A 72089-nucleotide genomic window follows, 5' to 3' on the forward strand; every position below is an offset into this window, starting at 1 on the left:
AGACAGATGAGGAGCCCAGTAAAAACTCGAGAAGGAAAACAGCATCAATTACCACAGCTAGTCCAAGAGCAGGGAGCACCTCTGCCTCATGGCCAGGTGTATTTTGGTCAGAGGATGTAGGAGTGGGGTGCAGTCCAGCAGCTGGGCTCTGCAGCTGCTGAGGTTGCCTCTCATGCACACAGATGTCATCTGCTCTTCTGGACCAGGCACAAAAATAGACAAACAGCAGGTCCTGCCCTGAACAGGTATTGCAATCCCATGTGTTGGCCCACGTGTCATGTGTCAATGCATTTCCACATTGTTTGCCCAGTTCCCACCAACAGTAGACAATTTCAAAGACTCCTTTTATGTCAGGATGTCAAACTGATGAACCAAAATTAGGTGTCCTTTAACTTAATTTCTCTTCTCCTACCCCTAAATAATTCTTTCAGAATGGAACTGTTTATGATAACCTGGCTCACATTAACCCTTCACCCCTCCAGAATCCACACCATTAATTCTCATAATAAAGCCTATTTTAAATATATCTTTAATCCTCTGAGAAAACCAATTTCATCCTTGAATGTTCCATTGATCTACAGTAAATAAATAGGCATTAGGGAGAAACATTGTTTATTTATTTGCTTGCCACTTAGAATTTAATCCTGGGATTCTAAAGGGACGATTATAAATTTCTCTAACAGTCCCTAGGGTATGTTTTGAATGTAGTCATCTAAGATAGGACTCTTGCACTCCAGGATGCCAGTGCATTACAGCTTAGAAAGATTATAGCCAAACAGCACTCATTTATTATAAAGAGGGATGAGTAGTAATTCCAGGACACACACTAGATGAGATTTCAGCCCGGTCTAGCTTGTGTACAGTGTGGAATGTATCTGGAAGCTTTCCAAAGCCTGCTTGCATACAGCACAGTCTCACCAAGAGACTTCCTGGCAAAATCTTATTGGTAAAGAGAGGGGTTTGGAGCTTCTTCAGTGGAAGAGGACTTCTACCACTTATCAAGCCGAGTTTGTACAGCTGAAGATTTATAGCCACGTGGAAGGACTGTGGACACCTGAGCTCTTACACAGGAAAATCTAAGGTCAGTGGTTGCTTCACTGAAACTTTCAACCTTCTTGAAAATCAAAGGATGGGGCTTTTTTGGAAGACACAGGCCTAGGAATACTGTTCTGGAAAGGACCAGAAAAGTCACTGCAGCCAGTCACATACAATTGGAAGAATCAAGTCTGCTTGACCATGAGCTCCTACAACCACGGGCCATAAAACCCTCTCCTGACTCCAGAAATGAAAAGCTTAAGTGTAAAAGACTGAAGGTGATGAAGACCTCACCACACACCCAGGAAAACAGGGGTTAATCACTCTTACAACTGAAGGGGGGAAAAAAGCAAACAAAACAAAATAGAAACAAAATAAAAATACCCAAACAAAATCCTCATTTCCTATTTTGTCCAGCCTTTTCCTGGGACAGGAAAAATCTATCCACTAATCAAAAAGCTCTTCATTCAAAGTACATCTAGGAATCATTAGGTCATGGTGCTAGATAAACTAACTAGACTGAGCTTATGTGTGTAGGGTTTCCAGGTCTCTGATCATTCTCCTAATGTCCTTTTCTAAGCCCTTCCCGGTCTGTCAGCACAACTTCTGCAAAACTAGACAGCAAGGAATGGTAACAAAATGAGTAAACTCTTCAAGCAATTTCTACCATATTTTCAAGGAGTAGGAGGACGTAATTCAGTGGGGAGAAGTGAAAGAAATGGCTGCACCATGATACAATCTTGCTTAAACGCCTTGGAGACTCCAGATCCCCAGTGCATGTCAACACGCAGCCTGAAAGAGTAGCTGAGCCAGAGCCCTAGGTTGCATACAGCCAAACTAAATGCTCAACACAGCAAGGGTGAAGTCTGCTTTGTGTCACTGGAGAAAACTAGGCTGATATCTAACAGATGACATTTGCCAGTAAAAATGATTGTTCACATTGTGTTTGTCTTCTGGGAGAACATTCCACGTCTGACATGCATCCACAACCCATGCAGGTACTGAGTGTAACCTCGCTGTAGATGGCTTCCAACCTGCTACACAGGTCCTACCAGGATACAAATTCTCAAGGTAACAGTCTTTTCCATTTAATTTATGAATCTCCTTCATGCCCATGCATGCTTCATGCTTTAATTAATATTAATTAAAGACTAATCACATTCATTGCAGCCAGGTGCTGAACAAATTTGTCATTTGTCTTTGCAATGCAGAGCACCATGGGCCCTGGCCATGTGGAGAGAAAGGCAGCAATGGAGACCACCTCTGTTCCTGCCTTGTGTTGTCCCTGGGCTCCTATTGCTCACTTTGGTGCTCAGAGTTACAGACTGCAGCCTCATTGCATAAGGAATTCTGTGAACACAGGACACTAAGGTGGTCTCTGTGTCAGAAACATCCATTGTACCCTGGCTCGAAGGCAGAAATGCAGACAGCCTGTCTGCACCACCACTCTTATTTCCCTCCCTCCTTACAGAGACTCTGCACTGCAAATGCAGCTGCAGCACCATAATGCTTAACATGTAAACCAGTCAGTGTTACTTCTGGCTAGATTTGGGGGCAATGAAGAGCAGAAAGGCCAGTGACTTGCCCCAAATCGCGGTGAAAATTGGCAATGTAATTGGAAATAGAGTGCTCACCTGCAGAGATCTCCATGGTATCTTCAGTATATTGTCAAAATTCATCAAACTGAGGATTTTGCCACTGAAAACTGATTGCGCACAGGAACACAAGGGCTCAGGTTCCTTAAGTCGTTTGCAAACCAGAATTTGGAGAATAAATTCCTGTTTCTGTGTTAACAGAGACTTGGTTAACACTATGAGTCACATGGTATGGAGTGAGACATTCTTGTGTCTTCTAGATCTTATTTAAGTCAGACACAAAGAGTTTAGCCAGGCAGATCATGCACACAACAATTACTTGAAGCCTATGAGAAAACCCTCCAAGGGCTCATCTTGCTTCTTGAACAGCCAACATACAGAGGAGTTCCCTGCGATGCCTTTCATGATCTCTATTGTTCACAGGGTACTAAAGTAATGAATAGCCTTTATTTTTCCAAGTTTCAGTCACAGAATGCACATGCTACCATTAAAAGGAAAACAAAAGTGCAGAAATGCCAAGATACTATGTAACACACAGCCCTTCATCACTTGCATTGATGCACAGTGTTACAAATTTTATCTAATCAACTGACATTTTAAGTAGTGGAGAATTTAACAAGAATAACAATGTGGTGACAATTTAGTCTTTCTTACCCCTCCATAAAAACACTGTCTTCTGTTTGGTCTAGATTTAGGTCAAGACATTTCACTAATTTGCTAGTCATTAAAAAGATATTTTTATACCCAGCCTGTAATATTATACTCTTCAGTGATTATGATAGTTCCCAACAGAATTCCAGACTTGAAAATGAAGGCTGGGAAGCTGAGCTGCAATTATGATACTTTAAATAATTCCACAAAAGTAGAACCACTGTTAAATAATTTATAGTCTTTGATCTTGTCACAGATCTACTGAAATCTTCACATCACTCAAGCTAAATATTTTCAAACAGAAATGGGATAGGTTACTTCCCTCCACCCCCTTCTGTCACCATGGGAGCCGAGGAAAATAATGGTGCCAGGGGCCAAATTCTTCATTACTTTGGTGTAAGCTCTTTCTTGCATGAAAATTCTTCCTCTGGGGTTCAAACACATTCAGAGATATGTTTTTCATCGCAGCACCTTGAAAGGTTAAGAAGGTAGCAGTTATTTTTGAATCATAGAATCGTTAAGGTTGGAAAAGACCTTAAGATCCTCAAGTCCAACCATCAACCCAGCAACACCACCATTTTCACTCTTAAACCATGCCCTCAAAATAGATCTTCCTCCAAAGTGACATAATTCCCAATATTTTACAAAACAGAAAATGCAACCTTTCAACTCTGCACTTTGCACAGCTATAGAATCAGAATCATAGAACACCCCGAGCTGGAAGGAACCCATCAGGGATCCTCACAGTCCAACTCTTGGCCCTGCACAAGTCTCCCCAGGAATCACACCACCATGTGTACAAGAGCATTGTCCGAATGATTCTTCAACTCTGTCAGGCTTGGTGCTGCAATCACTTCTCTGGGGAGCCTGTTCCAGTGCCCAACCACCCTCTGGGTGAAGAATCTTTCCCTAATATTGTACCTGAACCTCCCCTGGCTCAGCTTCAGGCCATTCCCTCTGGGTCCTGTCACTGCCACCACAGAGAAGAGATCAGTGTCTGCCCCTCCTCTTGCCCTCACAAGGAAGTTGCAGACTGCTATGAGGTCTCCCCTCAGTCTCCTCTTCTTCAGGCTGAACAGAACAAGTGACCTCAGCCACTCCTCATGTGGCTTCCCCTCCAGACCCACCACCTTACAGGCAAGCAGAGACAAGAGAAGCTTCACACAGGACATCAGTCCTCACAAAGTTCTGTGGGTCTGTGCCAGGAAGGTTGAGGGAGCCTCGCACAAGCCACACTGCCAAACCTCAGCAGCTGCCCTCAGGCCTAGAGAGGCCTAGAGAGGCCACAGACACTTTATTCAAGTAAGTGCCAGCTCCTAAAGGCTGGTAAACAGGGTCGTAGATGAAAATGCAGACTGTGCTAAACTGTGTTATTAAAACAAAAAAAAACCCTCTGTAATTTGTGGTCTGTTCAGTTGCAATCCACCTCAATGTGGTCCTTAATGGGGTCCTCAGCACAAGATAGAGGTGGACCTGCTGGACTGAATTCAGAGGAGATCACTGAAGATGATCCGAGGGATAGAACACCTCTCTTATGGAGGCAGGTTGAGAGAGTTGGGGTTGTTCAGCCTGGAGAAAAGGAGGCTCCAAGGAGACTTGATTGCAGCCTTCCAGTACCTTAACGTGGGCTTATGAAAGGAAGGGAAAGGGACTTTTTATATGGGAAAATAGTGACAGGACAAGGGGCCGTGGTTTTAAACTGGAAGATAGCAGGTTTAAATTAGGAAGAAATCCATTACTCAGAGAGTGGTGAAGCAGTGGAACAGGTTGACCAGCGAGGTTTGTGGATGCCCCAACCCTGGAAGTGTTCAAGGCCAGGTTGAATGGAGCTTTGAACAATCCAATCTAGCAGGTGGCATCCCAGTCCATGGCAGGTGGATTAGAACTAGATAACCTTTAAGGTGCCTACCAATGATTCTCATGTCCTGCTACTCAGGGATACAGACTGTTCAGCCACTGTCAAGTGCAGTGGCCAAATAACCTACTCTCTAGTGAAAGAGAGGTTCTCCGTTAAAAACATGTTACAAAGTCAAATTCAGAAGCCCTGGTGTAAACTAAAGGCTCGCGTACAAGATCAAGCTATGCTGTTGGAAAAAATTTACCTCTAATTAGCTGAGCCCAATAGCTAAGACAAGGCAACATATCTTAAGTGCCTTTTGCTGGAGGCAAACTCAAGTCTGCATCCCGTTGCAGCCCACAAAGCCCACGCGCATGTGTACGTACCATTACAGCAGCTCTGCTGACTGATAACTTGTTAAATTGACATAACTTAACTGTCAGGGTCCTAAGACTAATGAAACATGTAAAGTATACCAGAAGTAAACAGCAGCTTTCCAGGAAACACTTAATTTGCATTCTAATTAATGCAACGTGGGGCAGAAGTCATAAATAAAGGATTCAGTCACAGCTCACTGTATAATAGGCAGACTAGTTTTACACACCTGATAAGACAGGCAAGTACTAATGTGGGGTTATGGAGGATGCCAGACCTAAACCAGCTCTTCACATCTGCAAGAGACAAAGGGGTGCAGCACCTAAAAAAAAAAAAAAGGTTTAATGCTGTAAATGTCTTTTGAAAGTTTCCCTCCCTAGGAACAAATCACTTTTTTTTTTCTTAGAAGATGACAAGTGTAAAGAAAATTTCATCTAGAGGAGTCCTTGAAGGTGTGACAAACAGTATTTGAACACCACACCTTCAGGCTTATTACCACTGGTGATGAGTAGTGTTCATACCCTGAATGCCCCGGTAAAGATTGGAGTCTCACTTTTCAAACAGCTTGCAGAAGTCTTCCCAAAATAACTGCCACCACCAAGGAACTCTGCAAATGCTCCTTGAAACGGATGGGCACCCGGTCTGAATCTTGCTATTACATTTTTCAGACCTGTCACACATAGCATATTGCCTGCAATAGGCATTTTCTGGATTGGGTAAAGTTTGAGGATGGATTCCTGCTTTGCTCTCACCTATAGCCTCACTCTATCACGATTATGGTGTTCCAGCCACTCCCTTCTAGGACCATATTATGCAGTGAGCTCTGAACACAATGGGGCAGCAGAAAAGGAGGCTGGTTGCATTTAGCCACAATAAATTAATCTACATAAAACCATTCAGAAATTCAATTTTGATGTCCTTTCTTTGTGGGATGGTACATGTGGTTTACGTTACTTTGAGAACATTTTGGTAAGCACTCTGTTGTATTTATTAAATGCAATCAATTCAATTCAAGAAAAAGAAATTAAGTTACTTGCTTTCTAATTACAAATAAACAAAATTATTTTAAATATCCCGCTTTTCTTCCCTGCTGAAACTAAAGTATAAAAACTAGCCTATGTAAGTGACAGAAGGTTATTGCAAACCAAGCCGATGAAATGAAAGAGAACAGTAAATATCAGCACCATAATAAAAGTAAAGTCCCTTTTTGCTTTTAACTACTTCTCACTTGCTTCGCATTTCCCCACTACTCCACCACAAGCAGCAACTCTTTCCATGGAACCCTCTGTGCTCATTCATTTTTATGAAAAATACTTCCTTAGTGGCTATTTGTGTTTTTGCAACCATAGCGATAAAATATATTACTGGCAGAACTCTCAGGATTATAAATAGGTATCATTCTTTGTTTAATTTCAGTGAGCCAGGACAAAATCACTGAGGTTTTTGCACACATGACTTTCATTAGGAGCAATGTACAACTGAAAACACATCAGGGTCTTGCCTTTTATTTGTTCTTATTTCTATTTGTTTATGCCTTCGTGTAATTAGAAGGCTGGAAATTTTGGGGGTGTAATAGCAAAGATCTCAGGGAAAAAACACTGACAATGGAGGAAGGAGCAAACTCACTCACACTAGGACAGTAACTACCAATCTGTCAGAAAAGTATTTTGTTTTGAGGCTTTTGCATGTTTCCATTTTTGTTAAATTGTGTAAGATGTGTTACTTTGGTAAATATCCATCTAACTCCAAGTGCTACGAGTTGAGCGTGCTGTCAACACTGTGCTCAAAGAAAGCCTACTCTGAAAATTTAATACATTATTCCAGCTGAAACCTAACTGACAGTAATTTGCTTCCCAAATGCTTGGGGTCCCTCACTGAAGCCATGAGACCAGACCTGACATTTCATGTATCTCAAAGTCAGACAAGCAGTGCCAAAAATAACCATAAAAATGAGTGCAAGCTTTTCTTTGGGTCAAATCTTTCAAGGATTTTCCTTAAAATTCATATAAATTATCTTCAGGTAGGACTTGGAGCTCTTTCTGGGCTTGCAACCACTCTGTATTATGAGCAAAGACTCAGTAAAACAACACAGAATTGATATGATAAATAAAGTCTGCAACACTTCACATTTGGTATTGAACCCTGCAGGAATCCCCATCTTCCCACCATGGCCACAGACAGAGGAGCCACCACAAAGACTAGCAGATTCCCAAGGGTTAACCAGCAATCGGTGAGGGTGGGGTCATATTCCAGACCAGGAGTGGAGCTAAGCCACAGTATTCACAAGAAGGGAGCTGAAAGGATTTGCCGTTTGGGAACCATTTCATGCCACCCTCAGACAAGTCTCCCGTAGAAGTCAGCAGGACGCTCCTCTGGTTATGGACTGCAGCAGGATTTGGCTTCAGCTCTGAAGAAAAGGGATTCATAGGGGGAGCTTCTGGTAGCAGCATGTACACAAGGGAAGTTGGGCACAGCAGCATCTTTCTTTCAAAATCTCCCTGCTCCTGAAAGGCCACCCATGGGACACAGCCATCTCTCATGCAGCTATTGTTTTCCGTGGACATGTGCCATGTATTAACAGCCTCTCAGGCCTTGTGCAGAGAAGACAAAGACTGCCCTCTGCCTTTCTGCCTTCAGAGGCCACTTGCAGCACAAACAAGGCAAGGCACCAGAATACAGCTACCCTCCCAAAATAGGCTCCAGCAGCACCCAAGGTAGTTCCTACAGCCAGCATGGAAGAAATGGAAGGAGCCTTCCTGGAAGAGTTGCAACAGATCACCCCAAATCCCTGATTTAGTAAGTACATACTCCAATTTAAGAGCCAGGGGCTGTATGGTAGTGAATCAGGAAAAAAAAAAGGAACAGTTTCACACCAACATTTTATTAATTTCACCACTGCCAGGTCGAGCTTCTCTAGTACAAAGAAAATGCAAAGAGTGGGGGCTGGAATGAGAAGGCTTGACTCCAGAGCCCTTTCTCAAAACAGTGTTTTAAGGAGTGCAATTAGATTTCCTTGCAACCTTCCCCTTCATTCCCTCCTTAGCTTTTTTTTTTTTGGGGGGGGGGGGGGGGCCAGGGTAAGCATTCCACGCAGAAGCAGGATGAAATTTAACAACCAGCAGAGTTATCAGAAGCCTCATGTGTCAAATAAACACTACATTTCTCACAAATAGAAAACATACAAGTCATAAATCAAGGGTCCAGCACCGAGAGGCTTGTCATTGGGAAGGTGTCAGTGCACATGGATTTGGATGGCTGCTGCCCTCAGGCTGCCTGAAGGAAGTTTTGACCCAGGATATTAATACAGCTTATTTGATACAGAGTGAACCAGGCTGGGGCTCCAAGGTCTGTTTACATTACAAGACTGTGGGCCTTTGGGAGATTAACACCTAGAGAAAACGCATCTGTGTTTGTTCTGGGTGAGGCTACAATTTAAATTCTTACGTTATCACACAAACTAGACATGATAGATAATCAATGCCCTGTGATAGTTAGTACTGAGGAACTGAGCTAGTTCTTTTTTTGCAGGGTCATTATTCAGCATATCATTCTTGCCATGTTCATTTATATTTAAAGTCAAATCAGGCATTTATTTTCCTGAGACTTTTATGAATGACTACGTACACTTTCATCTCTCAACATAAAGCAAAACTGCCTGGATTATGTCAGTTCTATGCTTTTTTTGCAGGGATATAAAATATATTATATTGTTGCAAAAAATCACGTCACAGAAATCATACAGACATCAGACTAAAAGGAATCTTAAGAGGGCATCCAGTCTATCTTGTTACCTAGAAGCAGTACCAGGTTTACTTGCAGCCATGACATATGTCCATCAAACTTCTCAAAACCTTTAGAAGAGAGTCTGCAGCATCCCTGGGTAACCTATTCCAGTGATTAACAAACCTATCCATACAGACAGTTTTTAAACAACCAAAAGCCTTGTTTTGCTACTGGTGAAGCCAGTCTCTGGATTTTTTTTCACATCTTTAATCTACACTTCAGGTTAATCTACACCTAAGGAACTCCACCCTCTTGAAAACACTGACAGGTGAATGCAAGGCTATAGACACACTGCACCTATAGATATCAAATTAAATACAGAGACATGATGGCAATCTGGGCAGAGAGAGCAACAGGCACAGATCAGGGTTTGTGGCAGTGCTGAGAGCTAAGTGTGTGATACACCTTTCACATGCCTGAGCAAGAAAAGCACTGATCTGCTAAATCTGAGTTCAGTTTCATTTCTACAGAGAGCCTTCTATTAAACACGTGTGAAAATACAGTGCTTGCGATCCTACGCTCCACAGCCACGGTGACTGATAGATCTGCATCCCCTTTCTAACAGCAGTTTCCTACAAGAATTATACCCTTCCTCAGACATACCTTTTCTAGACAAACACACACAAATCTTTCAATCTTTCAGCACAGACCATATTTTCTAAGTCTCAAATCATTTGGGTCATTCTTCTAGATTACATCCCACTTGTCTGCATCACTTTAAAAAGAATTGAAAAAACACAGGTCCAAAAATCCAGCTGCTGACTTCTTGCCACTGGACAGAGATGTCTTGCACACTAAGAGTTGCTCCCTTAATATCTCATCTTTTATTCCTGTTCCACTTTCCAGGCACTAAGGCTCCATCTTTTCTCCTGCTGCCAAGCCCCCTTGCAGCTACAGATTCTCTGACACATATTACTTTGCCGTTCTATAATCTGAGTGCCATCATACTGATGTATTTTTCTCAATGTATCATGTTCATTTGTTCTTCTAGTCCTGTGTTCTAAAGCACTTCTGTATACTCAGTCTAAATTTTACACTTTCTATCCCATCATACAAGCCACTAATGAAGATATTGATGGGAACAAGGCCCAAAATTAAGCCTCTTCAAGAGCAAAAGTGAATTCTTCTTTCAGCAGGTCATCACTGCTAACTGCGTTCTCAGAGTGGGGTTTTTAAAGAATCAGGCCCTCCCCTGTTATCCAGCCAAAATTTCTCCAGTTTACATGAGAGCATATAATCTCCCATACTGTCAAAAATCCCGGCTTGAATCAAGATGTATTACATTTACCACTTTCGCCTTATCCACTAAGCCAGGGAAAGAAGGAAATTAGATTGGTTTAACATGATTTGTTCTTGACAAATATGTGTTGACTCTCTTTTTGTCACCTTTTTATCTGGATGATGCTTACACATGGACTGCTTAACAATTTGTTCTAGTATCTAATACCTCTTAAGATATCAAGGTTACACTGATCAGTGCATAACTCCCAAGACCATCTCCCTTCTCCCTTTTTTATAGATAGATACTACAGTCTGTTAAGAATTCAGTGCAGAAAAACATGTATGTCTCCAGGAGAAGCAAGACTTTTTGTGCATGGTGATAGTGCCATGCACAAATTTAGACAAGAAACACTGAACTATTTTCTAGAATGCCTGGGCAAAAATGTAAGTTGAATTATCTTCTTATCATTTTGGGATGAGACAAAAATAAAGGAAGTCTAGGGTACATGATCAGCAATGAATATTGCATAAACAGAATCATTCATTGTCACAGAAATACGATCTCTATTATGTAACCTATTCCAGCCTCCTGCCAATGGATCATTATTTCCTACAAAATATTTTCCACTGCTTTGTTCAACAGAGATTTAAGCAAATCAGTAAATAGCTTCCCCGTACTTCCCTTGGGAAATTGTTGCACAGCTATATAATAGTCAGTTTGGTCTCACTGAAAACAGTAATACAATACTGAAACATATTTAATAGTAGTTAATTGTAACAATAAATATGTAGTAGCAATATTACCCCTCCTGGCCTTGTCCCAAAGAGACAACCGTTTCCATGCACAGATATTATACCTACTTACTCTTCTGTTCCCCCTCTGATTTCTGAATACTCACACTTTTTGTGTTTTCCACTGTACACAATGCACTTTAGCATCTGTAGAGATTCCTGGAGCATCCAGGAACGCCTGATCATCTATTTCTTGGGTGCAGTTATACCACATTCTCGTTGGTGTCTAGTATGGTTCTTGGTGCAGAGCCAAACTTTTGTCAAAGAGGTGATCTTGTAAACAGGAAGAACAAGAAAGAACACTATAATGCCATACATAATGCCTCATATACAATGCCTCATATATAATGCCTTATCACAATGACTGCTGAGACTTATTTCTTTATACCAACACTTGCATCTATTGAAATGAAGTGGGATTAGATTTGATGTTGATTTCGGATGCCCAGCATCCTGCTCTCCCTTTTGGGTAGCGGCTGGGAGTGAAGAATAGCTGCAGTACCACATGATAAACCCACTGCATGAATAAATGCTGTTTCCCATTCTCGATGCGTTTAAATCAGAGGCAGTTGACCTGTTTAGGATATGATCTATTCAGATAATAAAACCCACATGGCACATAGTAAAATGTTTTAATCCATGATCCATGCATATATGTCTCTAGAAACAAAGATGGTTACAGACTGTAGCATATAAAATTTGCCCTGAGCTAGGAAGCCAAAGCCCTTTAGCACAGAGACATTTTTGAATTGTGAACTTTATAAAACCCAACTCATAAGTTCTGCAGATGTAGCTTATTGCTGAGAAAAATCTAAGATGTTAACTGCCAGTGTTAGCTCATATAAGCTGGTATTTGTAAGTGTACTGTATAACTTGTATTGTTTTTCTCACCTTTCCTATACAGTAAAACCAAGATATTGTAAATTAAGGCTTTGGCATAGGGGGGAGGGTAGCAGGGGTGTTCGGGAGTTTAATGGGGGTAAGGATGTGGTTTTGTCCTTTGCCATTTCTAAAAATTGTACAAATCGAAGGATATTTTTAAAGGGGATTTTACAACCTGTTTAATAACTTTTTAAAAGGTTCTAGTATTGCATCATGGGGCTATGGATACAGTAGGTCTTTTCCCGCACAAATGAACAAAGAACACACCCGAGCAATGCTAAGTAACATTAATAGCAGTTGCCATCCAAAAATCCCTTCTGCATTTTAAGCAAAGGAATCCAGAAAAGCTAGTTGGCTTGAAATATTATTTAAAGAAATGGGGTTTGGACACAGACCCACACAAGCTGTTTAGCAGCAGATTATCCAGACTGTATCAGTTTTCCTCAACATTATGGCTGCTTACGACTATAATTTTAAGTTGCTTTTATCCAACAGCAAAAAGGCACAGAAAGTTAATCAAGGCCCTGCACAGAGGGATGCCTTAGACTGATGACCACTGGCTCTTTCCTTCATCTGGCTGCAGACAAACACCACTCAGTTCTGTGTATCCATGGTAGAACTTAGCCAGAGGCTTTTCCTTTTGGCATTTCATGCTTTGGAGAAGCTTCTTCGCGTGCTAATAAAAATGCCAGGAAGACCAGCTGCTCTTAAACAGTTTGCAGGAAGGCAGATATAATTAATTCACAAGTTGGAAGCACATTTGACAGAAAGAATTGTTTTTGTTACCCCCAAACAATCGAGAAGCTCCTATGTGAAATGTGCGTGCAAGTACATCTGCTGTCACTTAAATCCATACATTTACACCACCCTAACTGAAGACACTGTAGCCATCTCTCACACTTAGCCATGAAGATGATTTGCAGAATAATCTAAATACTGCTGTGCAAGGAAAAGCTTGATCAATAGGCCCCATAACTTAGAACGTATGAATTTATGTTACTTTAATGGTATGTCCAAGAACATTAAGACCAATCAAAGTCTATCCAGCTGGCCACATTTACCAGAGCTTTGGCTTTCTTTAGGCCATCACAATTCTGACTTCCACCAAACCCAATTTCCAAGACTTACCGCAACGAGAACAGGATTATTTAAGCATTTTTCCCTCACTTTTTCTTTTTTTCAACCATATTCACATAAACTTGTCGCCCATTTGCATACATTTGAGCAGTCTGCCTGACTATAAGGCATCTGCACTTTTATGTTCATTTCTCTGACATCTGGAGTGCTATAAATTCAATGTTTGTCTTCATTTTTTCCCTTTCTCTCTCCCCCTATCCCCTAAAGAAGTATTGGCGGTAGCACAGATTAATCCAGTCACATTCAGATCCAAACTCACTGGAGATTTCCAAGCTTGAATGACTCAACTGGACCAAGAAGTTAAGAGTGGTGGGAAAAAAAACATCACTGGTGCCTCTGTAAGGAAAAAGCAGCATTGCCATCCGCTGCAACAAGATTCAAAGGAAAATACTAACAATGAACAACTAAAATGGTTAACATTGCCTCAGGGCACTTTGGAAGAGAACACTGTGGCAGGTACGATGAGCTCTCACCCACTTCTGCTACGTTCCTGATGGGGAAGCAGGAGTTGATGCCAACACCCTGGGGAAAAACATGCCTCAGAACAGCTCCAGGCTGACCAACTGAGCAACTCAGCCTCTCTCTGTGTTTCCCTTGGGATGACTAGACAGGTAAGGGACCACCGTACCAGTGAGTGTGGGGACACTGGACATTGTACTGTAAGCATGGAAGCTGTGCACGTGTTTAGTGGGAATGTCTGGAGTAGCTGAGCACCTGAAAGGGATCCACGAGAACAACTTTGCAAATCTCCAAGATATTGCGACACACAATACAAATGTACAATTAAGTTTTGTAAATTTGGCCAGACACCAAAGGGTTTGGAATCTGGCTGAACACAAAGTTCCCTGATTCTTCCCCTGACTCTCAGCTTTCCCTGCAGACTGCATCAAAAAGTACAGATAATACCAGGCTGCTCATTCTCCTGCTGCCCATACAGTGATATATTTTTCTTGCTCCATTGGGACAAATGAAATAAGAGAAACGAAAGCAGGGTCAGCCTGGTGTCTGTTGAGGGATCATCTCTTACTAACCAAGAAATGGCAAAATCCTCCTAAAGGTTCTTTGGGGAATATTTATTTTGTCCCGCGCTTTTACTGTAATTGTGTTAATCCGATAGATTTGCTAAGCAGCAAAGCGTTAACTGGCATGTCTGAGGAATGCCTGTTGGGGAATGTGTCTGCATGGGAAGAGGACTGAAAACGCAGTTCACATAAGGGTACAGACTGTATCTGACAAAGAATACATTATAGTATATGTTTCTTTCATGGTAAAATATGATGAGGTAATGGGGAGCAGGGTTAAAAGCTGAAGTGACTATATTTATGTGTCAGGTTCAAGAGGTTGTTTCAATTTCTAGACCCAATCAATGACAAACTTCAGCTCTGCTTCTGTACATGCTTCAATAGGCTGTGAGGGGTGGCTACTGTGTGTACAGCTAGCAAACATTTCTGTGCTAGACTACTTTTATTCTCTTAAACTGGCATTTTGAGAGGTAGGTGTGGTGCCAAGCGTGACAGAAAAGGCACATAGAGCAGGGAAAGAGTGAAGTTAAATTATGTGGAATTGACCATAATGAAAAATCTGGGGACTAAATCAAACCTGCAGCTATTTTGTCTATCACTCATCTACACATCTTCCCTCCACCTAAGAAACCTCCACCTTTGAACAGGTGATTGTCTTTACAAACTGCAGGGCACATCAGGGGAATATTTTAACAGTTTCATTTTCTCTCCTACTGAGTTATGCTGCCCACAACCTCTGGGATCACACAGGATCCAAGAGCCCACAGGTTTTTTTTGCTGTTGTTGGCTGCTCTCGTTGCTAGAGCTCAAGTCCTGTCAGCAGAAGCTTCACAGCGGATGCACAGGGAACCTGCCTAACATGTTACAAACTGACACAATTCCAGCAGTAGCCAGTGGTCTCACATAATGCAGTTATTTTTTCCAGGCCTGTTTTCTTCTTCCAGCTGAGTTCCCAAAAGGCAGCAATGCTTTAATGGACCCACACAGTGAAAAAATGAACAACAGCAGCATCCAAAAGGCTTTTGTTTGTTATTGCATCCAGCCCTTCTGGAGTTCTCAGATGAACTGGAGGGCGAGCTTGGCTAACACTTCCTGACAGAAGTACTGAGAGGGACTGTCCCAAAAGTTTCACATGTCAGAGCCACCCCACTTTCCCCTACGCTACTTAACTAATGAGAAATGAGTGGATCAAAGTATGTGAGGTCTCTCAGATACCTGCCTGCTTCCTCCCCCTTCATTTGCCTGAGGACAGCTGGTCATCTCCAAAGATGAGAGGGCATGTCTCTAGACTGTCACACATGCAAGGGCTTTTGTAAAGCATGAGGAGCACTTGGGCCACTAATACAACACAATGCAGCTTTGCCACTCTGAACAGAGGAGATATTCCAGGGCTCAGGACTGACTGGTGGTTTGGGTTTTTGAAGCAACATCCAAGGATCTTCATTTTCAGTAAAATCTAAGCTGTTGAAATTCCCAGCTGACTCTGGAAATCTTTGCCACGAGGCTTTCAAATCTACATTGACCAATGTTACAATAAGCCATTTCTACCACCTATAGAGCTCTGGCTTACAGCAGAGCCAGCAGCTCAGGACAAAGGCTTGTTCATGATAGATGCAAGAGACAACCTGACACCAGCCCAGGTGAGAGCTTGCTTGATCCACGTGAAGCCTTGTCAAATGCAAAGCCAGTAATGGGAATTGCAAAAGTTCACACTGGCACAGATATGCTGAAAAGCTGCCTACTCCATGCCTCTTTCCTTCTTGCCACAAGAACAAAAATGAAAAATATCCCTTAATTCCTCTGAGGCTTCATCCATGCAGTTACCTACAGGCCATGCATGCAGTCGCTCTCCCACATCATCCCTTCTGCCTCCCCCCACTTTGGCACATAGCGCCTGATGAACAGTTTCAATTGCTTGAACAATGATCTTGGAAGTAAAGTATTTCCCTCCTTGCCACAAATCTTTATAAGTAGTGAAATAAACACCACAATGTGCCTTCTTCCAACAGCTGGAAAATTATGGTCTGACTGAAATGACATCATTGTGTTTTCCTATGGAATTTCTGTGCTGTGAGATTTCAGGGAGAAACTGTGTGGTGGCTTGAGGTGGGGTGAGAGAATGCTGTGTTGAAGTGGACGAGTAAAAAAGGTAAAACCGTCTTAAAGAGGCTCTACTGTGAAATAAATGTTTACACAAATACTGGAAAGGTTCCTTAAAAACAGATCAGACAGGCTGTTCCTTGGCTCACAGCCGTTCCTTGACTCCAGCCTTCAACAGCCGTAGCCACTCCAGCATACAATATGAAGTTTCTCAACAACTTATATGGTTCTTCTCCTTTGTCTCATTACATCACTGAAAAAAAAAAGATGTGGAAGATATACCCCAGTAAGGGAATATCTCTGTCAAAGCGACATTGCAATTCTAGCAGCTTTTCGAATGAGACAGCACTAAATCTACACACTTAATTACATGCTCAGTTGTGGATGTCAATAGAAAGTGTGTAACCACACCAGGGGTACTACAATTCCCTTTATTGCACAGAGGTCATGTGGAAAAGGAAGATTACTTCCTAGCAAGTTAGAATCAGGTCCCAAAATGTGCCCCTGGACTAGCACGGACAGAGTGCAAAACATTTGGTGGTAACAAAGTTTAAAACTGAATTTGACCAGTTGGTGAGAGTAGAAACAATTCCCCACTCCTGTCAAGAAATGGCAAGTTCCATTTTTCATTGTCATTGCGTTTTTTTTCCAAATTTCTTTTAATTCCTTACCATGCCAGGGCCACCCGATTTGCACTCCCTGGTCCAGCAAGCCCCAGTATCATTAAAAGGTTTGGTCACCTTCACTGAAACTCCTTTGGGCACAAGTCTCAGTAGCACTCAGTGCAACTAAGTAGTGCAGTTTGACACACTCGATAGAGGGATTAAAAAAAAAAAAGTCACTGAAACCTAAGAGAAATTTTGAATTGTCTTTTGTAATCAGTGTTTCACTATAAACTACCCACTTGCACCAAATCACAGCTGTGGGAAACCATCAGCAGCACTGGAGCTGACTACAGGCAGTAATCACGCTGAACATGAAAATCAGATATGAAACAGAGCATGCAAATAAGAGAAAGACAAAAGACATCTTTGTTGAAATTCCCTTTCCATTTTAACTCATATAGAAGGCCTCAAAACACCTTCTCAGTGCTTTGGAAAAACCGCAAACATTTTCAATAGCTCTGATTTCTATACACTTTTTCTTACTTTTTCACCCTGCCCCTCCCAAATAACTATATAAACAATCAGGGTGGCATTGCTAAAAAGTCAATGTGTATGTTAAAACTTTCCCCAAAACAGGGATAAACTCAATCACCTTGTGAAGTTTTTCTACATTCTTTTTTGTTATGCAAATGACCGAACATCATATATTCACACCTGGAATTCCATGCTTCATTTGTTAACTTTTCTTACCATTGCTACTGTGATAAGCAATTCCATCAAATTATTAACTTTCAATTGCTCTATTTAGTGGGGTCAAGAATGAAGAGCAATGAGGGTCTATCTTCAATACTTTGACAAAGAATGAAATTGATGTATAACTGTGCATATGATTTTAATGTATCCAGCCCTATATATAAACACAATTTTGTGTGATTTATATCCCTAATTAGATTCCCATGGCAACATTCTTCAGCTAACAATGTGTATCATAATCACCTTTTCTTCATACAAATGATTTCCTTAACTTTGCATGCATATCTTAGCAGGTTTTATTTTTAAAACTCGTGTTAACAGTTTCTCTCTTGTTACCAGTAGGGGTGCTACAATAAGAAACTAATTTGCTGTAAAAATTACTCATTTGTCAAATAAGCATTAAAATAATTGTTCCCCTTTTGACTGTTACCCTGCTGTTTCCAGTCATTTTCAAAAACTAAATTATTTACTCATTTGAAAGTTCAGCTGTGCATATTTTAATTGATATTCCCTCATAGGACTCATATTGTTAATGACAATAATTAACCCGAAATGGCTGCTAAATAATTATGCTGAAAAGATACAAAGTATTTGTGCAGAAAGTAAAATCAGCATTTGAGAAACCATCAAAACGTACAACTTTCCTATTTTATGACAAAGCATGGTAATAGTTCATAATCAAATTAAGGATGAAAAGGAAAGATGTAGATTACATGCTTTGATGCAGAATACTTTATGTTTCCAATATAGCCTGGTATCCTAGCTAACAATGTGTATTCAGTCATTTTAATAAATCCCGAGTATTGCTATTCCAGATAGTAATATAATGTATTCTCATGAAGTCAGTGCAGTTAGAAACGTAGTAAACCATCCATTAATAATATTTCTCTGCCATCTATCTATTGCATTTCATTCCACGGAATCAGAGCCCCGTAATAATTTATAGCTTATGGAATTAATGCTGAAGGCTTTCTTCTGGCAAGGATTGTTGATTTCAATGATGAGAGCTAAAAGCTATTCAGGCCCAGCTTCTTTCTCTGGACACATCCCAGGCCAGATGCATTACCGACCGATTGTTTGTGGAACCATTTGTACCGGTACGAAATCATTTTTGATTTAGCTCCTCTGCTTGTCGATAGCGCAAGTTACGGATGAAGCGAGCTCTGTATGCCCTGCTAAACAGACACAGGATGGGTTTGTCTACACGGGAAACAATCTGAGTTAACTAAGGACGTGATTTTAATGTGGGTTTCTATATACAACTATATTAAGCCCATGTGGACTCACTCATTCAGAATTAAAATAGCTCTAATTCACTTTAATCTAATTCACTTCCAAAGACCACAGAGGGGTTTAAAGTTGTTTAATCTATTTGAACAGCTCATTTGAATCCACATGCCCAAGTGTCCCCACAGACACTCACACAAGCAAACAAAAACCCAATAAAGCAGTAGAGAGGTTAAGAGAGGTTGGCAGAAAGTTTTACTTCATGGCTTTTTGGTGGAAAATTTGGTTTTCAACTACATAGTCTCTTTGAAAAAGGTGTTGACATTCAGTGTTATTAAATTTTAGCTGGAAACTGAGTTCCCTTTCTTTTAGAAATTAGAACTGCTGCTGCAGTATTATTTGGTCGGCCATCACATATCCTCATAGTCTTCAGTCCAAGTAGTTAGCCCAGCACACTATGGTCAGGGACAACCAGGATGACAGATAAACCCAGGTTCATCAGAGAAATGGATTTGGAGCTAGAATATATATTTACCATCATAGACCAAACCACTTTTAGCCTTTGATTTGTTATTAAAATTCAAGAATTTGAAGGCAGAAATAACTGTCTCCCCTTACCCCCTATACACCCAATCAGTCCTACCTGAAAAAGCTTTTCCAGTAGCCCACACCAACAGAGTGTCCTCAAACTGAAAGGTTAGGTGATGCTTGCAATAAAACCAAACACTCGTCATCTATTTGGAGATCATCCACTCTATGATCTTGTGCTAAGCTCTTGGAGGAATACAGATGCAGCTGAAGTCACAGTTTAAAAGTCACCAAGTCCTGGCATTTTGCTCTTGTTGGAGGAAAGGGGTGGTTTGAAGGAGCAACAGGGTCTCTATTCACAGGCTTAGGTGGGTGTTGACAAAAAGCATATTTTTAAAAAATGCTGGTACTTTTGAAGAAGTAATTCCTAATTTTTGAATGCTGTCATTTAGTAAAATGCTTCATTACAGCAATTTAAGTACTCCTGTCCAGAGAACATTAATATGAATGCACCTGTCTTGTTCACTTGAATTACCTCTGCAATTCCTGTATGTTTTCACATGCAGCTCTGGGGGTTTGCATGTGTAACCAGCAGCACTCAAAACTCAAGCATGCCTCTGTGGAAGTTTGGCTTATTTAGAGCTACCTTCCACATGCTCTAAGTTATATTTTGGATTTTGACATTTAAGACGAATAGCCAACAGACAAAGAGCGTATTTATGAAAAAAAAATTCTTTTAATTGCTCAACCTATTCCTGCCTAAAAAATAAATGCAAGCTATTACTGGCACCAAACGACTCCCAGTTTTCACTGGCCAGCAAAGCTGCATCTGCAAGTTCAATGAGATCAGTAAACAGCGTAGGTTAAGTAACTGATTACTAATATTTTCCTTGAGCTACAAAACTTTTAAATAAACAACAACAACTGTGATCACAGTAACCTTCCAGAGGTTAACAGCATGCAGGTGGTCAATTGGAATTGAATGCAAACCAGACGGCTGTGGCATTATAAACTGAACATCTCAGTTCAGTTTGCTTCAGGAATTGGGTCTTCTTTCTCAAAAGCCTCAATGATACAACACATAAATGTCAAAATGACAAAAATAAGGAAGTATGTAATAGACTAAGCATTTTAATGCCTTTTCTGGCTCACTTTACAGGATGAACTGTCTGTGTTGACCACATTTGATGGCATCAGTATTTAGAGTGGCTGTGTGCATGAGTTTTTAACAGCTGACATAAACAGAGATGGCCCATCAACCAACTGAGCTGTGCTGTGGGCTTGTTGTAAACCACTGGTATGATACATTTTATACTTCATTTATGATGCCACTTCACTGACCTTGAAAGACAGTTCAAAGCATTTGCAATCAGATATTGAACTGGAAGCAGGTTCAAATCCAGCTAGTGATGGTATAAGCACTGATCAGAATGGATTACTTATATCTGTAGACCTTTTTTAAAACAGGTGTCTCAGTCTATTCTTAAGCAGAGAGGAATAGCTAATACAATTAATGACCACCAAGACACTTATTTGAAAGGTCCCTCTGAATAAGTACAGATTTGAGTTACAGGAGCTGAGAACCACCTTGTCCAGGATAAATGTTTGTCCAACATCATCAAGAGGGGCTGTGAAAGAAATCTGGATACATCATCCCTGATAGGGACTCCTCTTAGAGGACTAAGCAAAACCTGTGTGGTTCTCAAACACACTTAAACTGAGCACCTGAGAAATGTAACATAAGTTTGACTTACAGTGGACATAGCCTGGCAGAAAAGTTCCTACTGGAAGGGAAAACAAAAACAGAGGAGAAGCATTGAAAAGGCCTTCATCCCACATCAAGCTTTGGGTAAGTTCAGAGCACAAAGCATTTGATTTACCAGCTTCTAGCAAAATGCTTTTGAAAGCTGGAATCTCCTGCCTGCTTACCAGCCTGTCCACGCAAACGAATGCCCCAAACCCATAGGCCCTGCAAAGGGCAGAAGCGTAAAACATAGAACCATGACCATGTCCACATACACCAGCCAGGGCTTGGATTCTGTGGAATAGCACCAGCACTTCTGAAACTTGACACTGCTCAGAGATGCACATTCAGTTTGAGTGGCTGCCAGTAAATAAATACAAATCCTTTGTCATGGGTGTTTTGTAATGACTGGCTCCTTAAAGCTAGTAACACTCGCCTCCTAATGAAGCAATTTGCCTCTAGGTACAGTTGTTTCTCAGGCTGCAATATCACCTTCCAATCTGCTGTCCTGTATCTTAACCCAGGCTGTGAGTCACAGGTAGCTCCAACGTGCTTGTATGCAGCAGTATGGTGCCAGTGAGGTCAGGGCACATGTCCCCAGTCATCCTCCCGCAGCTGCTTCAAACCAGCCACTGGAAATAGTGAAATTACAGAGATCTGTAAAGTGTGTCATCACATTGTCATTTGTGCAAGGTTCACATAAAATCACTGAATTGTTAAGGTGAGAAAAGACCTCTTAAGTCATCAAGTCCAACCATTGACCCAGCACCACCACCATGTTCACCATTAAACCATGTCAAGTGCCATATCCAGTCATTTTTTGAACATTTCCAGGGATGTGCACCACTTCCCTGGGAAGCCTGTTCCAGTGCTTTATAACCCTTTCTGCAAGAAATTTTCTCCTATTGTTCAATCTAAACCTCCCCTGGCACAACCTGAGGCCATTTGCTCTCATCCTATCATTTATTACCTTGGAGAAGAGACCAACCCCCACTTGGCTACGACCTTCTTTCAGGGTGTTGTAGAGAGTGATAAGGTCTCTGCTGACCCTCCTTTTCTCTAGGCTAAACACTCCCAGCTCCCTCAGCTGCTCCTCATCAGAACTGTGCTCCCGACACTTCCACAGCTTTGTTGCCCTTGTCTGGATACTCTCCAGAACCTTTGTTCCTGTGCTGTGCTGCTTATGGAGGACACATTTCCTCTGCACACACATCTACCCGCTCACAGCTGATCCCTCCTCCACGGCCCTGCACAGGCAGGTATCTGCTGGCCCTAGATCAGAGCTGCACACGTGCACCACACTTCCATGTTTCTCCCAGCCAGCCAAGCTGGGTGGCCAAACCTAAGCAGGGAGCGGCTGAGCTCCAGCTGCAGCCTTTCCATTACTGGTAGCACCAGTTGTTCCCTCTTCTTTCCTCTGAGCCAAAATTTTTCAGAAAATTTATAGGAATTTCATAACCTCCATAAAATCTGGTTTAAATCGGCCAGTTCAGAAGTTATTAGGGAAAACAAACACTCTGGCAAGCTTTTAACACACTAACAAGGCCTTCAACCTCAGCAAACACTTAGAAAATTGAGTGAACAATTGAACACTGAATATTTTGAACCTTTAAAATGCAGGTTAACCTGTGCTGCAATGAATGTCCAACGTTATCCGTTGCTGAAAACAGCTCTGTTCTGCTTGCCCTGTATTTGTTCTGTATACATTTATATCAGCTGAAAGAAAACACTGAACCAAGATGTTCCTCCCAAAACCTAGGAACATTTCTATTACTAAGAAATTCAAAGAATAAGGTTTTGTATCTCACCCGAAGCAATGGAGCCTCAATTCCTTAATGATATGATGATTCTGTTACAAACAGGAACTTTGACTTCAGCTCCGAGGCAAGAACATGCAGCAATGGACTGCATGGTGCAGAGGAGTGTTTTTTAGCCTCTTCAACTTCAACCAGCATTACCTGTGAGTGATACATTACAGAATTGAATGCCAGAAAAGTGGATTTTAGAATAAAAAGTATAGTGTTTCATAATTTGATTTAAATCAATTATACCATCTCTCACTGGAATGCTCATGAGCTTCAGAAATAAAATATATAAATGAAACCAGCTGCTCTGGATACTCTTTCCTTGGGATAGATTTCACTTGAACTCAACCAGCTTTCTTCTGCAGCAAGTTATTGTAATGCAACATCAGAGTGGAGAGCACACAGTGCTCTACAAATTACTGCAAGGTAAACAGTTTCGGTTAAAAAATGCAGAAGATTAAAATCCTTTCCTGCAATGGCTGGCTAAAATCTGAGGAATTACTGATTCCTCTGGGGCTGACAGGGAAACCGAGGTAGTTATTGGCACCTCAGCAAGATCCATTAATTTATAGCTATTTACTATATCACATAATCTTTCTGATTTGTCTCAGTCTGGAGCCCCTCTGTGCCCGACAGCACGGAGGTCTGCAGTGTTTAGAATGAACAATAATTAAAACTGGAGAAGCACCATGCAACCAAAGCTCCATGTTCTTTAATCTCCAAGTCTAATGCATGTGTAGATTTTGGCATCACTCTTAAAATGATTGTTTGTAACTAAATACCGTATCTCAGTGCTTAGATACCGTGATGACTGAGCTTTTCATAAATCAGAATAAATATATAAGGCAAAATCCTGGCTGTACTGAACTCAATGGGAGCACTGCCAGCTACTTTAAGGGAGCCAGGGCTTCGTGCAAAAGGTTTTCAGCAGCCCAAGCTGTCCAGTGTTTTGGTTGCAGTATTTTCGACTCCATCTAAAGGCCTCTTTTCCCATCCGGCATCTGCAGTAGCATGACATTGAGATAAAATTGCACACTCAACTCCCAGCCAAAGTAACAGGAGAATATTCTTTGTTAAAATAAGGGGCAATTCCAGCTTCAATTGACAAAAGCGACTTACAAAATCCTCTGAATTTGTGCATGTGGATTCCCCCAGGACTTTTCTGTTCCTTATGGCAGACGGGCTCCTGCCCAGAGTGGAAGGGAGCATCCTCACGGGGTTTCTGCTCTGAAGCATTCCAGGTGGAGTCTTTCAACACTCCTCTTACCAAGGTAAATGGTCCATTAACTTAAGCAAGGAAGTATTGCCAGCAGCAGGCAGAGAAGTATGAGGGCATCAAGTACCACCACCACCAATTTTAATATTGTTTTACAGTTCACGTTATTTTAGAGTTCATTTTGGAAACATGCAGAAACAAAACAAAGGAAAACTCCACCTCTCCTCTCTTTTTGATCTTTTCACAAAGAAACAATCATCTTCTCATACAGATGCTTATGTTATCGAATGTCTTAAATTCTTCTATAGTGTTACACCAGTTCCCTTCAAAGTGAATAAATGTCTCATAGGCAAAAACCCAGCTTGTAGCCGAAAAAAAGATAATTTTCATAGCTACTGGGCGCTTAAATTTCCCCCAACTTGAATAATTTAGAACACAAAAGAAGGTGTCATATGCAGTAAGTGGTGTCTCAGGAGAGTCACGTGAAATAATGACATATGCACTACACCATCAGGCTAGCAAACTCCATTTACATTGATACATTTTAAAGACTTGCATTCCTAAGAAACCAGTACCAGAAATGTGTTTGTATAGGATTAACAATGTCAAATTAATATGCATGATAAGACAGCAGCTTCTATAACAATAAAAACCAAAATTATTTTTAAATTACTTATGTCTATAAGTCCAAATGTTCCTGTGAATTAAGAGAGAAAAGAAGGAGGAGAGAGAAAAAGACAAAATGAAATGGGCTTTTTCCTAATGAGGCAAAACAAGCTAAAAAATGTGATTCCCTTCCTTTTCCTGTAAGATTGAAAATGCAGATTCTACTCCTAGAATGATTCTAATTTTTTTGGAGTAAAGTAATTACTAATAAAATTATTTTGGACAAGAGGTTATTACTGTAAGTTCCAACTAAAGAACAAAAATTTTTTTAAAGACCTGAAAAATCTTTGAGGAATGGGAGGATAAATGTAAATGGGTGAAATTTCAACACCAGGAAACGACTCACTTGTGAGCAGACTCATGTTCACATTATTTGGCACATTCAGTTGGTGTCCCACATGGCACAGTGACCTCAGGATCCCTCGTCTCTTTACCACTATGAAAAAAAAAAAATCTTATAAAAAAGGGCTTAAGGCAAAGTGGGTCAAGGCAGCAGGTGTTGTGGTATATTTTAAGTAACATTTTCTTCAATGAGAAATGGAAGCATGAGGTTTGACCCCTAACAACAACATCACAGAGAGGGATGGGAAGGTTTTAAGTTTGAAGGATGACTCCCCTGAAATGCGCATGTGACCTGATAACCCCTGTGAGACAAGGCAGAGCTGAGTTAAGGAGGAGAGAGGGCTTCAAGAAACAGGCTTGAGGTTTTTGGAAACAAGGAGACCATGCAAACGGGTCCTGGAAACTACCTTAAATGTAACTGCAGGGATCTACAAACTCTCTGTTGTTAAAACAACACTTTCAACAGCTGGGAGCACTGCCCTATATAAAACATATTTTAAAAATATTTGTCTGTGGATAGATGGGGATGTCTCCCTCGAAAATCGCATTTCATTTCAAATTTCAGCACTAGACACTTCACCTTTCACAGTATCTAAGTTAAATACCCTTCTGGTTTGACTGAAGGGTATTTAGAAGACCTCCTTACCTTCAGTGGTGGAGATGGTAATTCAAGTACCACACAGCAGTAGATGATGGCCATTGAAAATATTGTATTTCCTTAAAAAACACCAGCAGAAGACTGGGGAAAATAGTCAACTTGCAGAGGAATAACCACTAGTAAAACCATCACATGGATTTCATATACCCTCAGTTTCCGCAAGTGTAATATGAGATACTAAACACCTATTTCTTCTTGTCTGAGGCATAACAGAAATTAAGCTTTCCCTCATTTTGCCAAAGGACTTGCAAGGCTGTTTACCTGACTGTAAAAACAAGCCCACTCTCTCAGAAGACAGAACAGTACAGAAATTAATTAAGATCAAGAGAGCATTCAGCATGACGCCTAGAAATATACTGTAGATGTAACAGGAGAAGATTGGCCAGATTAGGCACAAATGAAGTCATGTTGATGAGACTACTCTCTTGTACTACCAAAGAAAGGACTAAAGCTAATGCTTAAAGTGACCTGGGACCTATATGAAAGGCCATGAAAAAAACCCCACAGATTTAAGAATCTTGCATTCCTCCCTTCCTTCTTTTTTTATTTACTCTTCCTTTTTCTGAACCTCCAATTTACAGAGAAGCACATGGACTCCTCTGAACCCCACATTTTGATATTCACCAGCCATCATGGAAAGCTGTGCAAAACATTTCTTGTGCCCTCAGGAAGCTGCTGAAATTTGGAAAGAGAAAAAGCACACAACTTTATTGAGGTCGGTGTAAGCCCAGAGATTTCCAAGTTGCATGTCTCTGTTAATCAAAGTGACTGTGCCAACATGATTAGGATACCCACAAAGCCAAGCCAATCAAGCAGTTAACTGAGGGAGACCACAGAGCAGATAGCAAATACCACTGGAGTTGTACATTGTCTCAAAAGATTATCACTGCAGTTGTTCAAACTCTTGTGACCAACAAGGGATTTCAGTGACTCATTGCTATTGTGTTTCTGCAGCTCAACATTATGTCCCATGCATATTCTGGAGCTCCATAGCACCACATGTGTATAACAATGTGCCACTCTTAATAAAATATCTTTGCGGTAAAAGAAGTACCAAAAATATTCGCACAATAGCAGAATGCCAACCAAGCACTGAACTACATTAGAACAACTCATTGGGTGCCATTCCAAAACAGCATCTGCCATGGCCCCAGGAAGTAGCTTTAAAAAAAAAAATATAATAAAATAAGAGATTTTTCTGAAAGATCACAGCTTTTAACATACCAAGGAAACGTCAAGAACAAATTAACATATGACTCACCTCCCTGAGGTCTGTCCCATGGTTTCATTATCAGTCAAGCAGAATCCATTGTTGCAAAAGCAGTTCAAAGCATCCATTCCATCCATGCGCCACACTGAATACGCAGCAAGTCTTCATGTATATACAGCATTGTTAAAAAAAGGAGGATGGCAGGATAACATCTAAAAGGAAAACAAACAACCCCTCCCACACTGGATTTGGAAAGGCCAGCAAAGCCCATCCATGTCAATAAGGGCTAGGAAAGACGATGGTCATTTTTCTGACAATCTTAAAACTTTCCCAAGAAAATGATGGCCTGCAGCTGGGGCACACCAATCAGCTGCTCTGGCAAAGGTCACTGAAGGAAAGATCCCCTGCTAGTTCAACAGCAATGGTTTCTTAAATAATCTTGAAACAACGAATAGCGTATGAACATGAACACTTCTTCCTCCGCAGGATTCAGGCAGGAAAACAGGGCCCACATAACTGCTGCTGTCCTCCCAGAAGTATTGCTTCCCAGCAGAGCAGGGCGCCTCCTTCAGATCAGAGCAACCAGGCGTGTTGAAATGAAAACAACAGACTTAATTGACAACCTGGAAAGGAATCATGGAGGAGTCCCATCCAAGAGACATGGTTTGGGCTCCTGCCACAACTAAAGAGGCAGATGTAACTTCTGGCACTGACAAGCTCTGAGTGTCGTATCAGATGAAGGTAGGAGATAACAGGGAAACCCTCGATACATCAATCATGTCACAGAGAGGTGTCATGCACAGTAAGAATCTGGCTGAGTTAAGGTTAAAAAAGAGGAATCAAGATATTAGGCTCTTACTTGGATAACTGGGGAAAGGGAGGAGGACTGTATTTTCTAATTAGAGTCCTGATAAAAAAAATGCATGTGCAAAGGGTGCCCTAACAGTAGATTTTGGCTGCTGAAGGCTGGAAGAGCAGCGGGGGGAGCCCTGCAGAGGAAGGACAAGTTTCTAGAGATGCTGCTCCTTCCTCTCCTTTCTCACAGCTGATGACAATGACACAGAAGCCTCTCCATGTCAGGTAGGGACTGAACTGAAAATATTCACACTCTTCTCTCCCCATTTTCTTTTTTCCTTTTCAGAGTCCTGCACTGGGTTAGCAACAACGTATGAGGAGTCTTATGGATATGATGGACAACACACACTGGCACCAAGCCATGGGATGCCATCAGATCTTCCTGTCAAAAAACAATATTCCTCTGCTTGCATTCCAAGCACCAATAGAAGACAGTGGTTTAGGACTTCCACTCACCTACAGACCCACATCCCTGGTGTAGTAACTACTTGCCATCACTGCACTATAAGAAAGCCTAAAATCTGGCAAATATCTTATGGTGAAAATCTGTTCTCCGTGATAGGTCTTGAAATAAATTATGTAGCTGAAAGGATGGATATAATAGATTGGAACTTCACAGCCTCTTTGTGGTCACCCACTACCACAGACAGAGCATCCCACTCACAAAACTCCACAAAAACAACCAAAATATAAAAAGCTTAAAATGAACTCAAACTTTAAAGCATCACTGGAGTTTACCATGAAAGGTGCACTGTGCATATATATAGAACAGGAATCCTGCAACACACAAAGCTTTCTACAGATATTCAAGACACCCTTTCAACTTCGATTCACTTAAGCAAAACATCACTGAAGCAATGTTAATCCTCTTGTTTACAGTTACACCCACGAGAGAATGGGAATTCACAGCTCAAGATCAAACAGATACACTGAAGGGAGCTATTTAACATCACTAAGGATAGCACCCTGTAATTACTGTATCAGGGAGGTTGGATCTTTCAACACAGGTTTTGCTTTAAGAAGAAAAGAAGAAATAGGGAGCTTTATTCAGCTCTGGTTTTGCCCCAGCCTCATATCTATTTCAAGTTAAAACGAAACAAAGTACCAATTTATCAACCATTGTTTCAGGACCCCAGATCATCAGAAAACTATATGAAAGAGGCAACACAGCTAAAGCAGTATCAAAAGCATAGAGCAACCAAATGCAGCTGTGTACGCAAATATAAATATTTTTACCTTTGCACCTGCAAAGCACAACTGTTACCAAGGACATGTTGAAAACTGGAGAATCTTGAAGAGCTCAGGCCAAACATAACCCTTGATGGTAAGACCCTAAAGAGTCCGTGTGTGAGGTCTTACTAACTTTCACAGAGTATTTTTTGGGCAACATGGGTGCCTGCTTTTCTGATCCTGTATTCACATTACCATCAGGAGGTGGCTTTTCCAAGCAGCCTTAGCCTCAGGAGGTAGAGTGCCCTAGCTATATGATGTAGATGTCCAGAATGCAGACAATCCAAATTTGGGACCTTTTGTCATATTGACAGCATTTCAACAGAATCTAGGCTTGGTACTTCAGTTCTAGTAGCAGTTCTAGATTCAACATGAATGCCGGACTACAGAAAACCCTCTAAACTATTTAAAAAGGAATTATTCAGTTAATATTCCTACTGAAGTTTGCAGCTAATCAATTATCCACAAGAATTCACCATGAAGTCCACAAGATTTTGTGAACCCCTTCAATAAGAACAGTCTAAATACAACTGTAGGATTCCTGGTAGCAGAGAATTTCTTCACATCTTGATATTTTCCATAAGGAAGAAGAAAAATAGAAGGAAGCCTGTTCCTATGAAAACATATGTATTTTGCTAGCAACTTCACTCAAATGATCCCTATTGCATTAAAATCCCAGTAATGCAACTCCTCTGTGCCCTTGAGAAACCCCATCCACTTTTAGCAGCTGAAGCATTCAAGATCTACAACATAAAGCAATTGGATTTTGAATGCAGGTTGCTTCGTTTTAAAACATTACTGCTCTTTGATGTTTATCTGTTTAAGAGAGTTTATTGCAGCTAATTCACAGCAGGAGTGCCCTGTGGCATCCTCAAAAATTATATTAAAAATATAAAAGATAAGAAAGAAAAACATAATAATTATATAATCTAATTTTTTATGGCTACACAACAAAAATTAAATCCTAATTTCGTAATGTATATGCATAGAACTGTTTCTGACACATACCAAAAGCATGAAGCCATCATACACAGGCCTTTTATTGGAAAGTCTGACAAACCGAAACAGCAAGAGACTCAATACCATATTAGTTAGGTTCCAACTTTATTTAGAAAATGAGTTGCAAGGATAAGCCAGAAACATATGGATGGCAGGTTGTTATCCACGAATAGAGTTAATGCACAAATGGCATTTTTTTATGAACTAGTTCTACAACTGCTGCTGCAGTCACTCCCTTGCACCCCTTAAATTAATTAATGCCAAAAAATGGACCACTCTGGTGCATGACCTGGTTAGCTCAAGATATTACTGAAGGTGCCCATAAGACACCGGCAAATGTAGTCAGGATAAAGCAAAGCCATTAAGACCTGAGAACTCCATTGTGCCAAGCCCAAGACAATGTGTATTTAGCGAAACACAAACAGCCTTACCATGCTTTTCCCTTTAACTGTATCTCTTGAAGGCAGAAACTTTAGGGCAGCATCTTGAGTTGCTTCCTGAGTAGCAAATTTGGTCCATCTGCAGTATAGATCAATTATTATGGATCAACTTATCTGTAATTTCACACACAAGAATCAGAGAGAGTTATTCTATACTAACATGGCAAGCAGAAGCAACATTTGTGGAATCACATTGCAAAGGAGTTTTCACAAAGGAAAGCCTCAACTGACAGATCTTCCACTGAGTCATCCCTTTCAAAACAACCCTTCAAAAGAGTCCTTCTGAGATGCTTTCCAGAGCATGGATTAGACTGAATTTTCTTAAAGCCTTAAAATTCTTTTGGGGTTGGTGCCTTCACAGCATAGCCCCAACTCAGTGCACATTTAACTAGAGATCTGTAATTCATGTTATTCCACAGGACTGGTAAACCTAGAGAGTTTTTCAGAGACGGGAAGAGTTTAAAGATTATCTATCCCAGATGTAGTGGCTGGAGAAAAATGGGTGATTCCAAAGAATAAATGAGAACAGACATTCAGGTCCCTGTTTGTGCTAAAACAAATGAGGATGGATTCACTAGACATTCAAAGGTCAGCTCTGAGCTCCCAAGTTTCACAGTCTGAGACCCACATGTTGGGATCAATACAAACACCTTTCCAGGTGAACGAGGGTTAAGGATGAAGACTAACTCTGAGGAAATACAAACAAAATCAAAAATACTCTTCCACAATGACTGAAATTTCAGATAGCAATGTAGTTCAACAGAAAAAGGGAACGTGTTTCAACACCCCTGAATAGGCTTAAGTAGATTCCCTAGGAACCAAGTTCTTTGAAAACAGAAAAAACAGTCTTGATTTAAACAACTTGGATGCTGGAACCCATCTGAGAATCTTATGTGATAAACAACCGAAAAAAACCAAACAAACAACAAAAAAAAAAGCCAAAAAACGTTTGAGTATGTCTTCATTGAAGAGAAATTGTGCCATGGACTTCATTACATTCTCAGCTTGTCCTTTTATTCTAGTGTTGAAGACTGCTGATGCAGTAAATAAAAAAAGCCAGCACAGACAGGTACCTTTCAAAAGAGGCATGCACAGGCAGAGGAAAGAATCCTTGTTCCAGCTATTGCACTCAACCCATGTGCCTCCTTTTGCTGTTAATATCTAGTCTATCTCAAGAACAAGCAAAACTGAAATATTTTCTGAACTCCCAGGTATAAATCCTCTTAATTTTCATGGCCATCAACCAAAAATGAGATGCTCCACCTTGTCAGACACACTGAAAACATTGCTTTCAGACAAAAATTATCCCTTGAACACCAAAATTTTAGGCTTAACTATTTCCTTCCCCAAAATTATACTTTTATGGGAAAAAACCACAACAGCCTGTATTCTGTCTAAAACTGAGTAACATTTCCTCCTGGATAGGCACCTCTGAGTGCTTAGAGCCAGCAAAAAGCAGGTGGGAGGATCTAAGGCACCTGACAACAGCCTCAAGTGCATATTTAGCTCAACAAATTGACCAAAAAGACACACTTGTTCTGCAGACGGGATCTGCAAAGGCAATTCAATTCCATTCTGCCCTTTGCAGCTGAGATATGGAGGCCTTTAATTGCCCTCTGTCACTGTTTTACTAGCACCGCACATATACACTGGCTTATTAGAGAGGGCTACCTCTGCACAGAGCTGTTGCTGACCAGAAATTTCTACAGAAAATGAGAATTTAGGGAATTTACACAAGTGCCATTTAAATGTACATATTTCCTCTGCTAAAATCCCACTCAGACTTGAAAAGAGAAACAAATAAAATTGGAGATCTGCTACACTTAACATTGTCTCCATAAACAAAGGTGTGAATGAAAGACTCCAAACCTCTATTCACCATTTTTATGCATCTTCTATTTCATGACCATCACCAAGGTGCTCCTCACACATGAGGCAGGGAGGGAGAGAGGAAGAAAAAGATTTAATAAATAACAGAGAGGAAAATCCTGATGACGTTAATCTCAACCACAGTGAAACAATAGTTTGAAAGCAAGCCAGGTCTCTCTCCAGTCCCAGGCTGAAGCCCAGCATCCAGCTCATTAAAGTAAATAAAATATAACAGTGAATGAAAAAGAAAAATAATAAGAAAGATCACATGAATAATAGAGAGAATCTGAGCACAAGTCCAACCAAATGATGTCAACTATTATTTAATTTTTACTTTGCTTTCTCAGAAAAAAACACCAGAGAGAGCAGGGGGAGGGAGACCTGGGGAAGTAGTGTGTAGAGGCAAGGATATCCCAGAGGGGTTTTGATAACATAATCACTAAAATAATATATATACATTTTAAAGGCTTTTGACATTATTCCCTTCCAAAAATAATACAATGGAGAGTCAGGAGAAAAAAAAAGGTAATGCTCAGAATTGCAGGAATATTTACACTGAACAGCTCTGGGCCATTGTATCCCAAATGCACCTTCAGTCAAGGATGGAATTTGGCCCAGAGTGGACAGTTGTTTATATAATTAGTATGTGAGTTAAATCAGTTCTTGACAAAATAAAGAAGATTGACATTAGTAGGTTAAGTCATTCTTATCTAAAATTAATAGTATTCAACGAGCGATTAAAATTTGGATGTAAAAAAGATGCTACATCTTTCTTCTGGTTTAGTAGGAAGCTAATCAGAACTCTTTTGAGAAGTCTCTTATGCCCAAATTCATGGAGATCTTTTCCAAACACCTAGGACAATTTTTAATACACCTCTTCTTCCTATTAAATCTTAGGAAAACACCCTGGCTTCTGATCAACACCACTGGAACTGAGATCTTTTTGGGGCACATTCGAAGACCCAGGAGATTTGGTCTGTCACAGACAAAGGAAATCCTACTCCACAAGCTCCCATTGGCAAAGTTTTGTCAGGTATTGGCATTAAGCATATATTAAAAAAAAAAATTGTATCAATCAGTATTTGAGTAAAAAAACTTTGGATTCTCAGAACCCAGGCTGTGCAGGTTACATAAATTTAGCTATTACATGACTTTGATAATCAGTCCTTACTCTTGCACCCAAGAGGAACCCAAAAATCATGATGATTGCTGTTATCTTCGGTGATGCCAGATTTTCATCTCCAGACACATAAAGGTCACCAAAAAACCAAAGTGTTACCAAGTACACTTTCATTTTTAAGCATTGAGCAAAACCTCAGGCACCTTTGTTATCAACCTGTGAATTAATGACAATTAAAGAGTTTTATGCTGACCTGAATATGATTCTTGTAGACCTGAATAGACAGTGGCAAGTGGGGGGAATCTGTCCATGACTATGCATTTCAATGCAGCAAAGGAGATTTACTAATTTTTTTGGCTGCCTTTGTTGTCATTTTGGGTTTTGATTTAACTGACCTTTTGTATCATCCTTCCTCAGCGTAATATACACATGGAAATTGAGTGTATGAGTAGGCATTCAAAGCCAAACTTTGATTCCTGGACATGAATGGCACAAGTGATCAAATATTGAAAATACCACATTTTAAGTAAAAAAACCAAACAAACAAAACAATAAAAAAGTCATCTCTATGCCTACCTCAATACAGAATTGCAATATTCACAAGTTACATTTATTAATCAGGAAAGCTGATTGTCCAACCAGACAGCAGGCTAAAAAAGACTAACAATTATAAAATATTAATTGCAAATCAGAAACTCACAAACTATTTCTAAGTATTTATGAACAATCTTCAAACAATTAATTATTAATTGAAGAACTTTGTGAGCAACTTCCTACAGCAAATAAATCAGAGAATTCTGCAATCTGCACAAACAATTTATTGAATAAATTATTAATTGTGATTTAAGTATTCACTCAGATCTGAATCTTTCTTTTTTAGTTAGTCACTATGAAGATTAACCAAAAATCTGCTTAATTCTATTGCCATGGTGTAAATTAAAATGTATCCACTACCTATAATTTTACTGGAAGTAGTCAACACATGACAGAAAGATATTGAGGTCATTCAAACCATAATCTAATCCAAATCTATTTTACCATAAAGTGAAATTTTGGGTGTTTTAGAAGCACAGTGATATATGAGAGGAATTTCAGATACCTGCGATTAATGGACTCCCTGAGAAAATCTGACTATAACTGCACATATTTATAGCCCTTACTTGCAGAAACAAATGCAAAACAGGTTTGAGAATATGATCAGCTTTTTGTTCTCTTTAAAAGCTGGGATAGGAAAGAGGTGTTTTGTATGGATTTGCTTAGCATGCCCTTCAAGGCATTCCCTGCCCTCCAGAACCTTCTGGGTGAACTTGGCAACTTTGAGCTCATTTGTTCTCATTTTGCCTCAGCTGCCCAGGTCTGTAAAGAAGATAATTTCTCTGAGCAGGAGAATAAACACACTGGGCTGATCAGGGCTTAAGATGAACAGCAAATAGTAAGATTGAAAGCCAGAGTAAGGGACTTTAACTTCTAGCAATAAGCATCATGTTTATAAAACAGGATCACAAAGAGCAGCTTTTAACTTCCCATCTTGATAAACCTACACCTTCTGCCTTTGCAGCTAACATTTATGATTACTACACTGGTTTAGAAATACCACTCTCAGCTATGGTGAACTCTCAATAAGTTGTGTAATAACATAGTAGAAAATAATCCAGAAAAAGAACAGGGTTAACTGCATGACCCATTATTTGGGACATACAGTGAGCACTCAACAGAGAAAGAACATCTGTGATGCTGCTGACTGTGGAACGTGGGGATCCCTGAACACACCCCAAAGCCACACCAGGCAGCACAGCAACCCACAAAACATGGCTCTGCTGCTCCCAGACCACAGGCAGGGAAAGAATCTATGGCTATGCTCGTAACATATCTGGCATTCCCAATAATCAAGCGTTGACTGTCAATTTTTTTTTTTTTTATGATTATGGTCCTTGAGGTTTCTAGACACTGTGGGATTTCATGCATAATTCTCCATGAGCAGCGCAGACAAGCACATCCAGAAGGGGCTTGGAGAAACCAGGAAACTAGGCAGGCACAGATGGTTTTTGTTTCACAGAGCAGACAAAACTTTTCTGAATCATCCTCTTTAACACAAAGGGGCATCTTGAGACAGAGATGTGAGAAAGGCACATAGCTAATGAAGCAACAAGAAATCTCCAGCAAACTATTTCTAAATCTCACTTTAATCTCACCTTATTAAAAAAACTTCTAATAGGCACAAGTGTCTAATTCCAACAAAAGCCATCTTCACCCACCTGGGAATAGGAAATTCAAAGTGGAATTTGCCCAAGTTAGCTTTAAAATATTGTAGGACAAATGCAAAGCAAACTGCAATCTCAGTTTGACAGCAAAAATTAGAAAACAGAGTTTTAGGTGTATTGCTGCTAATTATCTTTGGGCCTTAGATGACATTACTCAGTAACCCATGGCTTTTAACTAAGGCTTTTAAAAGTGGTATTTACGTTAGATCACATTAAGATCTTGCTACAAGTTTCTCCAATAATTCCCAATTTTACTGAAGTCAGCAGGGGTAACTCTGGATTTATACTGGTACAGTTGTGGTAATAGTCTGCTCACTGGCTCTGAGGGTTTAGGTTCGGTTTAAATGGTAGAGTATTAATATTATCATTAGTCACCATGAGAGAATGAGCTGACATAAGTGTCTTTCAAGAGTGAATACACACAGAAATAACCGGGTGCTGTATCAGGAGGAAGCACTTTTTTTTTTTTAATAAAAATCAGAATTTGATGTTTCATTCACCTCTATTTTACACATCCCATATAACAAAACTTCATCTGAGAGCCCTGATACAGAATCCACTCATTTATTCCCTCAGTGTCTACTACTCACCTTCACACCTGTCTTATGTTTGATCAGAAGGGCTAAGCAGTAACAAGGAAAGGATGACCCATTTAGAATCACATTTCTCCAAATTCTAATGCCCAGTTGGATGTTCTCTCACCTCACATCTCTCTGTTGCAGCTGCAAATGGCTTTCATGCTTATGTTGCTCGCAGAACAGCAGGAAGGATACTCGCTACAGTTACAGTGAATGCATTCATTTTTTCACTTCAACAATACTTTTTTTAAATATCTGTTTTGCCCTTTCAGTTTTCCACAGCAGTCTAAAAATAGTAAAGCCATGCTTAGAATAAATAGCTTGAACTTGCTACCTAGATTTAATTTCTGCTTGTTTCATAGGATGAGTTAATTTGCCATAAAACTTTAACCACTGCTGATACTGGATTCCAGCATCCATAGTTCCCTACAGAATTTTATTGCCCCTAATATAATAAAATGTAGTTTAACCTTCACTACTAATTTCAGAATTAACTACTACAAACCTGACTAAACGGCCTTTTTTATCCCATGGACATTATCTGCTCATCATTCACCTGAACCTGCCTTCTTTCCACAGCTTAAAGTTCAGTCAAAGGTTCAATAGAAGATTTAGAGTTACAAAGAGTATCTAAGCACAGAGAAGCTTCCAGAGGAAGGATATCTAAAATATTCCTGCAGAAAAAGTCTTCCAAAGCTAACACCTCTACAATGCAAAATAATCACTAATTGCTGCTAATTAGGGATCAGGTGAACTGTGCAGACTAAGTGTAATCTTGCTAATAAACAGGTTTGAGTTACAGTAACACAACAGATGATGCTATGAGCTAAACCTCTGTAAGAGGTAGAAAACACCCAACTTCTGGCACTGATGGCCTTTATAAAAGAGATACTCACTAGTCTAAAAACAGGCCTTTTGAAAGCCAGGTGAAACACAGCAACAAACCTTTTCATGCCTTTCCATGCATTTCCTTTTGGCAGCACCAAAACTAAACAATCCAGCAGTATTCTCTTCATTTGGATAGGCACATGAAAAGGAATACGCTCTTTATTGAAAAGGGAATATTGCAATATCACAGTAAGTTTATTTGCTTGCAGGATTAAAGAAGCAGCAATTTAATTAAAAACAACAAAACATTTTTGGTCTCCAAAACCAAACCTGCCTCAGTCAGATTTAAAAATCCCATTAATTCACACTTCCTACTGCCAGTGCCCTGTTGCATGGAATGCCATACACGCTGTAATGGGCACTCACAGTGTGGATGCAGTGATGAATAAAACCCAGTTTAATCTCAGTCTAAATCTTGGGCCACCTATTCAGCAATGAAAGCACCTAAGAATTAGTAGATATCCTTAAAACCCACCGGCTTTAGTGATCCACCATGCCTATTATTGCAGGTTCTGTGCTGTAGCAAGACTACATTACAAAGCTGAAGTAGGGATTGAATTACACTAATCTTAATACAACCTTAAACCTCACACCTCTCATTGCAAGTCCCAGAGTTTAGTTCAGAGAATCACTGAGTGTATGAGAAATGAAGTTGGACTGGTGGGCAATTCCACCACCACCCAATATTTTTCATTCCACAGACATGCCAAATAGCTCCCTTTGGAGGCTGTGGCTGGGCTGTGCCAGCAGCTCACACTGAAGGCTTAAGCCGACCCCCACAGGAAGAAGGTTGCTTTGACAGGAGACATCTTCTCTGACCTCAGTTTGCCTGCGTTTCCCACCATAAAACATTTCAAGCCTGCCTTGACTCCCTAAAGCACATCTGTCTCCCACTTCTAATCTGGATAACACCCTCAAGTTGTCTGAACAACCCTCTACCGACACTCTTTTGTTTTCCCCTTCCCTTATTCTGCTCAATAAAGCTGGCTTTTGGCATATTAAAGCTTAATTTGTTTAAGAACAAACAGTTGGGGGCCTGCATCTCACAGACAAGAGTGACAGATCACACGAGGAAACCAAAGACTTCAGGGGCAGAAGATTTGGCAGGTTTGTGTCTCAGTGGAGATGCAGAGCTCATTGTCATGTTTCCAAAAGGCATTACACAGGGCTCCAAGGTGGAGCTGTTTACCAATACCGTGATCTCTCCCCAGATGCAGTTGCTACTGCAGCTAATTAAGAGAACAATTAAGACTAAGGCAATCAGTCAAGTACACAGATTCGAGTCATTTTCTCCACTCTCTGATGCTGCGCTGGCTCCCAGAGGGCTAAACCTTATTCACTCATTCAGAAAATGACAGGAAGAAGCTATTAAATATCTGAAAACCATAAAAATGCAATCATACTGTTCCCGAGCTAAGCCACTCACCAGAGACCAATGCCAGGCAACTTAAGAAACTTGCTGGCCCCCAGAATTCACATACTTACAAATAAGAAAATTAATCAAAAGCAGTTCAGATCAAAATTTAATTAAAAAGAAAAGGATTGCAGAAGACTTCCTGAGATTTCTCTGTTTTATGTTTATGACTGATCAATATTATGTGTTATCAGCTCAGTGTATGACAAATTCCACTGGGCATCTTTAAAGAGGAAGTAACAGATTAAATATTGAGCTAAACAATTTAATCTCTGCTTTAAAAGGTTTTCAGATATTTGTAAAGGTAAATCCTATTAGAGTATAAATGTCTCCATGTGCTAGTGCTGTAGTCTCGTCACAGAGGAATTTGTAAACACCAGGAGACAGGCCCTCATTAAATATAAATTTCCTTCTTTTGTAGAACTATTGATGAAAAAAGAAAAAGCATTTATGTCTTCAGTGGAGGGGGGAAAAGGGTCTTAGGAGTGAGATTTAAATGCATCTATAGGTATAAGTAAATATTTATCACACTTCCAGAACAGTCAATGCCAACTGGCTCCCTAAATCCATTTAAACACAACTGAGAGCAAGGATCCTTCACACCTCACAGTGACGGTGGAAAAGACTCATCTCTGGGAAATAAAAACATAGCCAACCGTGCCAAGCACATACAGGAACAGAGAGCCACGTGTGATACAGAAACAAATTTAGGGAAAGGCTAAATCCAAAACATACCTCATGCCTATTATATACAGATACTATATATTACATACACAGGCAGACATACAGTAAATATGGTATGTCATGCACACAAAGGTGAGACTGACACTGTAGATGTTAAAAGCATGCAACATCAAGGGAAAAAGCACAATGCACGCCCTCTCAGCTGCAGGGCAGAAACATAGAAGGTGCACAAGGCCTTCAGAAGTACTGCAGCACCCACCCTCTCTTCACTGGGGAATACTTTACCCCACTGACCAACATCTGTTCTGCAACATCTGCACACATGTATCTTCACTGGGACTTGGAGAACACACACAACCACTGGAAGCATTGTTCCAATCATTGCTGCAGTCCAGAACCTGGTAATCTGGTAACCTTCAACACAGAATGCAGTCCAGAACCTGTGCTTATCTACCTGTATTCCCCTGCCCCAAGGACCAAACCCATCTCTAATAAATCAATGTCAACCACTGTCAGTGACCAGCAGGAATACCACCAGTTCCCCGAAAGCACTTACTCAAGTATTTTACCACCTAGGACCACCCCACCACTCCACTGGTGGAGCACCAGGCCAAGCCAGTCCCCTGCATCCATCCACCCAGAGCCCTATGGGCAGCTCTTCTGTTTCTGAGCCAGTGGCTTTCTTCATTTTACATTTGGGAATTAGTCTATTTTTTTTCCCAAATTTTATGTGAAAAGGGATTAAAGTAATTAGAGGTTTCACACAGTCCTTTCTCCTATCACCCCACACTCCCACAACCATTAATCAGCTCTATTCAGTTTCAACCCAAGACAGATAAAGAGAGAGAGGAGGAGAAGAAATGTTTTGAACATTTGTTATGGAAGGCTGGGTGACTTAAGAAGCAGAAATACAAAACAGATACAAACAGATCTATTGTATATAACTTTGCTGTGACAAATAAGAACATTAATAAAATGGGACAATCTTTCTATCAGATGAGAAAAAAATGACAGTAATAAGGAATTTAACAGTTTCTCAGTCAAAACTAAATAAACTCCCAAGAGCTAAATTTCAAAAACAAATGTGTTTTAAGTTACAAGAAACTTTAGTACAAAAGTCCAAGTTAATAATACATAGTTACTACAGATTTCTGTAAATAGAATCACTAATATTTCAAAATAATGACTTTTTTTCAGAACAAGCCCACATATAAAAGTGTTAAACTTGATCCTTCCAATTCCCACTCTCCTGACATTCGCATATTTGGAAAAAGAGATAAAATTTTGTCATGAAGATGATGACCAGGATGGTCAATCTTTTCCTACCCTGAATTGAGGGATACCAAATGAACTTCAAAGGAAGTGGTACAAGATGAAAGGGAGACTCACCTTGGTGGTCCTGCCCCAGGACACCAACAACTCTAACAGCCAAAGAAGGAATGGAAAAGTTATGGGAGAGGACACAAAGGGACAAAAGCTCCCCGCTGATGAGTTTTAAATAAAGGCTAGCTCTTCAGAAAACCCCATCACAACAATCTGGTGTAAGCTAGGAGAACCTGTCCAGGAAATGCCTCCTCACACACTGTCTCCCGCTGCCCGAGAGAAGCAGCTGCACCACGTGGAACTGAACTATGGCCTTGTCTGACTATCATGTTTTATACAATTAATTTTGAGAAGATTATCACCATTAAGTATTTGCCTTCTAACTGCTGTTTAGCCTCAGATTCCCATATCACCTTGATCTCCACATGTTTGGGGGCCTTAGTTACATATTTTCATGAGTAGCGGAAAAGGGAAAAAATCCATGGCCCTGTGTGATTATGTTTCAATACAAAACAAGTAGTGCAGAGAAAAACAAGTGGGTTTTTCCACCCTGCATTGGATGGAATCACCACTGCGTTTGACTAATTACAGTTTCAGTATCAATGGCACCACAACCAAACTGTTCATTTAACCCTTGGGATAAGAGACAAGAATACATTTCTAGATGTCCTCCGTCCTCTCCCCTCAGCTACATACCTGGTGCTGAACCTGAGCAGTACCTGCTAGGCCAAAATCCATGGGACTCCTTGCAGGCACAGAGATCTGGCTATGCACAGCTGGTAAACCTCTCCATCCAGCTGCTCCATGCAAACTCTTACAGAGGTTTGCCTTGACTGGAATGTGTATGGGAGCTGCCATGAACAGAATGAGCCCAACTTTCTCTTTCAAGATTAACATTGGGTCTAAATTAGGATTTTTACCTTAATACACTCTAACAGTACACATGCATTACCTGCCCTTATGAATCTCCCTTCATTAGCACACTTAAGTAAGCACTGAACAAATAAGCAGTGAAAATGGATGTTTCAGAGGACTCTTATGCCACTAGATGCTGGGAAAATATAGAACTGGAAGAAGTAGATACTGTACAGGTTCATCACCTTCTTCAGTTTGCTTCCCTCTGAACTATTTGTTTCTGGTTTTTGCTGGAGTATCTCTGGCTCACAAGATACTGAGCAGCTTTACAAAGCAAACGAGAAAGTTCAATTTAACCAGTACTTTTAGAAAGGCAAGTATTTCATGTGCTGCTTTTGCAAAGAGAACAGAAAGCATCACAAATATGTTCAGTACAGCATTTGAGGACATACCAGGGCTAATCTGCCTGGAATCTCAAGAATAAAGGGGAGTTTGCCCTTTAAATGAAAACCATCTCATCTCCTTTGTTGTTCTAAAAAGTGTTTGTTAAAAAGCCAATTCCTTGATATAGTCTCATATTGTGCTATTGATTATTATGTGGAACCTCCCACTCCCTTCCAGCTGAAATTTTGCAGGAGTTATGCTTTATAATCAATAGCATGCTCCACACTGAATGGACTTGCCAGTGCAGCAGCTCTCCTCCAACACCCCCAAGGACAGCTGCAAAAAATGAGCAGGCTACCTCCCGGAGCTATCTAAGGACCAGATCCAAACTTCATTGAATTCTATGGAAAAATTCCCACTGACTTCAATGGGCTTTGGATCAACCCCCTGCAGAGGAACACTTTTTAAAATAAACATTAGGGGAAAAAAAATCATTAGGACTATAAAGCCTTTCATATTATCTCCTGGATACATTTTAAAGCAAGAGGGTGGGAATGTGCTCTTTTCTCCTTATGAATGTGCAATTCCTGTTAATGTCAGGAAGAAGTCATTCAATTGTGAGATTGCAAAGGGGGAAAAAGAAATATGGCCTAACTTCTACAAAATCAACCTCTGTCTAGACCTAGATTCTATTAGGAAGTTTTAAAAAATATGAGTTAGACACACATAATTTCAAAAATCCCTTCAGAAAAAAATAATTTAAAACCCCCTCGATTTGTAAAGCACTTTGACAGTAAATATAATCTTGGAACTATCTAAAATACAAAGAAGAAAAGGAAAAAAGTTAGAATAAATTACATTCCACATGAGCTTTTGATGAAAATGTAATATTATGCAGGCTTAAATATTATTAGCAGAAACATTCAGTTTGTTTCCTGTTCTTTGTGCAAATTATGCTTAGCAGTGTTGGAATAATTCCTGGGGTTTTGCCTCTCCAAATGTACTTCTACCTGGGACCTGTTCAGGCTGAGCTCACAGGCAGGTACATACACTACACCCTTCCAAAGTGTGCAAGCAGAATCATTCCAAAACGCTAAGTTTCCTCCTGCTCTCAGAGGAATACTGCCCAGGGCTGAGTCTGAAACCAGTAAGTTCTGACAGATGAGTAAGCTCTGAAACCAGTACGGTCTGATCATTTCTAGGATCAGGATCTGAGATTTACCATCCATCTTTGCTAGTTCCTGGACAGTTCCTTCACAGCAAGACAGAGGATCTCCTGTTGGCAATCCTTCTACAAAAGTCTCATTCTGCTCAGGAGCTGCAGATGCATTTGCTGGGCTCAGTCATCCTTTTAACCTCAGCTTTTAAGTTGCCCCTGCAGACTGCACACAGAAAAAAAGCTTGAGCTTGGTCATGAATGTTGACTCCAATTTGAAGAGGTCACCCACAAAGAAGTGACACTGTCAGGACCACAGGGTGGATGGGCTTCAAGGTAGATTTGGCTCAAGGTCCAGCTGGTTGCAGGCATGAACTAACAAACTGCCCTATCTGAAGGAAGCCCCATGCTGTGAGAAGCTTCTGCAGAGGCAATGTCCTCCGACTCTCCCTTTCATTCAATTATCCCCATGATCTAACCTTGCAGATTTAACTGCAGCTACATGAATATGAAAGAAAGTTTTAAAATGCATAGGCTCACGATGACCAGAAACCAAATTTTTCTCAGCAAAAATGAATAAATAAGAAAATCTTTCTGGGGGTAGAATGCAAGTGTGACATTGCACCAAAAGTATTTTTAAAACAATATATTCTTTAAGAATGAAAAAATGTTATTAAAAGAAAGAAAAGTTTTCTGTAGATCAACATTAAAACATTTTCTTTACATTTTCCCAAGATTCTGTCCTTTTACTCAGCCCAAACTAACATTTGAATTTCATCCAGACTTGCAAATAATTTCAATAACCACAAAACTGAATCTCCATTTCTCTTTTGGGATAGCTGAGAATAATCTTGCCTGAAAAATAAAATAATTCTAACTGAAACACCAAGAAAGAATAAGTCATGCTCAGGACTGAAGTCACTACAAGGCACATTTCAGATGCCTATGCAAGTCTGCATTTGAACACACATGCAGTTTTGGTTCTGGAAATTCAGAAAGAATCCTTTCAGCTCTCTAGTTTCCAACAATTTGTGATAAACACAGCACATTTAAGGATAGGACTATTTCTTTTACTATAATCACTTAATGACACTAGTGAAATGATCAAAGACGTTCCAGAAGCTGAAAATTCATTCCAATGCAGACATAGAAATAATTGGGCTAAAGAGTCATGTTAAAACACTTTCTTCTCAGTTATGCCCCAGAAATTTGCTCACAGCCCACAATGATTTCAAAACCATACTTCTGGGGAATAGTACAATATAACCATAAAATTACACTTGAGATAAGATTTAATTGTCATTCTCACCTTTCCAACGCCTTTCAAGAAGTAATCCTTAAAAGCCTCACAAGAAAGAACATTGCAATTAAAATTATAGCATGCAACAATGATATTAAGAGAAAGACAAACTGCTTTATAGGTTTTACAGGAGCTTAAGTTCAACAGCTTTATTCAAAGTTATCACATGTGATCCTGTCTGATGGATTTGAGATATTCACTTTGGGCCCAAGGATGTTACAGCTAAATAAAACAAACTGACATTATGCCCTAAGTGATCTTTTCATTTGCTTGAGCCATGAGGCTGGAGAAAGCCAGTGGAACTGCAGCAGGTGAACCATCACAGAGGGAGAATCATGTTCTCCTGTGGTTTCATTTCAGTGCTGTTGGATTCACAATGGAAGCAAATGCTACTGTGGAACAGCACTAGTCCATGGTACTAACTTCCACCTTCTCCCTTTATTCCTTCTCCTGCTACCCCCTCTACTCTATGTTCACGAGTCTGTCAACAGCAAAAAAGAGACTGAACCACTCTTGACTGCAAGAAGAGGTTCACCAGCAGCTAACTTTGTCTTACAGTCATACCCAGGGCAGTAGTTGTCACACCTGAAAGATGTCCCTTGTATCTGGAGCAGAGCCCAACCAATTTATGCTTGGGAGGTTTCAGGCACAAAGGGAGAAAGCTTGGGAGGACAGCCAGTTCCACAAGGCTGCCAGTATCTTGGGAGGGTCAAAACCTTATGCTGTAGCTGCCATTTTGGTCTCCTATGCTTTCAGGGGATGTATAAATCATTCTCCAACGGTGCATGCAGTGCCTGTAGGGAAGACACACCTCAGCAGAAGGGAAAGGGAAGCACAGCCTCAGTCATGTATTCTGCAGCCCACATTACTTCCCCAGCAGTTCAAAATGCTGGGGTCAGCTGGACCTTCCAGACAAAGGGGAGGTGTGTCCTGTAGACACCCAGCTACCTGGAAAACCAAAATGATTTTAATTACTGCAGCAGGAAGCTCTAATTTTTGTTCCTAGGAATGTAGCTCTTCTTAGGGTGGGGAGTTTTCTTGTGGCAGTTGACTGCCTGAAGCATCAGACAAGACAAAAGACAAGACTTAGAAGTTACTGGTGAATCCCTTAAAACAAGTGTCTTCAGGTTCCCTGAACCAAAGGCTAAATGGCAACTTTCATTCAACTAAACTGGAAATTAACAGGGGGCAGGGGGAGAGAAAGGAATGGTCTGATCGTACTTTTTAACCGAAGGATGCAATCTCTTCATAAATATTCCCAGAAATGCTCCCAAATAGAAAGGCTGATCCTTCACTAATGATTTTGTATGGAAGGGAAGAGTTCTACTTGTTGCCTAGACCCTGAGCAGAAGAGAAAGAGCATCTTCCAATTAGATGAATATCTATGAAAAGATGGACTTCATTTTATATTCCAAACGAATTCACTGGGGTCTGTCAAACCAAGGCTTCTTCCTCTCTTTCCAGAGCAAAGAAAAACCAAAGCAAAACTGTTATGTTTTTTATATGCTTGCAAATAGAAACTTTCCTTTTATTCTTTCTCAAGCCCAAATCCAGCTGGTAGTACTGCTTTTAAAACTCCTACAAAGAAGGTAAGACTATTGAATTCAGAAGTCAAATCACTGCAAAGAATATTTTACATTAAAGCCAAACACCACATCCTCCTAAAGCAGCACGAATGCTTTCAAGGGAAGATGGAAAATGTAAATCACTGGAAACCCTGAATACCCAATAAATCACTGGCAAGCTGGCCTGGGTTTCACCGCTGAACAGAAGGAAAGCAAAAGAGTTCCAGAGTCCAGCAAAGATGGAAAGAAAGCGTTCATTGTATTGGGTATGTTACACGATCCGTATCGGACCTTTGTGCACCATGCTGGGGCAAAGAATTTACACGGATGCAAGGAAGTGGGAGGTGTTAAGAAGGGAACGGCACTAGAGTTTATACAAGTGTTACCAATGTTAGAATAATGTTTATCAGCTTACAGTATTTGACTTAGCATAGCTCAAGGGAGAAGGGAGAGATAACAACAGTCCAAAACACGTTCCTTTACCTGAAAAGCCGGAAGGAGGTCTAAATTCTCCATTTGAAAGGGAGCCCAATTAACTTTATCTTGTATATCTGAGCTCCTGCTGGGGAGACAAGTTCACTGGGGGTTATAATAATAATAACCCATGTGCAAACATTTTGACTACTGCATATACTGAAACATCAGAGGAGGAATATAGTATTGTGGAGAAGGTTTATTGCATCAATTCCTTTTCAGCACTATTCTTTGGAAGATGCTTAAAGTCAGGCACACTCTTAACTACTTTTACGATAGGAAACTAAGCAGTTCCCATGCACATGAAAAGACTTGGCTAACCCAGCTGTACTGCTTTTCTGAAATCAACAGGGCTGTGCTGGTTGATATCAGCCCAAGAGCTGACTGTCCACAATTCTTTCCTCTATGCCAGCTCAGAGCAGGAACACAACAGAAACAAAATACCCAGCTTCTCTGCAGGAGAACTGGTCAACAACAAACACTGTGATGATGTTGAGGGAAAGAACAGCAAACACTTCACTAATTCCAGAAATTAGTTGCTTGGAGTGGACAGGCATGAGAATGAATGAAACTTGGACTCAGCCACCTCCTTTGCAACAGCCTTCATGCACGGCTCAGTCATCTGCCATCCACCACAGGCAGAAAGCTAGGTTTCACCCACACACACTTGCACATTGAACAATGTTTCTATGCAAAACAAAAGAGGCTGTGACACTTCAGTCTGGCAAGAGAAATTATTTTGGGTGTGGTAAGAGCCTAAACAATTGCACACAACCTCAAGAGGACAGAAGGGAAGGACTATTAACCAAATCTTCCAGTACTAGATCATCAAATAAAGCTTGTGGAAGCAAAATTTAAAACACAGTGAAGGAGGTCTAACACCTCTGTTGTACGAAGAGCCACCTGGAGAACTCCTGAGCAAAGGATGCTAGGACTACATAATATTTCAGTGGTTCAAGGTGAAAGCTCCATGTGTACATACCACACATTGATCAGGAAATCTTTTGATCAGAAAGTACTATAGCATTAGGAGAGTACTGGTAAGGACAAAACAATCTCAACACTTACACATTTAATCTTCTCCAAGCATCCATTTACAGCTATCAATGGGAACAGGACGCTGGATTTGCTGAACCTTTGGTCTGAAGAGGCACAATGGTTTTTATTCTGTTGGTATGTCCATGGAGATTCTGATCATTACTTAGTTTATCTTTAAATATGAAAATATAGGGACAGAAGCTGAAAAGTGGAGAAAGACAATAGATGGTGAACAATACCCAATAAAAAGGAGCAGAATATATTAACATTTAATAGGGAGCCATTACACAGAACCACAGAATCTTTTAGGTTGGAAAAGACCCCTGAGGTCATCAAGTCCAGCCTCTGATCACCACCTTGTCAACTAGACCATGGCACCAAGCATCATGTCCAGTAATTTCCTGAACACCTCCAGGGACAGTGACTCCACCAATTCCCTGGGCAGCCCATTCCGATGTTTAAAACCCCTTTCTGTCAAGAAATTTCTCCTGATGTCCAGCTTGAACCCCACCTTGAAGCAGCTTGAGACTATGTCTTCTCATCCTGCCACTGGTTGCCTGGTAGAAGAGCCTGACCTCTGCCTGGCTGCAGCCTCCTTTCAGGGAGCTGTAGGGAGTGATAAGGTCACCCCTGGGCCATCTTTTTCCCCACTAAATACCCCCAGCTCCCTCAGCCATTCCTTGCAGGACTTATCATCTAAACCCTTCAACCAGCCTTGTTGGCCTTCTCTGGATTCACTCCAACACTTCCTACCTGAATTGGGGGGCCCAGAACTGGACACAGCACTTGAGTAGTGACCTCACCAGTGCTGACTGCAGAGAAAGAATCACTGCCCTGGTCCTGCTGGCCACACTATTCCGGATAGAGGCCAGGTGCCATTGTCCTTCTTGGCCCCCTGGGCACAGCTGGCTCATGTTCAGCTGCTGTCAACCAACACCCCCAGCTCCTTTCTACTGGGCCCCTTTCCAGCCACTCTGCCACCCAGCCTGTAGTGCTGCAGGGGAGTTGTTTTGGCCAAAGAGTAGGACCTGGCCCTTGGCCTTGTTGAACCTCCTACAAATGGTCTTGGCCCATGGATCCAGCCTGTCCAGGTCCCTCTGCAGAGACTTCGTGCCCTCCAGCAAATCAACACTCCCACCAAACTGGATGTCATCCACAAATTTACTGAGGCTGCTCTCAATCCCCTTATCCAGATCATTGGTAAAGATATTAAACAGGACTGGGCCCAATACTGAGCCCTGGGGAACACCACTAGTCACCAGATTACAAGTGAGCAATTTAATAGGAAAGATGGTGAAGGTCCCAGAAGGAATTTTAATGTGTGCTACGCACTGCTGAGGTTAACAGGAATTGCAAATATTCACATAGGACTTTTGGCCCTGAGCCTATTTTCATCAATGAAAGTTAGCACCAAGTCCACAGCAATCAGCATGTAGGTCTTTGGTTATCAGAGCTGCTGCAGAGAGGGGTGGGAGCTACTGAATATAAAAATAAAGGAAAGGCAATAATGAGAATTATCATATTTTCATGCACTCCAAATCATCCACTCTCATTTAGAGGTACTATTCCACAAAAAGATTTCCTCACCTTTAGGTTAAACCATCTATGGAGAAAGAGATTCAGTAGAAGTAAACATCTCTATGCCAAATAGGTCATTTATAAGGCCCATAAAATTTCAGAATCAAAGTTTAGAAGTTTCATTTTCAGACATATAATCTTTGGATTATGCATGTGAAAATGTGGTGTAATATCTACCTGACAGGTAAATTCATCCTTGCTGTAAATCTTCGAATCAAGGAATATTTTCCACCCTGCTATAGACATAGCTTTATGTCCAGAAAACAAATCTGGCAGAGGTTCACTTGCCAACAGATCTTAAAAAGTTCCAGTTCTTTGATTAAACACATCTATTTCTGCAGAGTTCAGTAAATGCGTGAATGGAGCATGTGACAAGCTGTTGGCAGCGTATTTATTTCTACAACACTCTGTAAATCATCTTGCCTAGGTTGCGTCTACTCTCTCATTTTCTTGTCTCTATTACTGTTTTTCAGTACAGCAGGTCTGTGCCCTTCTTGGGCACTGAGATGTTTAGGGGCTGCTGCCCTTAACTTCTATGTGAGATGCGCAATGATTCCTACGAAATGCACTGGCTCCTGTGTCATATTGCTTAAATATTTTTTGGTGCTCAACCAGAAACTTTCAAGGAGTACCTCTGCCATGTAGATCTCTCATAAAGCATTGACATTGCTAGAAAGGAGGACAGGAGGGGAGGTGAAGTAAATCTCTAAACTCAAAAATGTCTGAGAAAGACAGCCAAGGGTGTGGATGAAGTTTTCTAGGGAGTCACTTTTCACTGTCATATGACTTTTCTGACAGGAAGATACATCCTTAATGAAAAATGCCACAGTGTCATTATGATCTGACTTAGAAACAAATAAAATGGCAAATTAGGCAAGACAGCTTAAACGTGAAAAATTGCCCTCTGGCCCTGAAATTCCAGGTTTATTTCCCGTAGGAAGAGTTAAAGCCATCAACAAAGGCGCAAAAATTTTCCTTTAAGGTTACATGGACAATGGGACCTACAGAACAATGTATGCCAGCTGCTCATGGTATAAGAAGAATAATTATGATTTGATGGCCCAATTTAAAATCAAGGAAGAGAAAAATTCATTTGTATAAAGTTTAGCACATTTCATGGTAGCAGAGAGCTGAAGGAAGAAGGTTCAAATGCTCCTGATAAATCACAGAAAAAGACAGAAAAAAATAGGGCAAAATTAAACCAGGACCAGAAAAAATGATGTTGGAGTATTTAACTGCTCAAACACAGGAGGCATGTGGTTAAACAGCAGTTCTCCAGAAACATGTTTAGGGGTTACTGGATCAGAGTCCACATGGCTCTGCTGTCGAGAAAAGAGAAAACATAATGTTGGAAGAGATAAACAGGTATCAAAACACACAGAATAATCTCCCTGCTCTCTGCAGTGTCAGTAGGGCTTCACAGGAACACTGCATCGACTTCAAGAGTGGATGCAGCTGAGCAGCAATGGGATGACGTTTCTGGGAGGTTCAAGACACATCTATGAAAGGTAAGGACTACAGCAAACACTGCAAAGCACGAGAAAGAAGTGCCACAAAAGAAAGAGCAGCTACATAACCTCCATCACCGATTGCCCCTCAGAGTGGGTTGGGCAAACATGCCACAGGAAAGCATCCAACCATTCTACCTAGATTGCTGTTAACTCCACACACACAGCAGGGATACCTTCCAGCCCAGTGTTTAATGGATTCTGTATTCCATGGAATTGGAGGACACCCCCCTGGCAATGAGTCAAGGGGATTCACTGCTTTCTCTCCAAGATTATTCACACTTCCCCCTCTTTTAGGTCATCCTTACCTTCACATTCAGAGAACCTTTTGGGTTGGAAAAGATCACTGAACATCATTTTCAGTGCTCAGTTTGGCTTGGCACACCTGTAGAATAGATACACACATTTAGACCTGAATGTTTATAGCATTCTGGGGCTGCACCCCATTTTCTCTATCATCAGTACAATTCTGAGACCTTTACTTTATTCAGGACTGACCTAGCTTTGTGCTGACTTGGTTTCAAAAGTGCACACAAGCATCTCTGCCTTGTGCTGCATCATTCTCCATCCCCACACTTCCTCCCTTGGAGTTCCACTGGCATCATCCCCAGCCCTGCACCAGGCTGCTACAAACACTCTCTGTTTAGGAGCTCTCCTTTTCATAGCTGAGGCAAATACACTATTAGAAAGGATCTCTGCTGCCCTCTTTCACCACTTTTAGTCCATTTGAATACAGCAGAGCAGAGAGAGAAGCCAGCACTTCAGGGAGATGAGAGAGAGGCAGTAATAACATTGCAGAGACATCAGGCACTCAAATGGAGATGGCTAGAGAGGATCAAGCAGAGAACTTAAGGGGTTTATCCCTGCTGGAGAAATAAACTTGAACTGAAAACAAGCTCAGACCAAGATTTCACCTATTCTACTGATCCAGATCTTAGTAAAAATCTTACTGAATTGAAACTGAAGCAAAGCCAGCTTCAGTCACAGCTAGACCCAACCCCCAAAAATGAGTAAGAGACTAATGTCTCTTTCACTTCCTTGTATTTGATCAGTGATGTGCTAGAGATGATCCTATAACTAGAATCTCAGCTGGAAAACAGAGAAGTCAGGAGAATGATGATTTCCATTGCCAAATTAAAGGAAAAGAAGTAATGGCCACCACAGCCTAGTATGGCACTGATGTCAGTAAGTAACTCACTGACATGATTGTGCCTGAGGCTTAAGTGAAGACCCTTGCTATAACAACATCAATTAACAGGAGTAACAAACACTCACATGAAGGAACTTTTTACATTCATTCTTTTGCCTTCACTGTCAACATAGAAGGATTAACAGAAAGATCATTGTCTGCACATGAGAGCAAATATTAGGACTACCCCATCCAAAGCCCACAAGGACTTGTTCAGCACTGGAAAACAAAATGCCAATAAATTCAAGAAAATGTGATTATGACAAACTCACAACACATCCAAGTCTAGAGGACTGCAGGCAGTTCTGATTGTCCCACCTGGAAAAGAATCCAACAGAACGGGGAAGGAGCAAAGAAGGAAAACCAGCTCCTGACCACAGGAGGAGACAGAGTAGGAAGGCAGTAATCTTCAGGGTGGAAAATAGCTATCTAAAGGAGACATAGAAAATTTAAAATTGTGATGGGAACTCAGGAGGCAAATGTGTGAGACGCTGTTTTTCACAACAGAGCTCCAAAAACCCCCAAATAACACCAGGCAGGTCAAAGTCCTAGCAAAAGGAGTAAAATTTCAACAGTTCTCAATTAAATTGAGGAAGCCACTGAAAAAGGAGGCTATGAAGACAAGAGAGTGGAAAGATCAGCTTCTTCAAGAATAGTCTGTTAGTGCTTATTCAACACGACAGACTGAATGGAAACTATAAGGCCAAATTGTGCATTACAATAAGTTTTTCAGTACTCCAGAGAACACAGAGGTGAGAAAGAAACAAAAATTTTAAAAATCAAGAAGTTTGCCCTTCTGCAGGGACCACCCTAAAATCTCCTCAATTTTCTTAGCCCCAACTCTAGCACTTGGGGATAGTCAAAAACTCCTCTGTAAACACCATATTCTGTTGACTGTGTTACAGGCTGAGACAACAGGCAACACTGTGGTTTTCCACAGTGAATTCTTTGATGGGCGTCCCCAGCAGTTTCAGTAGGCAGCACAAAGTGGACTAAGCAGACCAGAGAATTCAGATCCAGTAACCTAACTAACCCACCTTTGTTCTTTCTGTCACTAGCTCCTAGCACAAAACACCAGTTGGACTCAGCTGCTGGTTTTAATTCAAACATAGACAGATTTTGCTGAATATTATCAAGTGGAGCTCTGAAAAAGGAGATGAAAAAACACCTTCTATTAGTCACGTGTCAGAAGTCTTTTTTTTTCTCTTGAAATAGGTCTGAAACACTGTCAGCTCCAGCGGCTAAACAACTCTTTTGGGTTAGGGCAGGTTATCAGACAGGCCTCAAGAAAGTACAGTAACTCCTAGAGTTACAGAGTCCCTCTAACATTGTGTGTTACTAAATATGATTTACCACTATAGATAGTGTACCACAATGCATGAGGTAGCTTAGCAGATGCAATCCAACAGTGCTTTTAGCATAAAGAAAATTTTTAAAAATGCCTTCGGGTCTCAAGACAACCTAAAACACACCATCAGTCTAGAGATTTGTGTTCCCTTTGGCATGGAATAGCCAAAGATGTTCTGACCCAGTACCCTGAGTAAAGGCAAGACAGCTCTGCTTCTGCTGGGCAGTGATGCCAGGTCACTGCCTCCCCAGCCTGGCAGAAGCCAGGCACAGTGGCTCAGAGCCAGCTGTGTGCCCCCCGAGGACTCCCCTGAAAACGAGGCACACACAAACTCACGTCTGCAGCAGTCTTTAACCCCAACAATCTGCAGCCTAAAGTTTGAGCAAGAGGGGGCTTGGCTGGGGCTGGAAGGCAGAAGGACAGGATCATCTCATTTAGGGAAATCGAACATACCCGTCAAGAAAGAATAACGCTGCAGTGCAGCCTTCAAGACAGATTTTTCAAGGGAGGAGAAGGAAAACAGCCATGAATCAGTAGGAGAAATATGACTTTAAAGCCCTAACAAAGGGGAACAGATGGAAGCATAGCAAAGTGCTCACAAACTTGAACTGGAATAGCTGTCTCTTAATAAAACCTCTCCAAATATGAAAGCTCCTCAGACATCTGCAATTAAATCCCCTATTAATCCTGACTATATTTTAAAGGCAGTTGAGCCAGGCCACTAATAGTCCTATCAACAGACTGAAAACTATACCAGCAGGACAGAGATGGCGAAACAGAAATGAGAAGAGCCAAAATACAAACTTAAAACCAAGGATGACAGGGCTGGTTTTTCCACCTCTGTCTCCACATAATTAAAATCCTCCTGTAGGTTTTATCTCTAAGTGCTGGAGGGGGTAAGGACTTCAGTATTTCTGACTCACCCTGATTTCTTACATGCTCACAGGAATGAAGATAGCGAAAATATCACCACTTCTGTATTACGGAAACCTTGCAATTAATAATTGAGAATCTTTTTATCTCTCTCTTCCTTTTTCTTTCAGAACTAGAGTGCTCTCTTCAGCTTGTTAAGCTTAGTTCACTCCCACTGATAATTCACTAGAGATCATAATTTATGGACAATTGAAGCTGCAGAAACATCTCTTAGAAGGAATAGAGCAGATCCATAGCAACAATTCTTCAGGGGAATATTAATCCCCAGCTTTATGTAGTGCTAAGTGTACAATAGTAATCAGAACTTGAGTAGAAGCTGCTAATCATTGAGGGAAAAGGCTGTATAAAGAATTCATAATGGAATTAGCCTGCGGCAAACAAAGAAAGACAAAATTAAATCAGCCATCAAATTGCACCAAGGAATTTTAATTTACAGGTTAATGTAGGATTATGTAACTAATCACAGCTAACATTTTCAATGAACAACCAATAAAATTGTGCTCTTTTTTTATTCCTGCTAATGGTATTCCAATAACACACTTTTATCACCATATAATGTGTTAAGAATGATTTTCAAAAATTCTAAAAATCTTCCAAAAAGCATTATGACTGGGCAATCAATGCAAAATGCTGGCTTTAAGTTAATTAGCATAAATATACATCTAGATGATCTACTGTTTGTTTCAATACAATACAATAAAGTTCCTTGGAGTCTGCATGGGACAGATTTACATAACCAAATGTGCATAACTGTAGCCTTAAAATATATGCATGACTTCCAAAGAGGGAGATACAGCAATACAGAAAGCCTCCAAATTAAATAAGTCAAACAACTTCTGAGTACTAAAGTGCATCAGCTAATTCTAAATAAAACCCTTATTATAGTTTTTTCTATCAATACAGCATATATATCCTATGACATACGCACAAAGGATTGCTCTAACAGAGTTTGTGCTGTTTATAATATGAACATCATAAAAAAGAATAAGGTTTCTGGGATAAAAAGTTGATTTGCTTCCCCTAGAGAAAAAAAGAAAGACCTTGTCTTTGACCCAGTTATATTTTGATATTGGCCAATGCAAGGAGACTAAAAAAAAGACAGAAAGAAAGGAAAACCACTCTGTTCAAAAACATGTATTAAAAGACCACTAGTTACTGTATGCAAATACACAGAAAAGACTCGCATAACTCTTCGCACATTTTTAAAGGGAAACACCGAAATTATACCGTATGCTTCAAAACACATCAGCTTAATCAAAAAGATCTTTTTTTGCAACATATGGCAGCATGAAAATTTTTATAAATGGAGTAAAAAGCACTTTCATAAGCTTTACTTCACTTAAGAGGAATGCTGGGAAGAAAGGCAACAGCATTCTTCCTGCATATGTTTTTCTTGTTCTGAACAATGTGGGAAAACCTCATTTTACTTTAATCTAGCAGTTCATTTTATGGAAGCAGCAACATTCTGCCCATTTATTAGCACAGAGGGTTTGGGGTTGTGGGTTGGGTTTTTTCTCCCCTTCCTTTTATAAAGTCTAATTTTAAGATGCACACTTCCAAAAAACATTATGGTGTCAATTGCACTACCCTTCAGCAATCCTGTAATAACTTTATTCAACCATTTCTAATTATAATTATATTTTCAATTCCTTTTAGCTATAGAAACTCTTTATCAATCAGAGCACAAGACAGAAAATTACTTTATTACAGCTACAGCTCGTTAGTCTGAGTGCTCTTAATGAAGCAGCCTCATAATCAGATGAAAATCATGCTGAAGAAAACTTGCATCATTAGTCTGGGCCTTAATTACCAAGAAATATAGTCACTAACAATGATACTCCATTTCATGATACGGTGCATGCACCTTCTACAGTACTTGCAATTAATAATTCCGCAGACTGCTACAGAATCTTTCTATTTATTCATAACAATGGAGGGGAAAAAATTCTAAATTTAATTGAGCGGCTCCAAATGCACTCTCTCACTCTCTCCTGCTCAGATTAAAATGTCAAAAGGCTAATATTCTATCTTACAATAATTCATCATTTTAATTACATATTTTATGTATGTGGAATGTCCTTTTTATTTTTTTCTCCTCTTGATCATTTAGGGCGACATTTTGGGGGGACATGTGTATGGAAAAAATCTCTCCTTGTATATTGGTGGCCCACACCACACAGAGCTGCAATAAAGAGAAGAAAAAAGCATTTATTTTCCTCATCAGTGAACGAGGATAAGCTTCAGACATAAGCACAAGACATTCATTTAAATTAATGATGTCCTTCATCCAGTACACTTATCAGTGAGGATGGAAAGATTCTTGAGCGAGGAATATGTTGATCCCTAAAATCCTTTATGAATATGACCCATCATAGGGTTAGTAACTTTTATACACAAGCCTCTTCTAATCCACTGCATTGTCTGTATTCTTTCACACTGAATGCTCGTCTGAAGTCTCCAGTAAGCTTCCTGCACACGAGAGCACCAGGAAATGCCGTAAGAGTCCCCTTTGTCCAGCTAATGAACCCACTAAAAGACCAGGTCACAATCCTCGACACCGAGCACCTGGAGGATATTTCACTCTAAATTGCAGCATAAAAAATGATTCCACAGACATCAGCGGGAACATTCACACCTCACAGTAGCGTCCCCGAGATTTGTACCTGCTCCAGCTTTCTCCCTCATGTGCCTCGTCACCACTGAAGGCCGACAGGCTCCCGAGGGTAATAAGGAACACTGTTTTCCAGCGGATTAACTGAGGCAGGGAGCAGGTCCTGCTGCTCAGCTGGCTGCAAAGCTGCTCTTCGGAAACTGGGCATTCCACTCCACTTCAAAAATATTTGACATGATTTTTGCAAAGTGCCCAGTCCTTGGCTGCTCAGCTGCTATCTGAGTAAGTCACATTACAGCAGGAAGAGATTGCTCTGGAGTTAAGTTACCAAGCCTGTGATTAATCTCAAGGGCATAAGCTAAATAATTCCCTTGTACCATTGAATTTTCTAGCGCTCACACAGCGCTGTGCTTTCATGCAAGCACTTCAAACAACAACTAGCCATTAGACAGGCTAGATGAACTTGCTGTAAATACATTCAGCATATCCTGCTTCCCGGCACTGCGCTGCACAAAGCATCCTCGCTGTCGCCTCTGCTAAATGATCTGCTGCATCTTCCCATGATCTTTGACAAATCATTGGCATTTTTTGAAGCCTTTTATGTCCCCTCCTAACACAGAAAGTAAGCTCCCTCCTCCTGAAACAGAAAGTAAGAAGCTCCGTGATCTGTTTTTTCTACCTCCCATATGTTGAGGACTAGTAAGCAAGTGAAGGCAAAATGAAAATCAGCTTAAAGTTCTGTAAAACAAATCTGTAAGTAGCTGGAATGAATAAATAAATAAAATAAATAGAAAGGCTTTCTGCCCAGTCTCTCCTGCAACTCCTATTTTCCTACCCTTCCGCCACATCTCAGTATTTTTTATTTTAGGAGAACTTCTTTTACGTAGTTGCTTTAAGAATTTGCATCTGGCACCGGCAGCCAACAGAGACAGGAGACTGACAAGATGGACTGTTGTGGCAATTCCTCTGTTCCTACTACATCCCTAAGCTGTGCTTTTTGGCATTGAATATGGCAAAAAAAAAGACAGCATATTTAGAAACGTGACAACTGGAAAAAATATTCCTAAACCTTATAGTGCCTTCTAAAATTGCAGAATAAAATTAATTTATAGTATGACTATAGCTGGCCAAAAAACCAGGGGCTCACAATAAACCAAATGGGGTAAAAAACTGGCTCTGAAAGCGATTCTGAGGTTTTGGCTCTGTCCAACAAGTACACTTATAAACTTATTGTATAACTTACTGGCAAGAGAGCAGCATCAGACTGACCTCCACTTGCATCACAGAAGTTACACATTCATTGTCTTTGAGGGAAAAATGTTCCTATGGTACCATATTAATATCCTTTGTGGGTTGGGTCATGAATCAGCATTGGCAACCACCTCTGAAGCCGTCTGCCTGCCAGCCTTCCCAGCTGGAAAACTGGTAATGCAGGAGAGATGTATACATAAGGGAAGTGATGGTTTCCCAATTCCGAATTGATTTGTACATGAATCCGCTCAAGTTTAAAGTGCCCCAACGTGCCAAAAACCTGGTCCAACGAATATATAGAATGGTGAGTCCTCCCTGCGCGGCCTCGTAGTGAACGTCAGCGAGGATGAGTTTGTGCACCCCCAGCCCACGCAGGCAGCCCTGCGGTCCCACGGCCGCGTGCTGGAGCGTTCCCCACGCCGCTCCTCGCGGAGGGTGATGCATCCACGGGAAAAAAGTTTGGTCTGGCTAAAACTGGGATTTTTTTTTTAAATTTCTTTTCCCTACATTTTCTAAAATTTTATTTTATCCTTCCCCCACCCCCTTTCTGCGCCGTGCCCACGGGGAAGGGGCGCAGGGAGAGAAGGGGGCGGTGTCCCAGGGGTCTCAGGCTTCGGGGCAGCCCCGGTGGGCTCCCCCGCCGGGGCTCCCCCCCGTGCCTGGGGGCCCGGCGCCCTCTGCCGGCCACCCGCAGCAGCGGCCCGGAGCGGGACCGCGGGTTCGAGTCCCGGCTCCGCGGCCCCGCCGCGCCCACGCCCCGCAGCTCTCCGCCGTCACGCAGCCGGCCCTGCGGTAGTGCTCACAGTGCAAGCCTAACCAGACCTTCCCGAATAATTAACAACGACGAGTAATAAACCACCACGCCGTCACTCAGGATACAGTCCTCACCCCCCACCTAAAAGCATCAAGCAACTGGGACAAGCAATAATTTATATCTGCCGGTACCAACTATTAAACAGTAAAAGAACACTTTGATAGGTGCAGGCGACCCACTGTCCCCAGCCCACCTTCCCTAGCAGGAGGAGCATCACGGCTGGGTTTCAACACAAGTGGCAGAGCTGGACCCTGAAAACCCTCCCAGACCATCAGAAGCTTGGAGCAGTGGTGCCACAGCTGTCAGGCACTATTGTAACCTCAGTCACAAGCCGTCGACTGCCAGACCTTCAGGCCTTAAACCAGGAGGAGGACATGCATTCGCCAGCACAGAGAGGAATTATTGCATTTTACCTGTCCAGGTGCTTCTGTAGTCCAAGCCTCAGCTCCATAGCTCACATCCCTGAACTACAGTTTGGCGACTAGATCAGTCTAAGTCAGCATTTCTTCACGTTTTATCTTCTTAATTCTTGTTCCAAGTGACAGTTGTGTTTGCTTACTCCTCCTCTTCTACCCCCAGAAAGATTTGTCCCAATCTTAGAAACTAATCCTTCAAGGAGAAAACAGGATTAGACTGGCAAAGCCATGGTTTGGGTAGAATAGCTGTATTTTCCCAAATGCTTACAAATCCAACCCGCAGGTACGAGCCATTGGTCTGAGCTGCCACTCGACTGTTCCAAATGAGCAGCACGCTGCCCGTGTTCCTTGGCCATGCACTCCTCAGCTGCATTCCCTGCAAGCAGCCAGGAGAGAAGCTCCAGCAAAATACAAGGAAGCTCCAGACATGGAGCCAGACTGCTGCAGCAGTAGGAAAGACAATTTTTCCTCAAGTAAAGACATGCCAAGTCTCTTGGTTCCTGTGCCTCTCACTGAAATTGCCTGCTATAAAATCCAGGTGGAATGTAAAATGCAGTTAAAAAAAAAAGACTAAACCAAGACAAACAGGACTTTCTGACTTTTCCTTGAGAAAGTAGGTTTGGCTGCACACACGGTCCTTTTCTAGGCAGAGATTACAGGTGAAGGGCATGGTCCACCTAGATGGAGAGCAATAGGCAGCTAAGAGAGCATGCAGCAGTGACAGTTTGCTTGGAAAAGAGGCCGGACATGAGGCATCTTGAAGAAATTAGAGTATAGCTATACTGTGTGACAGTCTTCAGTCACTGTATAGATACAATCCACTTCTACATAACCTGTTGCACCTTTAATGAAAGTCTAGCAGTAGACCCATGTGAGATGCCTGTACTTCCCACAGGAAGACCCTTCTCATTCCCATGCTGGTTTTTCACTTAACCTCAAGGCACCCCCTGCCTGCCCTAAGACTGCAAGAGCTCACAGAGACCAGGGCAGGGGAAGGACAGGCCTGGAGAGGTCCCTAGGTCTGCCCAGGTCTGGAAAAACTCCGTGCCTTCTCAGGGCAGAGGGCATGGCCGCTCTCCTCTGCCTTCTCCCAGCTGGTGGCCACACTCACTCAGGCCATGAGCACAAGAAGGAAGTGCAAAAGCCACTTCACCTACACTGATCTCCAACCTGGCAAGACACCCAATCCTCTCCCTCTCTCCAGCCTGCAAGAGGCGTTGCACAGAGATGTTCCAACTGACCACAAAGACCAGTCCCCACCAACAAGGCACACAGTTCCTTCTGCTCCTACACCACCATTCCCCCACCTCCTCTCCTCCTGCATTCAGGCAAGACTCACTATTTATTTCCCCCACATACTCTGGGAGAAGGGAACCACGGCAGGATTTTTTTGGTAGTGGTGAGGTATTATTTTTGTTTGTATGTTTTCCAAAGCCAGTGGGCACAGGGTGAGGCAAGCCCGTGCAAGTGTGCAGCAACACTGCTGCGAGCTCCCATCAGCCCAAGTGGCACATTGCCTGGGGACAATGATGAAATACTTGGGCTTCAGCTTGATTGCACAAAATGCCCCTGAAATTGCCAGGTCAGGAGGAAAGGTGCAGTGCATGAGGTGACAGACAGCAAAACCCTAAAAGACCAGCCAAAATCCATGATCCCTTCTGTTCCAATACCAGTGCCCATAAGCCAGGAAACCCACCTCACACCCTTCAACAACTGGGGATGGAGTGCACAGATACTGAAAGTTTATCAGCTCTTCCTTCACAAGCATCCACAAAATCACCCCCAACCTCCATCTTCCAAGCACTTTTATGACTCTTGCCATATGAAAACATTTGGGAGTTTTTTGTTGCTGTTGGATGACTTTTTTTCCCCTTCTTATACGATGACGTGGTTTATCTTATTTGCTCAATGGGATCATTGTCTTTCCACTGAAGAGCCTATTTTAAATATCAACACAAGTTGGTATTTTAAGAGTTATTTAAAATGTCACCAGTCACAGAATGTTTAATTATTGCAAACATCTTTCAAAAAATTCCACCGTGGGTTTCTTGCGCCAAGTGATTTATTTCGGATATAATTTCTGTTTAATTAATAGGGGATTTAGCTCTGACCTGGAGGGTGTGAGAACCAGCAGAGGAGCTGGAGTTGAGTTAGCATTAAACCTGCTTGTGCCTGTTGGAAGCTGAGAAGAAAAAAAAAAAACAAATGGGGCTGGCACTTATTCAGGTGCTGCTGCTACCCAGCAATATTCGCATGTTGATTGCAATGGAAAAATTGTAAAGGCAAACAGAACTTGGGGGAAAAAAATTAATCACCAGAATATGAACACTGTGCTTTGTTATTTATTTTAACTATGTATATAATTTGCTATAGAGTATAATTACCCCTAATTTCAGCTGAGATAATATCTGGGCCACGCTTTGTTATTCATATAAGCTCAGAGAGCAGTTTCTCAATCAGTCTGGCCTGAATTCCCTTACACCTTGAGAACAATTGGAATCAAGGACTAAAAGGCTATTTTGGGAGGGGCAAAAAAAAAAAAACAACACCTACTTAAAAAAAACCTACAAACATGGAAAATGCCTAATCAATGCTGCTCAAAACACCAGGTTACATCAGAACCAACTTTAATATCCTGTAAAAATCTCTTAGTATGACGCACGTACAGCTGTCTAATATTGCTGCTTAAAATGCCCCCGCGTTAAATAAGATTCTATGCTGTAAAATTTTGCAAGGTGATAAAACAAAAAAATGATATAATAAATATAAACCATCTGCATTTTTTAACAAGCCATTTGGAAATGGATTTAATTTATATTTAGAATTGTTTTGAAGTGTTCTCTTTTTTGAAAATGTCCCAGTTACAGTATATTAGGTTTTCAGTAGAAAGATTAAAAGAGCTGACACACAAATAAACACCCATGCACACCCAGAGCAATTTCCAGAGCTATGAGAGCATTTGATTCTTCAAGGATACTACAGCTGGCTTTTAGTCACATAAAAAGGGTTAGTGTGTGCAATCGGCAGCTCTGGAAAATGGATTCATGAACACAAAAATGCATTAAAACAACATTAAGATTTTGGCAACAACCAACATAAGCCAGGAAACCGAGCTTCAGGCTGAACTCACATGCTTAACTCCTTCCACGCGCTCACTGAAAGCGTTGGTTGCATTCTGCAGGAGGGCAAAGCCCTTCCTGGGGCTTCTAAACATCACAGCAGAGACACAAAGGGGAACCAGGACTCAACACAGGCAGGGCAAAAGAGGGAATGATGCTTTTTGGTATGAACCAGCTCCCGTGGTATTATCTCCTTTAACAGACTCACACCTTGTGTTACAGGTCTGTTCAGCCTGGCATCTCCACTGAAAAAGCTTTCCACTTAACTCTTTCGTATTACTTCTACTGCCTTGAGCCTCTACCTCCGCTGCACAGGATGCCCCCGAGTGCTTCCTGAGCATTTTTTTCCAGCAGACCTCCACAGTGGAACAGGGATGAGCCGGCACTGTTCAAGGATCTCAAAATTGCAAAGCACTTTGCATGCCCTTGCACCACACCCAGCACCTTGGGCCCCCTCCCCTCTCAGCTTGCCACCAGCTGCACATTAACCCCCCAAAGCTTAACTCAGTCTGTGGGAGACTGGTATTTGCCTTTTTGAACTCACTTCATTTCAGCAATCCCAAAAGTCACAGAATATTTTTATTCTGCTGAATCCCACACCTAGAAGAACTGATGGTTTTGGCTATTTTTGCCTCCTGTTAGTTTCTTCTCTAAAAATCCCTTCTTGAGATTAAAAATTATTTTTTCCCCCAGTACACAGATGGTGGTATAGCACAAAAAAAAAAAAAAAAAAACCACAAATAAAAAAGGGCATTTTGTGCCAGACCAAGCAAGCAATGTATAAAAGGGATGGAGCTGTAACCACTTTATTTCTTTTGCCATTCCTTCTCCCAGTAAAGCAACATCTACATTACAGAAACATTACAAAGTAGGAGAAGGATACTTTTTAAAATAAATTAAGCACTGTATTAGAACTACAGGCATTATCATGCCTACTAATAAATATCTGAATGGTCATTTGTTTAATTTTAAATCATTCACTCTATTAATAAGCAAATGCACTATTGACCAGATATCAAATGTAATTCTTCTGCCTGAAAACAGCTACTGAGAATGTTAAGTTCATCATCATTAAGAAAAAAAGGAGCTTTTATTGGACTATCTCTTTCTATTTTATCATTTAATTACCTGGTGCTAACATCTGATCAATGAGATCAAAGTTTGAACAAGCCAGGGATTTTTCAAAGACGCACCTCTGGACAGAAAACTGAATTTACAAGCCCAGCATTTTGCCGTTTTTGGCATCTAATTGCCTTCCTGTACCAATTAATGTACAGCTAACAGAGATCTACTCTCTTTGCTGTAGGATACACAATCCAAATTCTCTATGCCCTCTCTAGTGTGCTCCTTCACAGCTTCTCTGTCAGCATCACCACAGCTCACTCCCTGCTTGACTATTCAAGCTTCTCACTTGTTTTGGTTTTTTCTTTGCTTCAAGGAAACCCTTCACTGCTCATGCAGCCTTAGGAATGTCATGACTCAGAAGGAAACTTTTAAAATGTAATTATAAACTTGTATTTATATTTTCACCTTTCAGTTTTTAAGCTGTGAGGGAGAGGAAGAATTCCTTCCTACCTCTGAAATGGGGAAGTTCTGCCAAAAAGATTTACACAGCTGGTATCTCACCCCCAATACATAAGGTGGGGCAGTCATCTCCAAGCAATTCCTTTTTCCCTTCCTGTGTAATTTCTCTGTTCTATTTTATTATTTCTGGGAACGTTGAGTTTGTGGTTTCTGTCCTGAACAAAATAAAACATTAGAAACAAACAGAGGAACTTCATATCTCGTTTGTATCTACTTCCTCTCTCAGTCTTCATTCACCCGACCAAGGAGAAAGGAAGCGGTATTTCCAGAAGAGAGGAAGGATTTAGAGGGTAGAACATCATCCTTTGGCTGTTTTCTGGATTACTTGGTTCCAGATAAGAATGCATGCCAAAGCAAGAGTAGCTGCTCAGGGAGTCAGAGCTCTTCAAACAGAAAAGACGCTGGGACAGCAAGATGGCAAGACTTTTCCAGCAGGAAGTTAGCCTTACAGATAACAATTTCTCATGTGTTCCCCATCCGCCTATTTTCAGCATCAAAATTCAGAAGCAGTGATGTTACTGTACCCACAGTGTCAGAATAAGAATTTTAGACAAGCAACTCCACAGAAAAAAAAAAAAAGAAAGTTAAAGTGATAAAAGTCTGAGTAAAAACTTCTTTGGGGGAGACTGCTTTCCCCTCTGGGTTTCCCACTTCCTCCTAACAAGGACTGGAGAAGCAAAAAACTCATATTAGAAGATAATTTTGTCCTTTTTTTTCAGATCTTTGGATGCACACAGAGAGCATGTTCCAAATAACAAATAAAATTACAGATCTTTTAAAATAATACAACCACCACCATCAGGGCATGAAGCAGGCTTGGAGGTGTGTAATACCAGTGGAAATCACTGAACAGGACAACCTAAACCTATTCTTAGTAATGGACCAAAATAAGGCACAATGCTGTTTTCAAAGCAGGAATTTTTCCTTTGTCATTAAAAAAACAACCTAACAAAAAAAGAGCCCAGCAAAACACCAGTTACAGGATTTGAGCTCAGAGTGCAGCACAGAACCATTCAGCACAAGACAGCAACCCTCAGTGCAGAAAAAAAAAACCACAAGTAATTCTCATGCTGCCTAGGGTTTCTCCAACACCCCAGATCTCCTCTCTCAAAGCACACACATGCACGCTCGCACTCTTGTGACCCCACCAATAATCCCTATCCTAAGGATGCTTCAGGCACCACCCTGGCAGCCTTGGCTCATGTGAGTGTGGGCTAAGTGAAGATCTGGGTCTTGTTCAAAGGCTCTGGAGGGACTCCAGCAGGGCTTGCATCAGGGGCACATCTGCGAATCCACGTTGCCCATCAGAGAAATGTTGTTCAGGGGAACACACGTGACTGATTTGCTCATACAGGTTGGAGTGTTTGCATTCCCAGCTCTGCAGGTGTTCTATGCTGGGACACAGCATCCACCTGCAGTCATCCCTCAACAATACGGAAACTGATATTCTTCCCTTGCTGTCTTAAAATCTCAATTCTAGAACAAACACTGTGTGTCAATTAAGCTCAGGCAAGACTGAAGTGCAGCCTTTTGTGGCCCAGCTTCAGCTCAGTACTATTTCAGTGGGGCTACTGATTTTCCCCTGGACAGTCACCCAAATTCTCACAGATCCAGGCTCTGCTCAGAGACAAGTGGGGAAGCTGCAGTCAACAAAATGGGGAAGATTGCTTATTACTTGCTTCTACATTCTTAATTTGCAGGGGATTGCATTGTAGAACACCCTGAAGTCCATTGATGGACTGTTACAAAGGCCAGAGCAAAAGAAGGCATTTCAGAGCTTCCTCCTTTCTTGGCCAGGACCAGCACATGAAAGAAGGATGCTCCTTCACCTTTTCCCACCCTGGGCTCAGCTCCAATAATGTCTTAGTCCTCTTCTCCCAACCCTTTCTCCTCCTCTACATCTTCTGCTGGTGTTTTTCTCCTTCATGCCGCAGTAGGGGCAGCGGATGTTGATGAGATGATAGTTGGGGCAATTCTAGCGAGGCAGCTTTTCAGGTAATTTCTCATGACCTCGATATTCAAACTGTTCCTTTTAATACAGAATATAGATCTACTTGCCCCCATATGAGCATGTATTTTAGTAGTCATAGGAAAAGTCTGAGAGGCAGGAATATTTGACAGAAGCCCTGATTTCACTCTCTCAACCCTTCTCTCAAGAAAAGTTACTTGCAATCATTACCTTTGCTTTAAGAGTGCACATGTCTAATGGGCAGCCAAGACTGCAGCAGAAAAAACAAAAGGTAAATTTCAGTAAAAGCATTATTACAAAATCTAGTCAAGCATTGTAAATAGAACTGCCATATTATTATTGAGAAAAGGTGTAGTGCCCATGCAAACTACATATTTGATTAGGATCTGAACTCTTTGCTGAACCATGAATCTGAAATAATTTAGGTGATACATATAAATTTAATTTCTTTGTTCAACATTCCACATCTGAAACGATGCACTGCAAATGTGCAGCTCTCACTGAAGTCTGCAAAATGAGTCTTCTTATAACTCGCCTATACTGTGTGGAAATAATCTGAAATAATCTTAAAGGAAAAGGAATAAACCTATTTTAAAAACAGCTGAGTCCTTTAGATCGTATACCATAACCAATTTATGGAGATAAATGGAATTCAATATTAAAGAAGTACTGGGTTTTTCCCCTCCTGTGGAAAATTTAAATGCAGAAAGAAAAAGAAAAAGAAAAAGAAAAAGAAAAAGAAAAAGAAAAAGAAAAAGAAAAAGAAAAAGAGAAAGAGAAAGAGAAAGAGAAAGAGAAAGAGAAAGAGAAAGAGAAAGAAAGAAAGAAAGAAAGAAGAAAGAAAGAAAGAAAGAAAAGAAAGAAAGAAAGAAAGAAAGAAAGAAAAGAAAGAAAAGAAAGAAAAGAAAGAAAGAAAGAAAGAAAGAAAGAAAGAAGAAAGAAAGAAAGAAAGAAGAAAGAGAAGGAAAGAAAGGAGTGGTAAGATACAAGCAACACTTGGCTATTGTTTTTATATCAGTGCCTGCTAGAGGCACTGCACCTTGCTTTTCCTGGCTCAAGCTGAAGGCAAGCTGATTGTGGAAATGACTCATTCAGTCTCTGTAACAGAGATACACCAGCTATTGGACATCTTTATTTCTCATTCATTAAATGAATCCAGTGTCTACTGCTGTGATAGCCATCAACAGAGACAGATGAGGAAATAAAAAAAAAAGGGGGAAAGAGCAAGAAGGGGAATACAAATGAATATTATAGACTACTGTATGGGCCCTCTTACTAAAAATGAATACAAAATACTTTAAAAAAATACATTAAGCTGGTATTGGCTTACAATGAGGTCAATATTGTGATTCATTTAACTCAGGGGACAATAAATCTTGATATTGACTGAAAACATAAGTCAATATGCGTACTGTTGTGTGCATTCCATTATAAAAATGAGGGGGTAAGTGTAATGGAGGACACTTTTAGAAGAAAATTAGTTTTGCCAAAAGATTTTTGTCTGGTTTTTAAATTCATCACAGCAGACCACCACAGCTGAATCCTTGGTCCTCACCTGTGAGGCTGTAGGTTGGGTTGGTGCTGGTTACTATCTCATCCCAGACACACTGGAAAACTCCAGCACAAATGATAGCCTTAGAGGCCCAGAAAAGGTGACAGGCTGTAGAAGACAGTGACCTTTAAATGGCTGATCTGGTAACATTTAAGGCTATTCGTGCCATCTCCGGGGATAACTTCAATGAGCAGAAGTCTAATATAACCAAACCTTTCATGCTAATATGGAAGAAAGGAGTCAGAGGATCTGTCTAGATTCCTTTAGCTTTAAGCTGTGCTGAGCTGTAGGATTCCCCCACTCTACCTCTAATGATCTGAAGAAAGTATTTAAAAACAAAACAAAAACCCAAACAAACAAACAAAAATCCCACATACATGCAAAAAGAAAACCCTGACATTTTTAAAACATCAGTTAAAAGCAGAGGCTGTATGCCTAATATCCAAGCTCCCAGGGCAGCTCAGCTTCCATTCTGGACCCTACCAATGCAGCCTGGCACTGACATGAAACGAGGCAGAGCAACCAAGAAGGCCTCACAGTCCTCATAGCTCTGGAAGGTTGTAATAAAAAGCCACATTTTTGCAGAAACATTTTGATGTCAGCAGACTGGTTGACCCAACACATTGCTCTGGTGGAAAACTCCCAGCTACAACTAAATTGTAGAGAGTGAGCTTACCTGCCTGTGCTGTCTAAGCACAGTTATCATTCTCACTTGCTACAAGTCTTCCAAAACATCTCTTAAAGACCAGCTAGGCCAAGTGCCACAGGGAACCTGAATGCAGCTCCAGCCGATTCCATTAGCACCTGACCTCTTGCATTCATGTACAGGCCAACCTACTCTACAAACACTGAGCCTTCACAGTGAGCGTTTCCTAAAAGTCAAAGAAAAAGCACCACATTGCTTTCAAAAGCCCTGCTCTTGTAAAAGCATCCTGTTTAACTGAAAAAAGTTGTGCTACTATCAGTGAAATGCTTCAACTGTAAAATTAAGTTTCCCACGAGCTACAGGAACAGCATGTGACATCCCAGGCAATTGTCTGGCCCCAAGTTACTGACCTCTGAAGTCAATCAAGGTGAAGAGCAAAACTTACTGGCTCAGCATGTGACCAGCTTCAGCAAGTCAGCAACCGAGGAGGATTCCCTGTCTGACTTTATATCTAAAGATGCTGAACCCTCACCATCACTGCCCAATTCCCTGGGAAAAGGGATGGGCAGCACATGCAGGTAAGAGGAGAAAAAGCTCCCACCCACCTATAAAATTTCAAAAGGAAAATCACAGGACCGGTACACAAGCATGCATGAATCCAACTCTCATGCAAGCCAGGATGACACTCACCCCTGTATGGGGTAAGTGTACACTTATATACATACACATATCTACAAGTGACAGTACTTCAGCACACAATCAATCACAGGGAAAAGAGAGCATGAGTACGGATACCTGTAGTCAGTGTTTTCTGCATAAAAGTAGCATGGCAACACTCACAAAATAATACAAAAGAGCAGAAGACCCCTTCTCACCGGACAAGTTTGATGTCACAGAGCCAGAATGTCACCCATACTCATTCACAAGCTAGCAATGCCCTCTTCAACCTGCTTTCATCCACACTGGCTCCGGGACAGGCAGCAACGATCAATACCCACATGCTGAGCTGTAACGACTGAGAGCACTCCTGGGTTAATGCATCTCGGAGAGAAGCCAGGAAGCTCCATGCCACTGGCATGCACAAAATTCAGAGGTTACAGAAACAAGGACCCTGCACAAGTAAGTGGAAAATGCCTGCAGTTGTTTAAGAAAGTATATAACCAGGCAGGCTTAGAGACAGCGCACTGAGGCCAGGTACCACAAGCCATCTAACATCATTGTTTCACTCAAACGTCTAGGAAACAGTGGCAGACAGTAAAATTACTGCTCATTACTCCCACTACTCCTATCTGGGGATGGGTTTAGTAATGCCTGCCTCTCTCCTAGTCCAACATACTGTCCTGGTTCCAGCCAGGACAGGGTTAATTTTTGCAGTAACCAGGAGAGGACATGGCCAGGACCCAGAGGATATTCTATACCACCTCATGTCATTGCCGGGGCTGGGGGAAAGGAAGTCTCTTCCAGGGAAAAGGGGTCTCTTCCAGTTGGCATAGCATGGAGAGGGAGCAGTTGGGTGTTGTCTGTTGTCAGAGGGTTTCCTTGGGAATCATTCATCTCTTTCTTGTACCCTCTGTCATTAGTACTGTTGCTGTTTATTTTCTTATCTCATTGCTGTTTCCAGTAAATTGTTATTTTCTCAATCCATGATCTTTACCTTTCGTGCCTCCAATTCTCCTTTCCATCCCACTGCAGAGGGAAGCAAAGTAGGAGGGAGCAAGCAGCTCATGGTTTGGAGATTCTCAATGGGAGCACTAAATTGGGGAGTACCATTCTCAGAGCATGACCCATATGCTTAAAGGAAAGCAAAAGAGTGCATAGGCAATGATCCCGTAAGATTTCCGGCTTTATGTGACATCCTTCTTAATATGCAGCACTGATTTTCCTATCACTATGGTGCTCCTGACAAAGACAGCTCACAAGGATCAGGCCAGCAGCAGAGGCAGAGGGAAGGACATCTCACTAATTTTAATGGACATGTCAGCACTCTGTTGTCCTGCCAACCTTGTTGAATGAGCTTTCTCTCAGCAGAGAGCACATCCTTGCTGGGAAGGACTAGTCAGAGCCTTGACCGAGGCCCATTTCAAACCTCAAGCCTGGCTATAAGCACTGATGGACTCCAGCAATCCTAGATGCAGGTCTTGGTTATGCTACTGCTTACATCTTCCTCCCCAGCATGTCATCAGTTTACAGACATGCTACTGCAACCAAAGCTTTGCCTGAAACCCCCCCAGGAGGAAAATCAGCATGCTCCTGTGTTTGTGTATGTACAGATATTACCTGGCTTGGCTGCTTGCAAACAAACCCTGTGACCTTTCATGCTGAGTCAAGAGCCTGGTGTCTTGCATAGAAGGTGACTTACAGCTGAGAAGAGCTTCAGCTGCCCTGGGCAGCAGCCAGGTGCCCTCTGGAAGTGGGGCACTGAGCAGGCAGAACTGGGATGCAGCTCCACCACAACAGCCCACACATCCACATATGAGCAGGAGCTCTCCCCATTGCATATGGACCTTGCAGTGCCTGCTGACAACTGGGAAGGAGGCTAGGATTCTAGCTCAGCTACAGCCCAGCCAAAGGACAACACTGGGATAGGGAGGATGAAGATAGCTACTTCCAGCTTAAAAGAGACGCTGCAAACTTTGCTGGTTTGAGCTGGTGGTAGGTAAGAGAAAGCTGGCCACTCCACTTAAGAAAAACAACAAACAAGAAAACAACCCCAAAGACCCCTAAAACTGAACAAAGGCATAACATGCCACTGCTTTACAAATTAAAAACACTAGAATTTGTTCCCATGGAAATCTTCAGGAGCCTTTATTCTTGTGCTAAGAAGAAATCTCTTTTATATTTTTAAAGGCACTAATTCTTTTGGCCCCAGAGCCACAGAGAGACTCTCCTCAGTGTGCTCAGATTTTCTCTCCCTCAGCCCCGCCTGCCCCCACAATGAGCACTGAGGCAGAGCCCCAGCCCCTGCAGCCAGGCTCTCAGCTGGCTTGGAAGTCACTCCCAATTGGTGCCGTAATAGGTTAGTTATGACAACACTCTTCCTGCTGCCCAGGTGTAAACCCACTTGTGCACCCACCACTGCTTCCATGCAGCAGGGTGACAGCAAACCCAGGCAACACTGGGAAGCCAAAGGTGAGCTCAGAGCCTGCAGGCAGAGCCCCAGCTATTAACAGATTATCATAGGGACAAACACCTACTCACACCTTCCTTCACATCCATGTCCAGTCTGGGACTTTAATTCCTCTCACTGGGTTTGGCCTCCCTGCTCATACCTCCATCTCACACCACACTGCTCCCTCCCCTCCTGGGGCTCTCCATAAGCCCAGAAACCAGGCACCCTGGCACAAAGCAGAGTGTTCACCCCCCCGACTGCGGGAGATTTGGGACTGTTACATGTACTTCACAGCTCAGACCTAGCTCAGCATAAAACATTCTGGTTTTCTCTCTCTTTTTTCCTTTCCCCTTTTCTGAAAGATTCCTCCAGAGATAGACAAGGAGGAAACATTTTTGCCTCCAAGAAAGAATGAAAATTACAACCCTATCTACATAGCAAAGGATACTTTACCCCTGGGTGCAGAACAAGAAGGCTGAAAGAAATGTAAGCTAACACAAAAATTATGAGCAACTTTGGATGTGGGTAGGTCTCTGGTGTGAGACCAGCACGCAATCCTTTCTTATTTCTTCCTCTTTCTAAGATGCAGATAGAGATTCAGATCATATAGTGGGCAAGGCAGATAAATAAATAAAGTTTTCGAGATTTCAGAATACCTACAGCTCTGTGGCTGGGACTAATCACACAGGCAAGGATGAAGAATACATCCTGCAGAACTAGTAAGAACAGGAAGATGAAATACATCCAGTGCTATGATAATTAATTAAACTACTTCAGTTTGGGACACAGGTTGGCGCCATTTCTTGCGCAATGTATTTACAGGCATATCAGTCCAACAGTGATGG

General features: G+C 41.3%; 1 long non-coding RNA gene across 3 annotated transcripts; it reads right to left on the reverse strand.

The window, feature by feature from the left end:
* Positions 1-2675: 2675 nt before the first annotated feature.
* On the reverse strand, positions 2676-59625 carry LOC104696582. 3 transcript variants are annotated; one of them, XR_005604353.1, is made up of 9 exons: positions 59263-59625; positions 51012-51088; positions 27236-27396; positions 25321-25410; positions 23096-23245; positions 21780-21919; positions 11397-11562; positions 5723-5815; positions 2676-3752 (listed from the first exon to the last, which is right to left on the reverse strand). It is a non-coding gene; the product is annotated as an uncharacterized LOC104696582 (long non-coding RNA). The 3 variants fall into 3 exon arrangements; XR_005604355.1 differs by lacking the exons at positions 51012-51088; positions 59263-59625 and adding exons at positions 30700-30787; positions 32588-36093 and having other exon boundaries at positions 27236-27346; XR_005604354.1 differs by lacking the exons at positions 51012-51088; positions 59263-59625 and adding exons at positions 30700-30787; positions 32588-36092.
* Positions 59626-72089: the final 12464 nt, after the last annotated feature.

This window comes from Corvus cornix, chromosome 3 (genome assembly GCF_000738735.6).
Source record: "Corvus cornix cornix isolate S_Up_H32 chromosome 3, ASM73873v5, whole genome shotgun sequence".
Lineage (NCBI taxonomy): Eukaryota > Metazoa > Chordata > Aves > Passeriformes > Corvidae > Corvus > Corvus cornix.